This window comes from Brachyhypopomus gauderio, chromosome 2 (assembly GCF_052324685.1).
Source record: "Brachyhypopomus gauderio isolate BG-103 chromosome 2, BGAUD_0.2, whole genome shotgun sequence".
Classification (NCBI taxonomy): Eukaryota; Metazoa; Chordata; class Actinopteri; order Gymnotiformes; family Hypopomidae; genus Brachyhypopomus; species Brachyhypopomus gauderio.
The window spans coordinates 37,433,060-37,494,235 of record NC_135212.1 but is presented as its reverse complement, the minus strand read 5'-3'; the positions used below and the strand labels follow the sequence as shown (position 1 = coordinate 37,494,235).

Genomic DNA, 61,176 nt, shown 5'->3' with positions numbered 1-61,176 from the left:
GAGCTGTGGCCGTAATGTTGTTGGTGCCTGTTGTGGTGGCATCCTGGGTGGCTGAAGAAAGAGTCCTAGCGGGCCTGGCTGCCTTGTGGGACTCTCAAGACAGCAGACGCATACTGGAAGACCAAGCGGATGACAGGGAGGAGTTTGGTGAGGTCATGGAAAGTGACATTCGGTCAGCTCCGAAAAGATTCTGGCAAACTGTCAGGCAACTCAGGAGAGGAAAGCGGTTTGCTCAAGCAGTCCACGTGTTTTTTTGGATTTGGGGAAGGCATTCGACCAGATCCCTTAATCCTCTGAGCTCAGTAGCAGACAAAAAAGCGCTGCAGAGGGTGATCAACTGGTTGCTCCCTGCCCAGCCTGGAGGACATTGCCACCTCTCACTACCTCAGAAGGAGGGTCAGTATCAACACGGATACATCCCACCCCAGCAATCACCTGTTTGACCTGTTACCCTCAGGCAGAAGGGTAACAGGTTGCACAAAACTCATACAAGTAGGCTCAGGGGCAGCTTTTACCCAAGAGCCATCACTGCACCAAACAACATGTAAATAATGGCAATAAAGTAAATTCCCAACCCATGTAAAATACTTCCCACATGCAAAGTAACATACACTGTAAATAGCTTGTGCAATATTCAACATATCACGTAAGCAATCTACTGAACCATTGTTGTGGCACTTTGTCGTTTTATGTTGTGTGTATATTTATTGTGGGGCAGTCATGGCCTAGCGGCTAGGGAACTGGTCTTGTGACCGGAGGGTCGCAGGTTCGATCCCCAGACCTGAGGCCATGACTGAGGTGCCCCTGAGCAAGGCCCTAACCCTCAATTGCTCACTTGTATAAAAATGAGATAAAAATGTAAGTCGCTCTGGATAAGGGCGTCTGCCAAATGCCATAAATGAATAAATGATTGTGCTAACAAGCACCTTGGAGTAGAATCAAATTTCATTGTAATGCAACTTATAATGACAATAAAGGCGATTCTGAATCTGATTCTGATCACTGTAAATTACTTGCTGCAAAAAATGTTGGTTGATTTCCTTGTCGAATATAGTGGTCTGAGGTTCTAAAAACAGGAAGCAGTAAAGTTGCTGCTGAAGGAATGTTTGATCCAGCCCCACAGTCTTTTCTAATGAGAGATCTGTATCGAGTGACATTCAAATGCAAGATATCGGTATAGGCTTGGTACCAAAACCACTGGTATCATGCCATCTCCAATATAATTTAGATTTGTATAAGTAGGGTTTTTGTATTACTGTATAGTTAATTGAAAATGTTTCAAGCAGTTAATACAAAGTCTCTGTGTAAACCAAACATTCTACATGAACCTTCTTTATTGAAATTGATACAGTGTTGGTGTGGAGGGACCTCTAAGGTGTTCAATGAGGTGGTCACTGAGGAACATACTCTTTCTACTTCAGCTCCATTGATGTGAGGAACAACCATCCTGTAGCTTGTCCATGAAGGAAAAGATCCAACATTGATTTTAGAAACAGTGAATGTCAGCAATGTGTTCAGTAATGTAGCGCGTGATGGAGTCAGTGTGCTCAGTGATGTCAGTGTTAGCTGAATTACAAACTACCCACCAGTCTGTGGATGTGTGTGAGGATGGCCTCCACTGGTAACTAGATTGGGGAACCAGAATTTCCTATTTAAATCTTTGTTTGTATGCAGGCAGGTGGAAAATGGAGGTGTGATCTGAAGCTGGACAAGGGGTTAGAGCCCACAGTGTAGCAGTGATCTGATCAGGGCAGAAGGTTGCAGCTCACAGTCAGTGCACATGACCTACCCTTGTGACTTATCTACCTGCAGTGGAATGCTGACTGTATTGAGGATGAACTCTCTAGGCAGAAAATAAGGTCAGATTTAACTCAATTTCATTTGAGTGCATAATATTAACTCAAATGCTGCCTGAATGCATGCGACTACAGTTTCTGTTCATTTCTGGTCATTATTTTGATTGTAAAGACTGTGATAAACTGTTGTTTGTGTTATTTTTCTTAGAGGTGTCAATTTCAGGTTCAGAGATTAAAAGTCCTCATCAGGATTTTGCTCAGGCTTCCTGGATTGTGTTGATTCCACTAATTTTACCTGGATTGCTAATTAGAAAATCTAGCATGCTTGAGCAAAATCCTGGTGAGGACTTTTAATCTCTGAAACTGGAATTGACACCACTAATTTTTCTTTCCAAAGGTTCAAGTAAACACTTTCAAAAACACATTCAGCTGGGGATAAACATTGCTATTTTCTGATGCAGGTCAAACTTTCTCGAGGGGGACTAACAGACAATTCTGGGGAAGATGTTCTTAACCAGATTTGAATGACAAAAGGAGTTCACCTAGGTTACTTAGGTTCTGTGTATCTGACCAGTAAAGCATCCAGATGGCTCTGACGTACCTTGTGTTGTCACACCAGTATTTAATAAATCCTATTAATGAGCCTAAATTATGTTTGTCAACATCAGAGGAGGTTGCAAACTCTGCGGCTCGTAGTGAAGACCCAGACGTGAAGGACAGTGGTTAGATCTGCAGGCACTGTGGCTGGGAAACTCCCCCACTCCCCGCTGAACTGGGATCAGTGGGAAACACTCCCACACCCCCGCTGAACTGGGATCAGTGGGAAACACTCCCACACCCCCGCTGAACTGGGATCAGTGGGAAACACTCCTACATCCCTGCTGAACTGGGTTCTGGCTCACGTCTCCATCCCTGAACTCACCCGGTCCGTGTTCACACACTCCACATACCAAAAATGACTTTCATGTAAGTTGTTTTATTGTACTTAAGGGTCACGGGACCATAAATTCAGCTGCAAATGTTGTCCATGTTTGCTTTGTATTTCATGTAAAAAAAGAAAATGTGTTTGTTTAAAGACGACTTCATAGATATATATATATAGATATATGTATATATATATATATTTCTTTTATTTCAGATCTGAATATTAAAGTCAAAAATACACAGTATGATTGAAACATATTGCACTACGTCAATGGTGAGCACAACGGGCGTCACATGTGCATTAAATGAAATATCAATTTAAATATTAAATAACTGACAAGGTAAATATGTAAACACTAAGCTAATTAAGATTCTTTTCTATTGCAACACTTCCGATTAAAGTGGTTCGGTAACAGTACAAAAAAAAAAAGAAACAGTAAAACAATACTACTTTCCTTCCAGTTCCGGAGGTACACGGCGGTCTCCGGAGGTACACGATGCACTACCCAAAGTCTTCTATTCTTTCGGGGATTATCCATTACTGTTGCCATTGTTGTTTATTTTAAAATGTAATCTTAATTTTTTAAATGGCCTGTTGATTCTGCCCCTTTTCTACAAACTGCACCAAAACCCTGAAAGAGACTTAAAACAGCAACCAAGTCCAAAGACATCCAAACATCCAAAACGCTGGACACCAGGACACATGAGCTGATGATGTGGCTGAGGATGTGGTTTAATGGCTGATTAATATTACTGGTATGATGTAAGGGGGAGTATGTCCCTGTCGGAGGGTGGGGGGTGGGGAGGTGGGAGACACAGGACATACACCCCCGCTCCCCTTCAAAGCCAAAGGAAAGATGGGCGGGGTGGGGTATTTTGATTCAGTAAGGCCCCTATGCTGGAGTGAGATTAAATTAGATCAGATTAGGTCAGACTTGGCTGGATTAGCATCTGGGAGAGAAGGGGGGGTCAGCGGGCGATTCTGTGAAGGACTTCAGCTCATAGGCAGCACCACTGTCCACTTCCATGGATTTCCGGGAGAACAGGAGACGGACGTCCCGATGGAGGTAGATCTTTCCAGATCTGGAGCTCTGGAACCTGAGAAACATTGGCAGAAAGACATTAAAAGTGTCAATAAAGTCAAACTCCAGCCATAAAATCATCTGGATTTTGAGTGAATACAGACCGACACTCATGTGGTAGAGAGAGACAGGTGTCCTTACCTCAGGTGAATGAGGTAGCGCAGACTCCGCCCCTGGCCCAATGGAGGGAGGGGCTTCTTGTTGTTTCCATTGAATTCGCGTTTGACAGGGACAGAGAAGGTCCTCTGCCTCAAGAATGTCTGATGGGCAGATGGCATCTCCCTCAGATCATACATCACCACAAACATCTTCACCACCGTCTGGTTGGGGTTGAATAAGGTCTGAGACAGAGCACACAAGAGGAACAGAATTCAGGATTTGAACAGCTACACATTCACATACAACCTGCTTCCTCCTCATATTAATTCAGAAGCAGTTTGCTTGCACAAATGACCTCTGTCCCAACGCTTTAGTTTCTATGAAAACTGCATTTCAGAAAAGTTTTGGAAACCTGTACGTCTTTTACTACAGTTCACTGCATTTACTTACTTGGAATCTTTGGATATATATGGACACACTTTTAACGTGGAATTCCACCTGTGCTAAAATTTAAAATGCTATGGTTTACCACCAGAGGGCATTCTGCCCTGTTGCTGTGACTGTGTGCACCAAAGATGAATAGAGAAATGGAATACTCAGCACCACACACCACCAACACCCCCCCAACACTTACCACTTGAATGGTTCCTGACGGAGGCACACGGTAGCCCCTCTTTCCCAGGGACTCCAAGTTTATGACACCCTGCAGGGTGAAGAAAGAGTCAGGGTTAGGGGAAAGGTCAGCAGAGGTCAGTGTTCTGAAGCAAAGCTTTCACTATGTGCTGGACAGTGATCCTCCAGAAGAACTCTGAGGTATCATCACTCATTTTAAATCTCTAAATACAGCAGAATACTGGCAATGTCAGAGATTCCTGCCCTTCAGGAAAGCTTTGGATGAGCTGAGCCTAATGGATTAGAGCAGGGGCACACTAAACTCAGTAGTGCCATCCACTGGACTATGATGGATAACCACAAAAGCTTGGAAAGAAAAACAAGGACAAAATAAAACCCTCTTATAACATCAACAAGATACCACACTGCTGAAAAGCACACAATGCGCTATCGCCGCGTGAGACATTATCACCGTGTGAGCTGTTATTGCTGCGTGAGAAATTTTCACTGCGTGAGATGTTAGCGCTGCATGAGACAGAATGTGTGTTTCTTATTTACAGCTTCAGCGCCATGAAGTCAGTGATGTGGAATTGTTACCATGTAGGGTGAAGGAGCATTGTCGTCAGAGACGCTGTAGAATGACACGTCCACGGGGAAGGTCATGTGACTAGGGCAGAAGGACCCACTGGCTCCAACCTCAGCAGTGAAGCCTTCCACGGTACCCAGCGGCTCCAGACGGTAGTTCAGGACACACTCCTGCTCGTGCACACACATGAGTATAGTTCAGGACACACTCCTGCTCGTGCACACACATGAGTATAGTTCAGGACACTCTCCTGCTCGTGCACACACATGAGTATAGTTCAGGACACTCTCCTGCTCGTGCACACACATGAGTATAGTTCAGGACACACTCCTGCTCGTGCACACACATGAGTATAGTTCAGGACACACTCCTGCTCGTGCACACACATGAGTATAGTTCAGGACACTCTCCTGCTCGTGTGCACACAAGGATAGTTCAGGACACTCTCCTGCTTGTGCGCACACAAGTATAGTTCAGGACACTCTCCTGTTTGTGCGCACACAAGGATAGTTCAGGACACTCTCCTGCTCGTGCACACACATGAGTATAGTTCAGGACACACTCCTGCTCGTGCACACACATGAGTATAGTTCAGGACACTCTCCTGCTTGTGCGCACACAAGTATAGTTCAGAGCACTCTCCTGCTCGTGCACACACAAGGATAGTTCAGGGCACTCTCCTGCTCGTGTGCACACAAGTATAGTTCAGGACACTCTCCTGCTCGTGTGCACACCCACACCCACGAGTATAGTTCAGGACACTCTCCTGCTCGTGCACACAAGTAGTACATCTTATTAGAAGTAGCCTATGCAATGTTAGGTAACAACGCAACAGGCTTTGAGTGATTCATTGAGTGAGCGATTCATTGGATGAGTGAGTGTGTGTGGGTTTGTGTACGCGTACCTCAAAGTTCCCCAACAGGCTGAGACTGGCAGGAGGGGCACTTGCACTAAGGAGCTGCTGAGGTTCGTCTGTGTCTTCAGATTTCTTCAAACAGACTCTACACACACACACACACACACACACACACACACACACACACACACACACACACACACACACACACACACACACACACACACAGTCAGCCAGACTGTTAGCTTTAAAAAATAAAAGTTCATCTGCTATATATGGTGATGGACATGAACAAGGAGGTCATGTGGTGTTATCACCTACTAGTGGGGGTCATGTGATGGTATCACCTACTAGTGGGGGGTCATGTGATGGTATCACCTACTAGTGGGGGTCATGTGGTGTTATCACCTACTAGTGGGGGTCATGTGATGGTATCACCTACTAGTGGGGGGTCATGTGATGGTATCACCTACTAGTGGGGGGTCATGTGATGGTATCACCTACTAGTGGGGGGTCATGTGATGGTATCACCTACTAGTGGGGGTCATGTGGTGTTATCACCTACTAGTGGGGGTCATGTGATGGTATCACTTACTAGTGGGGGGTCATGTGATGGTATACTCTTGAGCGTGGGGGCAGGGAATGTGCGGAAGAGGAAGATCTTACCTCTTACCAGCAGCCCATTGGAGCCCTTTGCAGCGAATCAGTGATGTGTCTAAATCAAAATAGCCAGTCTGGCTCCTCCTCTGTGGCACCTGGCCAGGACAGGACAAACAGTTGAGAATAGCCACAGTCAATAACCAAGCGCTACAGGAAATGCATGTGTAAGTACTGGCAGCATTCAAACCACACAGGTTTGCAGAAGGCTGGTGAGTCAAACAACCCATAAACATAGATAAAAAATAAAATAACCCCTAGCCCGAAACGAAAAATAAAAAATAAATAAAAAATAACACACAACCCAAACCCCCAAACCCTAAACATAACCCCTAAACCCTAAACCTAAATTCCAAACCCTAAACCTAAACCCCAAACCCTCCTTTCATCCTCTAATTGTCTCGTCCTCTCACCGGACTAGAGAGCAGGGGTAGGCCCGTGCAGGGCTGGAAGGCTCTGGCAGTCCCATCAATGGAGTGCCTGTTCTGCTTCTGCCAGTAACTACACGCCTTAAGTGGGGAGGCGGGGCTTCTCTGTGATGACATTAGGATAAAATCAACAAGATTAGAATAAAACACATTTGAATCTCTCAGTGCAGCCTGTGGGGCTGGTCTGTGCAGTGGAATCAAATGGTAATGTTAACTGCATCAGGCCAGTTACAGCAGCCTGAAATGAGTGTTAGTACCAAGCTGCTGTTTTCTTTCTGTGAGTGACGTCTCGTGAGGAGCGCAGGATGGAAGCCCCAGAGGGTCACTCACCTGCGGGCTGCGTGCGCCATTGTGGAGCGCGGAGACAGGGCTGGGGGTCCATCGCGGGAGGCTGCTGGGTGAACTGGACAGAGAGGACCAGGGCTCTTCGTTCTCATCCTGGGCTTGTCCTGCTGCCCGCCTCCCTGAGGGTTTCTCCCCAGTCTGGAGGTGTCCATCCACCCCGCCGGGGCTGGCAGGGCGGGCGAGTGAGGGATCAGGTTTGGGCCCAGACGTGTAGCTCTGGCTGTGCTGTGCCAGCGGCTGGGCCACGCTGGACTCTGCGGGTTTCGAGCAGGCCGCAGTCACCTCCCTGGAGTGCCGACACGTTTCGGGCAAGCTGCTCTTCTCCCTCTCCTCCATGCGACTGGGCGAGTTGACACCTGAGACACCATTGGCTACGTCTGCCACACGATCCTGGCGGGGCGGGGAGGTGTGACCATTAGTGGGTCTGGGGCTCAGACGCTTCTGGTTTTGGCAGGAGGGTCTGGGACTCAGTGGCTCACGGCACAGTTTATAGGTGGAGTCCAGGAGGTCGTGGGACTGCTGCAGACGCTCCTGGATCAGGCGCGAGATGTCCTGCACGGCCTCCGTCAGCGAGCCCTCTGCCGGGCCGCCCAGCTGCAGCCGACGGCAGGACGCCGGCTTGGGCGAGATCCTGGACTCGGCTGGATCCACACGCTCGGCCCGAGACCGGCTCCGGGGGCTGAGTGGTGTATGGAAGAGAGAAGACCGGCTCCTCTCTGGGTGGGCTGGGCTCTCTGGCCTCGTTCGGTCATGTGACTGAGCAGGGTGGCTGGTAGGGGGGGAGTCTTTGGTCTTCATGTACAGCCCCTCGTCCCGAGTCGAGCTCCAGGGGGTTTTGGGCACAGGTGGTTCGCAGGTCGAAGTGAAGAGGGCGTCAGGGAGGTGGGGTGCAGTGGGGTCACAGAAGTTCAGCCTCTGAGCGATGCGGGCAATGACGTCCTGCCGTTCCTGGAGGAGTGAACCAATCAAGGGGTTGGTTTCTCCTGAGCTGGGGCGGGGACTCGGAGTGGGGGACACAGAGTCGGTAAGGGAGAGCGATTTGAACCCACGGGCCGGAGACGACTCCCTGCCCGGCACCTTCCCCACGCTTTCCGCCCCATTCGTGCATGAGCCATAACCATCGGCCGTCGGCGCGCCCGTATTGCCGTTGGTCCGACCGTACAGCCACTTCACGGCTTTTCCAGGCGGGAGGGGAGATTCTGAGCGTGGGGGGCACTTGCGGGGGTTGAGGGGGCTGTTGCAGGTGGGCAGCGGCGTGGAACGGAGAGGTCGGCAAAGGAGAGGGGAGGCCTGGAGCCGCACAGGGGCAGAGGCAGGGGCGTCTCCGAGGGACAGAGGGGAACGTAAGGATCCCTGGGGGGAGAGGAGGGCACGCTTGCCCAGGAAGGGCAGTCCCGAGTGGATGCTGCACTTCAGCACGGGGTAGTTGGGCTGGCGGGGCAGCGACTGCACACGCACTTTCAGGGCCACGCTGTGCGACACGTTGGGCACAGGGAAGGCGTGCTCGCAGGGGGTCTGGGAGAAACCCCACATCAGCCCTTCATCTGCTGCACTTATTCTGAGAAAGAACAGACAGGAAATAAAGGAACGCACACATGCACCCATGTGGACACACGCAAACATGTAAACATAACATTTTCAGTGTTTATACACTTTGAGAGGGTTAGCTTTAGATTTAGGTACAAAAGTATATGTTCATAAGGCAGACACACACACACACACACGTTACCTGTAGAGGATGTTTCTGGGAACGATGCCGTGAGAGGCGCTGAGCCAGGCACTCAGCTGCGAGAAAAAAACATACGAACGGACGGCCAGCAGAAGAGTTTTCTCTTCAATAAACCGATCACCACTCCTGCAACACACACACACACATACACACACACACACACACACACAGGCACACACACGCGCGTGCGCGCACAGGCACACACACACACACACAGGCACACACACACAGGCACACGCGCGCGCACAGGCACACGCGCGCGCACAGGCACACGCGCGCGCACAGGCACACATGTGCGCGCACAGGCACACACACACACACGCGTGCGCGCACAGGCACACACACACACACAGGCACACACGCGCACAGGCACACACAATCAGAACTTTCTGGGAATTGCATGTATCTTTTCTAACCTTGTGAGAACAACAGAAAGACGCAGTGCAGAACTTGCTGTTGGACAATGACACGTGTTTTTAAACATGGAATGTGCATATATAGATCTGTGTGTGTGCGTGTAATGCCTTGTGCTGAAATGAATGTAACTGTGTTTCCATGTGAATAGGTGAATTGTATGAGTGTGTGAAGATTGTGTGTATACATCCCATGTGTGTATGAAAGGGTTTATTGTAAAGTACCTGTAATAGGCTTATAGAAGTATGCATGTGCACGTGTGTATTCTGAGCATGTGTGTATTCCGAGTGTGCACGTGTGTGTGTGTGTGTGTGTGTGTGTGAGAGACAGAGTATACACATACATCATTTTCATTTGCCATGTGTGTATTCTGAGTGTGCACGTGTGTGTACTGTGTGTGTGTTTCTTACTGTCTGGGTACAGGCTGTAGGGTCCATCTCTCCAGCAATAACGCGTCCTGCTTTATCGCCGGGTCATTCAGGTCTGCGCCATCTGTTGCTAGGCCCTCATCGCTATAGCAACAGTCAGGGAGCAGCATCACTTCGATCATGATTGGGATGTGATTCCGCCATAGCAACATGACCTCTGATCTTGTCCGCCGTGCCTGACGACACTGTGAAAACAACAACAAACACACAGCACACAAACAAGGACATGACTCAGCTCAACAGAACAAATGCTGCATGTTTCATGGTTGTGTACCACATTGTACAGTACGGAAGGAGTCGTATGAAACAGCTGGTAGTTAAGGGATGTGGATGTGACACAGCTCTGGCTCCCCCTGGTGTGTGTGGAGAGTAGCGTGTGTTTGTATGCTAAATGCACACCTGTGGCAGTTTGTCGCTGCACTCGTGTTTGGAGAGCACAGGCGCGGCCGTCTGGGCAGGGGGGCAGTGCAGGCCCTCGGTGCGACCCTTCACAGAACATTCCGGCGTGCGCCCTTCTGTGATCAGGAGTGTGAGGGACACCAGGAACTCCTCGGCGTCATATTCAAAGAATTCCTCCACTGCTTCTGCAGACAGACAGACGAACAGAGTCAACAACAGGAGAGGAAATATCCAAAGGTACCAGAGACAGATAGTAACCCTAAACCCTAACGTAACCTTAAACCCTAAACCCTTTACCTCAAAACCCTAACCCAAGTCTCAGCTGGTAGTTTATGTATATGGTGTAAATAGTACCCCAGCAGAAGAACAGACTTGGAAACTAAAACCAGGCCTGTTGTGCCCCCACCCCATGACCTCAGCATGACCTCATCACAGTGGCATGGACAATCATGAATGAATGAATGAAATGAAGTCTAGAAAAGAAAAGTACTTAATAGGCTCAATTAAAAGCTCAATCAGGAAGACGAGATTGAAAGGTGTCACCTGTAGATTCCTTCTGATGTAACTGAATACAGTATGCAGCCATACCCCTACGCACACACACAGGCAATGTCTTCTCTGCTCGAAGCAGCTGTTCTTTACAACGAGCAGGCACACACACACACACACACACACACACACACACACACACACACACACACACACACACACACACACACACACACACACACACACACACACACTCCCAGCAGCAGAGAGGAGAGCTGGAGGAGTGTTGTAACAGCCTGAGGGCAGAACTGTCAGCTGAACCACAGAAACCAGTCATACCAGTAACTCTGCCATACAGGATCTGTCTCGCCTGAACCCTGACCCCCACCAAAACCACAACCCCAATCTCACAGGATATCTCGCCTGATTCTCACAGGATGTCAGAAAAGACAGGACAGCAACCCTCCTGTAAACAAACCTGGGTGGCCAGGGGGAGGTGGCCGTGTCATTCATGTGCTGGGAGTCCCAGAGTCCCCATCATATCCACTCTCCTCAGGAGCAGAAAGGACAAGAGTGTTTCACTGTAGTGCATCTCCGTGGCCCACACTGCAAATCTCTACACACTACACTACATTCAGCAGAAGGTGCCAGTGAACAGTGATGGCGAAACAAGTGAGAACGCAGGCCAGGAATAGAACAGGAACATAAGGTCATTCACATCCTCTCAGCTCTCTGTAGGAGGGTAAGGGTTGGGTTTAGAGGTTAGAGGTTAGCAGAGATACCAATCACGTCTCTGCTGGAGCTCTGAGGAGTAGGAGAAGATGGACCTCAGCCCGACTAATCCACGCCTCTCCCACAGCCCGACTAAACCACGCCTCTCCCACAGACTGACTAAACCACGCCTCTCCCACAGACTGACTAAACCACGCCTCTCCCACAGCCTGCACTGGAGGACAATAAGGACCCACACAGCACTGCAGAAAACGCACCATTCCTCTTCACTGGGGTCCCGGCACAGTGTCACACTCATTTGAAACCACAGCAGAGAAACATCCATGCATGCTCAGAGTTACCCTAACCCTAAACCCTAGCACTAATCCCTAACCCGTAACCGTAGTCCAAACCCTAACCCCTAAACCCCAACTCTAACCCTAAAGCATTACTCTAACCCTACCCCCTAAACTCCAACTCTAACCCTAGCCCAGTGGTTCCCAAACTTTTTCTGCCGTGCCCCCCTTTAGTAGATAAGAATATTTTTGTGCCCACCCCTACACACACACCCCCATATTGACACATGTGCACATGTTTTAAGCCTGGTTTATACTTGACGCGTCGCGAGGGTCCGTGCAGCGAAAATGACGTAATCGCGGTAGCTCCGCACGCGCGAGGCCTCCGCCCACCTCGCGCGACCCTGCGCAAACGATGGAGGTGTTTATACTTTCGCAAGCGTCACTGCAGTGTTCTCCGAAACGATATGTGGTAGAAACACCCCTCAAAACAGGGGAATGAATATTTACCTGACCAATTTTAATGTTGCTTTGTGTTTCAGGTTTGCAAAGTGCTGGAATTTAGGCTAAAGTACTTTAAAATGCTTGAAATTGTAACTACTTCGTTTCACAACAAATAGCTGTCTGACTGAACAATTCTGTATTACGTTAACAAATGGGTCATTCTACAAAAACGTCCACTTTTGACAGGTGGAAATTTTTCCTACATAAATTTCTTTTTTTTTTTTTTCTTTTTAGGATTTTAAATTATACTACATTATTACTGTACTAATTGGCTATAAGAACATATAAGGTACACCTAAATGGCTTTTTGCCTTTTTGTACATTTATTTGAAGATTTCATGTACCGTTACCCATCAGGATTGTAACACCAGTGACGGTAACACCAGTGACAACTGTCATAACAAACCTGTTTTACAAAGTAGCTGCCACAGGGAATCAAACCACATGTTGACAGTCATGAACTACTCACTGAATTATGTATAAATTAATAAATTTTTATTATTCTATATTCATTTTCCAAAGATTAAAGTAGGGCATACCAGTGACTTGGACTAAAGCTTCGAAGGAAATATTAGGGTAGATGATAAAATTTATAAAAAATGAAAAATGACATTGAACTTACAATGTGTCTGTTTTTATTAATGTTCAGAGAGGAAACAAAATGACTTCCTGTGAGGTCATCAGCATGCCTTTGTATATTAAAATAATAGTCTTTTGTCATATGGTAACACCAGTGACATGAATATTAGGGACGTACACATTTATTATGTATTTTATTATATTTATTTGCAATAATGTATTTTTAAATATTCTGTTTGATATATTGGACCTTTATGGACACATAACTGCAGTTGAGTTAATAAAGTATATGTTTTCCATTAAGAAATAAAGCCCTTAGTTTCAAAGCATGACAGCGAGGACAGGCATTTTTGGGCATACTTGGACAAACACTCAAATGGTTGAAAAGAAAAACTGACTCATATGTGGTTCAAAAAGGTATAATTGTTCAAATATCACGTTGTTTTGTCTTAAAATGTAAATAAATCCCTAAATCTGAGGGCTTTTAAAATGCAACAGCCCTTTAAAGTCTAGGGACACAAAAGTGGACATTTCTGTAGAATGACCCAAATACGAGCCTCTTGTAATTCCAGGACGAAACGAGAGAACGTGAAGACGTTAAGATTGAGCGTTTTGAAAATAAACAACCATTAAATAATGTGATAAAAAAGCGAATTATTTCGAATAATTCCGAGTATAGGTATAAATATTTAACTTAATTAAGTTTAACATGCTGGGAAATATTGAAATGGACCTTGAAAGTGACATACAAGTGCTTGAATTCGACCTTATAAAGGTGTATGAACCCTGAAAACGTGACTTTGTTCATTGCGCTGACGCGCGGTGCGCGCGAAGTTACAAAATTCGAGAGGTGCACAACCTCGCGCAACGACAGCGTGCGAGGACCTCGCGCACGGGCGGAGCCACAGCGATTACGTCATTTTCGCTGAGCGGACCCATATATGTAACTGTGCGTTCACACCGAAAGCGATAAAATCGCTCTCCTTCGCCAGCATTGCGTCGCGTGGGGGCGTGTCCAACATTACGCCTGCATGCAGCACGTGACAGATATGCAAATCACGTTTTTAAAGCAGGACGCAGTATTTATTTTAATCTATTGATTACAGGACACACGATTATAAAGTAGTGCGTGTATAAAACATAGTGTGTGTATAAAACACATATAGTATATAAACCTAAAATGTTTATGTATTTTTTTTACTTTTTACCCCAGACCCGAAGATCAAACAGGAATTTTAAAAATCATAACCAATAATAGGGTATACGCTAATTTATTGCAGATGTTTTTTAACAAATGAACAGTATTCCCTCCAAAAATAAACATCATAAAGTGCGGGACATCCAGAGACAGCCACTATTAATCTCTCCTCCATTTTGCAATCGGAACAAATAATCAGTAGGAACCAAAGTCAGAGGTGCGGTTTCGGAGGAGGGTGCAAACATACTTTCTGATTGGTAGTCGCCGCCGCGCGTCACTGCTCATTTGCATAAAATTGAGCCAAGCTCAACTTGTTCGCGTCGCTCGAATCGATCACTTTGCGTGTCGCTCACTCTCATTGAAAATGAATGACTTCCGGTCGCCGTGTCGCTCTCGTCGCTTTCGGTGTGAACACACAGTAATGCTGCAGCCCGGAGCCCCGGTGGGCGTGGGTAAAGGGCGGAGCATGTGTCAATCATTTTCGAATGCAGCCAATCAGATACTACACTTTCGTTGTCAATCAATTTTTATTAAGCCAATTATCAGCCAGAGTTAGCTGTCAATCATTTTTTACTGCAGCCAATCTTAACAGATCTGCCAAAAGAAGGCGGAAACTGCACGGAGAAGCTCTTTAAACAGAAGTATATACCATTCTTGCACAAAAGTAGCTGAATAAAAACATTAGAAGAGCCATGACTTTAGACATTTTTAAATAAAAGTTTTAAATACTTCTCACTTGTTATTCTGGAACGGCACTTTAATGTTTTTTTTTTCCTTTATTGCACGTATTGCATCATTTACATCATATATATATGTAGGGGTGTATTCAACTAAGGATTTTCATAGTCGAATCTGATTCGTCAGCTTTTCCCTTTAGTCGACTAATGGTTTATTTTTATTTTTTAATTTAGAGCACCTTAAACGGGATCCCGTTCCCCGATCCCGTCAGGACTTTTTTCCTCTTCAAAGTAAAAACCTAAAACACTCAGATAAATGAATAAACACGGTTGGTTGGCATTATTCAGCTTTTATTTATTTTTTATGAAACGTTAGAGAACATTAACCGTCAGTGCGCATATCGAACTGTCAGACAGGCACTGTGTAAAATGTCAAAAATATTTTAAATAAAATATGCCTGCCTGAAAATATAAAAAAATTGCCACACGACAGCAAAAAAATACAAGGAAATGTTAAGGTGACGGGGTTTAAAAGCAAACAACAAAAAATGTTTACAGGCTACTTGCCGAGATGCACCGCGACGAGACGACACGACTGAAACGACAGAAATTTTTTTTCGCCTTACACGTTTTAAATGGTATGCCATGTTGGTTGTTGTCGTGCGAAATGAAAGACGTTGTTGACATAACTTGCACTTTACTTGGTTTGATTAATCTTTATGTTTTTCAAAATACTTTTGAAGTTTTTAAATAGCCAGTTTTTTAGCAGGTGCTGCGCGTATTCTGTAGCGTGTTCAGCTCCACTCGTTTGGATTGTGCAACTGCAGGGTGTGATTTATTAATGTGTAGTAAGGAAGATGCCTATTGGTAATGCGCAAACATCATTTTAAAATATTTATTAACAGAAATTAGGATGATTTTATTTGACAAAAGGCTATATATAACGAAAACAAAGACATTTCATGTAACAACTAATGCTTAGCTGCTTGGGCACCACCATGCAGTTAGAATGGTACATTCGACTATGACGTTCATAGTCGACTAGGGGGTATAGTCGACTATAGTCGAATCAGCGACTATTGCAGGTCACCCCTATATATATGTAACGAGTGTAAATTGTTAGCGGAGGGGAGGTGTAATTTTACTTCCAAGCTTTTACTTCCAAGCTCCGCGCCCCCCCTGCAATAGCTTCGCACCCCACCTAGGGGGCGCGCCCCCCACTTTGGGAACCACTGCCCTAGCCCAAGCCATAAGCCCTAAACCCTAACTCTATCCCAAGCCCAAACCCTAAACCTTCAGAATGGAACCCTGTGAAATCCAGATGCTGGCCCAGGGGCCTGAAACAAGGCCATTATACTCTTCTGTGGAAAAGCTTGTGTGTGTGTATGTGTTTGTGTGTATGCGTTTATGTTGTGTTTGTGTGTGTATGTATGTGTGCATGTATGTATGTGTGTGTATATGTGCGTGTGTGTGTTGTTGTGTGTGTGTACATGTGTATGTATGTTAGGGGTGCACGATATGGACTAGAATTGCGATGTGCGATAACATTGTTGGATATCCCGATATCGATGTGAACCACGATAAATTAAGATTAAAATACAGAAATGTAGTGTCTCTCTGAACAGCAGCACGTTAATTAGGGTTCACACACGTAGTGTGGGAAACCTATTGTAATTGCTGAGATTTTTCTTATTATTATTATTATTATTTTTCCCCCTGTAAAACGCATACTGCAGCCTAGACCGTAAGGCCCAGAAAGACCAAACTTGCCAGCAAGGTGCAGCAGGTGTGCAATGAGAGAAATAGAGACAGGGACCCACATTGGCCTGATGGTGGCGCTATAGCGCACCATTTTGCGTTTTGGTCCATATCTCTCAAACCGTAGGGCCTAGAAACAAAATTCCACTTCTGATGGATTCCTTGGCTCAAGCCAAACAAAAAAGCCTCAAGAACCATTAAGCTCCGCCTACTTAGATTTTTTGCTAATTTGCATAATATGCAAAACCTACTTTTTTGTACTAGTCCCTGGTTTTTCATCGGATCACCACAAGCTTGGTGTCAAAATATTCAGGAGAGTCTCATTATCAAAGTTGCTTAAAAACATTTTGAGATTTGCATACAGTTTGGTTGTCACATGTCAATCAATAGCTCCAAGGCGTGGCCAAATTTACTTAAACAGCCATATCTCAGCAACGCTTTGACCGATCTTCATAAAATTTTAACCGTTGTTAGGGCACATGACTACGAGGTCATACGTCAAAGCTGGCCACGATTGTCCAATAGGGGGCGCTATAACATGGGAAAAACTGTATCTCAGAAACCATAAGTCACATCAAGCCAAAACTTTACAGGCATCATCAGGGGCCCAAGTGATATCAAGACACACAATGATGACATCATCACTCAAAAAACATGGCCGCCATGAGCCAATTAATTTTTATTTGAATTAATTGGCCATTTGACAGACTTACCATTGGCCAAACAACATGAAACCTCACCACTGTGCATATCCCAGGACTATGTGTCATGCTGTGCAGTTTTAAAACATTTGGCCACTAGGTGGCGCTATTTGTGAAAATCATGCATAACTCCTCCAAATTTTCACTTAGGAACATGCAACTTGTTTCTTTTTATTCCTTGCAGTAGACCTGACAACTTTGCAATTACAAGTCCTATTAAAAAATGCATACTTTTGTCACATTCATCTATTGTTTGAAAATAGCTATTTACAAACTAGTCATAGGAATTTGATCCAATTATGGAAAAATTGCTATGAGCATAATCAGTAGACTCTGTAGGTAAAAACTGATTAAAAAAATGTTGGATTTTTATTTATCTGATTGGTCCATTTTCCCATTATATCATTGTGGCCATGCCATATATGACCTATATTGCTATAACTCATAAACCATGTATGCAATCAATTCCCAATTTGAAAGGCTTTTATATCCTGAAGTCCTTGTGAGGTCTGCCAAGTTTGGTTCAAATTGGCCTGTCGGGGGCGCTACAGTACCCAAAAACCTAAGAAAACATAAAAACTCATGCTGCAATCTTGTTTTGCAGAATACAGACAAGTAATTGGTCTTGTATGATCCAGATCAATAAGTTCTATAACATTGCAATTGCATCTTATAACAAAAAGTGCACTGCCTGACCAGAAATGAACCTTTAAATTCACCAAAATGTCATATTGCATTACTGAGATTAATGAGATATCAGTATGGTAGTACTTGGGTTCCATCTAGTGGCCAAACATTGGAACGGACTGAAAACTATTTCTCACATGAAATACCACACAAACACACACACAAAGCTGATCTCAGCATGTGATTTAGTTCTGTGATTTGAATCATTTTGCCAATACACATTATTTTGATCCTTTTGGGCCTTTAGTGCCCCAATTGAACATTTTTTTGCACATTGATTTATTTGTGCATTTTTCCACTCAAACAGCTTCTTTTGGGTCTAAAGGACCTATTGGGTCTATTGCCTATTGAAGCCAAGTGGCCTATTCGTGTGTGAACCCGCCAATTGCCGCTTGCGGCTATATTTTGTTTTGTTTTTTACTGTGTAATGAATCCAGAATAATTCCAAATATTTTGCAGGTTTATTCAACAATAGATTCAATCTAGGTTTATACTTTCACGAGTGAGCGACTCCGCACACCTCGTTAACCTCCGCGAACGGCGGAAGCGTTTAATCTTGCCGTGTCACATTCTTTGCAGTGTTGTCCGAAACGATATGTAGGCCTAGTAGTATAAAAAAACACCCCTCAAATACAGGGGAATGAACTTTTACCTGACCAATTTTAATGTTGCTTTGTGTTTCAGGTTTGAAAAGTGCTGGAATTTAGGCTAAAGTATTTGAAAAGGCTTGAAATTGTAACTACTTCGTTTCACAACAAATATCTGTCTGACTGAACAATTCTCTTGTATTACGTTAACAAATATGAGCCTCTTGTAATTCCAGGATGAAACATGAGAGAACGTGAAGACGTTAAGATTGGGCGTTTTGAAAATAAATATCCATTAAATAATGTGATAAAAAAGCGAATTATTTCGAATCATTTAGAGTATATGTATACATATTTAATTCAATAACGTGCTGGGAATTATTGAAATGGACCTTGAAAGTGACGTACAAGTGCTTGAATTCTACCTTGTATAGGTGTATGAACCCTGCAAACATGACTGTTCTCATTGCGCCGAGACGCGGCGCGCGCAAACTTTAAATAAATAATAACATTAAATAATGTGATAAAAAAGCGAATTATTTCGAATAATTTAGAGTATATGTATAAATATTTAATTCAATAACGTGCTGGGAATTATTGAAATGGACCTTGAAAGTGACGTACAAGTGCTTGAATTCCACCTTGTATAGGTGTATGAACCCTGCAAACATGACTGTTCTCATTGCGCCGAGACGCGGCGCGCGCGAACTTACAAAATTCGAGAGGTGCACGACCTCGTGAATCGACAGCGCGCGAGGCAATTGCACACGGGCGAAGCCACCGCGATTACGTTATTTTCGCCTCCCGGACCCTCGCGCCGCATCAAGTGTAAACCAGGCTTAAACCAAATCGCGTGTCTGATGAGCGTGTTCACCCCACTCCAGGGTTGCCAGGTCCTACAAAAGTTTTCCGCACAAAATCTGCGAGTGTAAGTTGTCGGCGGGGTGGGGGTTGCGAGTGTAAAATGGAGACAAATTAAGTATTATATCGCGATCGATTCTTAGTGTTGACTTGTAACTTCCGCAGTAGCCCAACTCAAAAGTAGCCCAAAAACCCGCACCCTGCGGCCCCAGAATTTTTACCCGCGGCTGGATTTTCAAACAAGCCCAATTTGGCGTGAAAACCGCGAACCTGGCAACTCTGCCTCACTCTGCCTCTTGCCTACTTACGTCACGTGATCATAGTCTGCAGCGCGAATAGCTCCCTCTATTGCTGGACGAGGATAACGCAATTTGAGTTTGCTGTTATTCAAGGAGTTATCGTGGCTCTTTCGATGTGTTTATCGTGAAACTTCACATCGCGATAACGATAAAAATACGATTAATCGTGCAGCCCTAATGTATGTGCATTTGTGTGTTTGTGGGCTGACCTCGTGTTGCCAGTGGCAAACGGCATGAACAGCTGAGCCTTGTCGTCCAAGAGACAGAAACACTGTTCAGAGCCAACAGAGAACGCACACAACCCAGCACTGCCACTAGGGGGGGGTCAGTGAATAGTGCTCATGTCCCTGTGCTGGTGAGGTCCGGCCTGTTTTACTGAGCTTGTGAACCAGTTATTACTTCATACTTTATTATGTACTTGGTACACTAGCTGCAGTATTTCCACTGTAGTTTTGAAAGGATGTATATTTATATTCAGCAAGTCATGGACTCAGAGTTGAATTTCTCTTTAAATAAATAAGTACACACACACACACACACACAAACATGTATGCCTGTAATCTTCAAATCAATTTGTGTTTCTTGTGGTTCTTCAGTACAGCGCAGCTCTAAAACCTCACCTTAGAGCTCAAACACTCCAAGACAAATAACTGATCCAGGATCAGCTCTGTCCACTCAACTCCATGACTTCCTTTGTGGTTGCAATAGCAAAACTGTCCTCAGAACAGTTACCTGGACACCAAACTGTACCTGCCATGGGCTTTAATGCATTGGCTTTCATATTCTTTCCCTTGCCGTCTTGCTCTGTGCATCGTTTTGTTGCCGTGTTTTACATGATGACACCTCTGTGGTCTGTTACAGATTCCCCAGCACATGGAGAAATACCAAAGCTCCTCCTCCTTCTCCTCTGATGGCTGTACTTGTGTCCAATCAGTACTGTGCAAAACCAGATGCCACGCCTGTGAGGTAAGGGCAAGAGGCGGAGCTAAGCCATGTGCAGACGAACCTGGTGCAGAGCGACAGGTATCATGTGACTGTACTGTGCTGTGAAATGTTTATTTCTCTTTTTTGTTAATTTTTCAATATTCTCTGTGGCTAAACATTAAAAGGGTGTTTATTCTTCACAGAAACTGTGTGTGTGTGGGGGGGTATGCATGTGTGGGTGTGTGCATATTATGAGTACTGAATGAGATCATGTTCTGAAGCTGATGCAAAGACAAGTAAGCACAGTCCTTCTTGTGTGTGTGTTTGTTTCTAGTGCACCGTTCCTTGTTATTATACACATTCTTAAAGGGACACACATTCCTCCCACGTGCTCCTCTCTCATGAAACATATGATGGGGGAGGGGGGGGGGAGAAAGGAGAAGAGAAAACAGAGAGGAGAAAACACAGCTTGAACAAAGAAAAGGAAGAAAAAAAAAAGAGTTGGACAATGACTGTGAGCGAGAGTGGGAGTGCAGCGTGAGGCCCCCCTCTCTGCCACAGTGGTATGTTCCCCTGGGCTGTGGCTCATTAGGGGAAAGGTAAAGGAGAGCAGGGTGGAGGGGTGTGTGTGTGTGGGGGGGGGTGTATACGCAGGCAGAGTGGAAGCCTCCCTCTTCTTTTACTCCTTCCTTCTCTCTCTCCCTCCCCCTCTCTGTCTCTGCTGTACCACCATCACATAGAGCCTAACAAACAACTCCTAACAGAATAACCAATAAAAAGACAAGAACCAGAGCTCATTTGCATCACTCTACAGAGGAGGGTCTCACAGTGCCTCTGTGTCCTCCTGTGAGCACACAGACCAACGCGAGTGTTCTGCTGTAGTGCCCTCTACAGGTCACTCCGGGCCGGCCACTCCTACCTTGCCTCCTCCTTCAAGACCAGACGACATGATGCAAAAATCAGGTGTACAAATATGACCAGGGACTATTTTCTCTGGGACTCAGCACGCTGCCACAGGGCCAGAGCGTATGACCGTATCTGGGAAGTTCTGCTTAGTTAAGGAAGATCAACGTTGCCACCACGACACAGGACAAACACACACGATGTTCTAGTGTGACTATGCCAAATAAACCGGCATATTTGCAGTTGAAGTCCAGCATACACTCATCCATCTAATCATGCTGAGTCTACAGGTCTGAAATGCAGTGTGGTGATGAGACAGCAACACAGTGCTTTAGAACATTAGAGTGGCAGTCCCTGCAGCCAATGTCCTCACACGCTGAGGGGAAAAGGCGGGACTACACAGCACCTCTCTGTTGTTCTGTAACTTGAATGTTTGGTTCCTTGCTGTATGCAACACGATTGTTAACTGTGATTTTAAATGTACATAAATAAATGTGTAGAGCATCAGTGTTGTGGGAGGGGTCACATGCGAACATGGTGGGAGGGGTCACATGTGAACATGGTGGGAGGGGTCACATGTGAATGATGTGAATGATTCACTGGTTCATTCACGTCCAGGCTATGCGGAAACAATGACACCAGACCTGGTTGTGACATACAAGTAGATACTGTAATCGGATGCCTGGGGGAATGATCAGTTTCTAAATGTGCGTCTTGGTGGTGACGGTGGTGGTGGTGGTGACTGTGGTGATGGTGATAGTGATGTCTGTGGTAGTGGTGATGGTGTAAGGGCAGCAGAAACAGTGTGTGCTATTAATGACCACCGAAGAAGATGCTCACAGCCCAACAGGTGTGTCCAATAACAACGCTGTAACCATCAACACCTGCCCAATGACAAACATGGACATCACCAGCTCTGACCTCAGCCTGTCTCAATGACAAACAGAAAGGTTGCTTAGGGACATCAATTATACTCAAACACACAGACACACATGCACAAACACAACAGTGCCCAAGTGCCCAAGTCTAAAATTATTCTGAAGGCCTATGGCTAGCTCTCTCCATTTAGGTTCAAGACATCACTCTGTCCTTCCAAACATACATACACACAACAGACAGCCTCTGGTAAAGGGTTAAGGTTAGGATTTAAGCTCAAGCCCTGCTGAACACATCAGGAAATTTTCCATTCAATCCCAGCCAAAATGGCTAGATCAGTTTATTGTGGTGGGTTTGTGAAAAACTGGAGGAATACTGGAGGGGCTCAGACTTCTGGTCTGACTGCAATGCATGGCTAACCTCTAACCCCTAACCGAGAGCTTAATCCTAACCCTTAACATCTTACCCTAAGGCAAATCCTAACTTCTAGCCCTAATCCTAACACCCTGCAGTGGATCCAAACTTAGGGTTAGAGTTGAAGCAGAGAACTCTCTACTAGCGCGAATCAGGTTCATTAGTTCCGAAAAAAATTCAGCAAACTGGATCAATGTGTGGATGGGTTAGGGTTGTTAACACTCTTAAACCCCAAACCATAACCATAAATTCACAACCTAATTCTAACCCTAACCTACCCTAACCTTAAACCCAAACACCTAACGTCAAACTCTAAACCCTAACCTAACATTAACCCTAACCAAAACCCTAAAACTTAAACCATCCCCCTTCCCCAAGCCATTATTTTACCCTACCCCCCTCCCTGAGCCCTATGCCTTGTCCCCTAGCCTTTGACTTACCCTATTACTTCCCTTAACCAAACCTTCCCCCAATGTTTGACTGTTGGCCCAAACACTACCTCTCCGCCAGCTACATCCATCCCTCCCCATCATTTCCCCTACCTCTCCCTCTTTCTATTCCTCATCCTTCTTTTGCTCTCCCATACCCCCCAAAAATTACTTTACCTCTTCCCCAAACTCCAATATAGTGTGCCTGTGCACCTAAAGGTTTTTAACCCCTTTTTATTATAAACCTTAATCCTAACCTAACCCTAAACCAATACCTAACTCTAGCACGCCTCCCACACAGGCCACGAGAGTCCAATACAGAGGTGCTGTGATGGTGACGCCCGTTGGTGGTGAAGTACAGTACTGTCAGAACTGTGGAGACTCTTCACTGCAGCTGTGGCCAATGGAAGGAAGTGAGAGAGATTGAGAGAGAGAATAAGAGAAAGAATGATGAGAGAGAGAGAGAGAGAGAGAGAGAGAGAGAGAGAGAGAAATGTAGAGTCCTTCAGCAGCTGACAGCATGATGTCAGCACTCACACAGTAGAAAGCAGAACAGCAGTACTACAGTGTGTGTGTGTGTGTGAGAGAGAGAGAGAGAGAGAGAGAGAGAGAGAGAGAGAGAGAGAGAGAGAGAGAGAGAGAGAGAGAGAGAGAGAGAGAGAGAGAGAGAGAGAGAGAGAGAGGCCAGCCCTACTCCACTTCACATGTACAGCAGTGCAGGAGCTCAGGTGACCTTTTCACATTTTATTAGCTGTTCCTTTTCTTGCATGCACTAAATGCACCAAACATGTACTCTGTCTATCAGAGGGACAGTTGTGCCTGTATAAATAATAATACATTTTATTTATAACAGAGAAAAATATAATACATTTAATAGTACATCATTGAATACTAAAATATTAATAGTATTAGACACCATTGAACACAGGCACACCAGACACACGCACAGTTAGAGGAAGGGTAGAACACATTCGTCTGCACAGTGTGTGTGATGTGGCACACAGGACAACTGGCACTGAATTATAAAAAAGGGCCCATCATAAAAATTAACCACATCATAAACCCTAATCCCATCTGATAAACCCCAACCCAATCATAAACCCTAATCCCATTATTATAAACCCCAACCCCATCATAAACTCCAACCCCATCAATAACCCTAATTACCATTTTATAAACCACAACCTCATCATAAACCCTAATCCTATTATAAATCCCCAACCCATCATAAACCCTAATCCCATTTCATAAACCCTAATCCCATCATAAACCCCAACCCCATCCTGCATGGTCTGACTGAATAACAACAGCAACACGGTCACAGACCACTGCAAGGAACAAAAATAAGAGTGAGACAAAGACCCAGAGACTGTAGATAACAGGAAAAAAAAACACGTCAGCAGGCAACCACATCCACAATTGCCACATCTACAACTCCACAACACACCACTTCAACAATGGACCCAAATACCCAGCAGCAGCCTGTGTGTGTTGCACGTGAGTGTGAGTATACGCGAGTGTCATATAGCTCTGTACAGGGCATCATAGCCTCTGTGAACAAGGACAGACTCAGTACTTCACACTGCTTCCCACAAACAACCACAAACTCCCTCTAGTAAATACAGCAGCACAGAGGACATTACACTGCTATCAACAGAGTGCTTACTGTTCAGTCTGACACACACATGCGCGCACGCACACACACACACACACACACACACACACACACACACACACACACACACACACACACACACACACACACACACACACACACACACACACACATATACACCTTATCTCAGAGAAACCTGAAACAAAGCACCAAATGTAGTTACTTATTCACTTCCTTTAGGTTTAAAGGGAGAGAGCACAGACAGTTCTCTGTGTTTTGGTAACCTTCTGTTTAGCTGGAAGGTTTATTTTGAAGAAAGGCTGGTAACCCTGCCCCCGTCTGAAAGGCTGCAGTGTGCAAAACAAAGCTGTCTCACCTCCCAAAACTTTCCACTCTCAGCTAAAAACAGGGGCAGACTCCAAACTCACATAGCAACAAGCTCCGTGCTCTGATTGGACGGAGGTCTCTTGCCAGAATGTGAGGACCCGTTTCCTGTCTGGGGGCCAAAGTCAGAGAAAAGAAGACACAGAGACCCCAGTGCAGGCCTGCTCAGAGCTTCTCCACTCTACAGATTATGGATGTAGAATGACTATGTTGCATACATACACACCCAAGAAAATGACCAACAGCCACATTTAAACGATACAGCTGGGTTTGTGTGTTTAGTGTCATTACTGGAGTCCTGCTTTTTAACCACGGTCAGAGAAAAACTCAAAAACCAGTTTAGCATCTCTCCAGGGACGGACGGACGCACACACACTCACTTTCAAATAAACACACACTTAAACACATTACTGCTTTTAGTCCTGTGTATCTTCTGGGTGGAGAAATTCTAATAAGGAATGGAGTTGACCCTGGATAGAGACCTGACCACCTCCACCCTCCTGGATAGAGACCAGACACTCCCACCTCCACCCTCCTGGATAGAGACCAGACACTCCCACCTCCACCCTCCTGGAGAGAGACCTGACACTCCCACCTCCACCCTCCTGGATAGAGACCAGACACTCCCACCTCCACCCTCCTGGATAGAGACCAGACACTCCCACCTCCACCCTCCTGGATAGAGACCAGACACTCCCACCTCCACCCTCCTGGAGAGAGACCTGACACTCCCACCTCCACCCTCCTGGAGAGAGACCTGACACTCCCACCCTCCTGGATATGCCAACTCCTATCTGAGACTCACCATGCATTGAAGGGACTGTGACTACTGGGCCTGGAATTAGAACTATAACTATAAAACTATATTTGAACTACAAATACAGACTTCTGATAGCAAGCCACCCAATGGAGGATGGATTCCCTTTTGAATCTTGGTCCTCCCAATGTTTCTCAATGTTTGGGCAACACGGTGGCTTGGTGGTTAGCACGTTTGCCTCTCAGCACTGAGGTCGTGGGTTCAAGTCCCTATCTGAGTGGAGTTTCCATGTTCTCCCTGTGTTTGTGTGGGTTTCCTCCGGGATCTCCGGTTTCCTCCCACAGTCCAAAAACATGGAGGTTAGGTAAATTGGCAGTCAACAAAAAAATTCTCCCTGAGTGTGTGTCTGTGTCTCTATGTTCAATAAAAAAAAAAAAAAAAAAAAGTGTCTGTGTCTGTGTACGTGCGTGTGTGTGCTTGTATGCCCAGTGGTGGATGGTGCTTTGCCACTAGGGTCTGTCCTCTCTCCCCTTCCTGCACCCCATTCAGTCCCCCAGGGGGCTGTGGCTTCCGGTAGAGAGTACGCTGTGCGCAATTGGCTGCCGCTTCTCGCCGGTGTGTGTGTGATTGATTGTCTGTGACTTGTACCTGTGTTAAATTGTAAAGCGCCTTGGGAATCTGGAAAGGCGCTATATAAATCGAACATTCATTCATTCATTCTTCCTAATCCCTGCCATCTTAGGGCATTTTTCCTTGCCACCGTCACCTCTGGCTTGTTCATTAGGGATCTGGATCTGGACCCATATGATTGTAAAGCTGCTTTGTGACATGTGTTGTAAAAAGCGCTATATAAATAAATTTTACTTTGACTGGTTAGGGGTCAGAGGTTAGAGGTTAGCCATGCATTGCAGTCAGACCAGAACTCGGAGCCCCTCCAGTATTCCTTCAGTTTTTCACATTGTTTAATGTAATTTGTATGAAAATGTAGTTTAAGTGAACAAAATTTAACATTTTCATGACAAGTGATTTCCTGAAGTCCTAGATGTTTTACATTTGAAGGTGTTTTGTAAGAGACCAGACAGTCTCACCCCCACCCTCCCAGACAGAGACCTGACACTCCTACCTCCACCCTCTAGACCAAAGTATGCACGTAGTTTTATGTTTCATATGTTAAAATGATCACATTTTCACAACAGCAGACAGGGCAGGTGTGAATGGCACATCCTGCATGGGAACCATAAACAAAGCAGAGTTAACTACAGCCATCATGCTCAAACGGTCCAAACCAAAGGAGACGCCTCTGTCTCTCATCAGCTACAGTGGCTTCACCCTGCCGACCTTCAACTCATTTGAAAGGCACTGTGGGAAATCAAGCAAATTAAAACCACTGGAGAGTTGTGATGCTGCATACACTAGGCTAACACAGACAGAGGGAGGGAGAGAAGGAGAGAGAGAGAGGAGATTTGGAGATAGAGAGAGGGGACTGGTAGAGAGGGAGAATGTTGCATGATAGGTCATACAGGATCAGAGTTGCCAGGGTACAGGGGTCATAGAGGATCAGGGTCGCCAGGATACAAGGGTCAGTGAGCCTCCAAACCACTGGGCTGCACGTGCTGGTCTGACTGTTCATGGTAAAGCTCTGCACCAGGTGGACTAATCAGACGTGTTAGACCACTCCCTTTCTCCCTTTGTTCTCTCCTCTTCTCCTCTGAACTCCCAGACGTGCTGTCTCTCCGCCACACGAGGCCCACTCGCCCTGACACGTGCCCATCGATTATCGGTCCATGGCGGCCGTCACAAAGCAGATTACAGCAGTGCTTACCAATTAATACTATTTAACGTCACTTTCTGTCCTAGACAACATTCATTTCGGTCTGATGATGCACCAGTAATCTTTCTATCTGCTAAGTAAAGTAGATACATGCTGACATGCTGTTTACTCAGTCCTGTTAACAGTCAGGTCAGCCTGAACTACGGCCCCTGCTCTTTTTGACCAGACATACTACACACAAACGTCTGCACAAACGTAGTGGTGAGAGAGTACAGGGTGTCCAGCCAGGCATGTACAGGTCAGCCTCTTACCAGCCTCAACCAGCCAAGGCTAAACCAGCCCAGGCATGCACAGGTCAGCCTCTTACCAGCCTCAACCAGCCCAGGCTAAACCAGCCCAGGCATGCACAGGTCAGCCTCTTACCAGCCTCAACCAGCCCAGGCTAAACCAGCCCAGGCATGCACAGGTCAGCCTCTTACCAGCCTCAACCAGCCCAGGCTAAACCAGCCCAGGCATGCACAGGTCAGCCTCTTACCAGCCTCAACCAGCCCAGGCTAAACCAGCCCATCTTAAACAGCCTAAATAAAATCACACACTGAAGAGCCACCAGATATTTCAGCTCCACTTAAGGACAGGAATATGTGTGTAACTATGTCCATTTTCTGCACATGATCAGCTGATTAGGATCGGTGTGTGTGTGTGGTGTATGTGTAGACGTGGCCAGACCACAGGTAGGCTGTGTGAGAACTCCTGATGGTGTTAGCAGAGGCTCCGTGCGTTCAGTGGACAGAGAGGTCAACTGCAGTTCCACAATGTGGCAGGGCAAATGCACTATCCTCATGCGCACACACACACACACACGGCATGGACTGTGTACGCACGTGTGTGTGTGTGTTGTATAACACCAGGGGACAGAGAACACACCAGATAACCAGTGGTTTGGTTTCACCTCATCACTAGTCTCCTCTAGTCCCGACACACAGGAAACGTTCTCCCTCCTGCAGTCGTCTCCAGGTTACTGATCCGGTAATGGCACCAGTCCTGGGTTAACAGCACCAGTCCTGGGTTAACAGCACCAGTCCTGGGTTAACAGCACCAGTCCTGGGTTAACAGCACCAGTCCTGGGTTTGCCATTACGAGGCAGCATGCGCGACTGCAGATTAGCTAAGTACATCAACAGATCAATGACATAGAGGTAAAACGCCAAGGACAGGGAAGCTGAACCAATCAAAGTCTCCAGCGGGGAAGAGCTAATCCAGGCTTGGGCCAGTGGAGAAGTGCTAATCCAGGCTTGGGCCAGTGGAGAAGTGCTAATCCAATCTCCCTGAGCCATTCAGACACACTGCCCGATCAAATCCGCACTCCAAAGGGCTCACTCACACTTCCAAAACAGCGTCTAAACGGCTGGAGTGGTCCAACAGGAAGCAATGTGGTTCCAAAAACCAAACCAATTCAAACCAGGAACCATGTCAACCTCTAAAGATGTAAAGGACACAATAATTATAACCAGCACCACAGCTGTCCCACATTTACCTGGTTGTGGACAACAGAACCTCATTCCCACTACAATGCAAGATCAGTCATTCCTATATGGGGTTTAATTAGACTGTTCTCCATAACCAGACCGGGCTGGTATTTCTTACTTACTTATTTACTAATACAGATAATCTGAAACAGTGTTTGCTACAAACCTCTCTACACATGGGTGTGAGAGGTACAACAATTATCCATTATACAGATGCCTTCAGATCACTGTGTCCCACTCTGCTTCTCATTGAGGGAACTCACCAGGTCCTCAGAAGGACTGTCTAAAGTGGAGAGAGGTGGTGAGGCCACAGCAGAAGGCTCTCCTTACCTACCAAGGGCTCTCCCCAGGTAGATGTAAAGTAGGAAGATATCCTGGCATTCCCAGGGTTCATTGACTCAAAGTTTTTTCTTTTCAGCCCACAACAAAGTCAAACCCCTCCCACTGACAGACAGATGGGATGCTGACAGGACACTTCGCAAGGTTTCTTGTCTCTGCAGCCAGCAGGAATGTGCCAACACGGTTAAGGTTTCCTCCATCTTACTGATGCAGAAACAAGCTCATCATTGATTAAGGAGTCAAATCAGGTGTGATGTCGTCTCAGCGCCACCACAGGAGGGGGAGGGGCCAGAGCGGGGCAGTGCCACAGGAGGGGGAGGGACCACAGTGGGGCCATTGTTTCGGTGTGCTCTTCTTCAGCATTACAGGACATCTCCCATGTTCATTATCTGGTAAGGAAGACTATTCAAAGATAAACACTTGTAGATAGAGTTGTGTGATATGACGGTATTTTGGTATACCACAATATTTATATATGGTGACAGTATTTAAATATATGTTTACAGTATATTAACCTTTTAGCAGTGACCTTTTACCAGCAAGCTACTGAAACAAATTTACAAATGGCAAAACTGAAGGAAAGGGGAGGTACACCACACAGTAAGTGCCTATAAGGGGAGGTACAACACACAGGAAGTGTTTGTTGCTGAGCTGTGTGTCAATCAGACTAGTGGAGTTTGTGGCAGGGAGTAAAGCTAAACTATGTTTAGCGGAACTTATTTTAGACAGTTGCCATGACTTTGTTTTTCTTGTGAGTGGGTCGTTGGAGCTAGCTAGCTCTTGAGGTCAATAAAAGTAATGTTAACAAAAGTAAATAGACTGTAAATGCTAGCTAATTAGCTAGCTAGCGTTTTACAGATAAGTTACTTTGATTAAGATTTCAAATGCTAATGAAAGTAAGTTGACTGTAAAAAGCAAGCTAGCTAGCGTTCAGGAACAACGTTGCATAATGAACTGAAACAAGGGACACGAACAACGCAAAAACCAAATAAGAAAACAAACTAAAGTACAGCATGAAACAAAATTAAGAACTTGAATAAAGACACACCACTACGAAAAATAAACAAAACCGAAGAGAACAGGAATGGAAGCAGAAACAAATGGGCTAAAAGTAGAGGGGACACACGGCAAATACATGAACAAGAACACAAACCAGCTAAAAGTAGAGGGGACACACGAACAACCAGGAATGTAAACAGGACAGCGTCATGAAACCCCCCCCAGTGGTACCATATACAGCTGTTCAAACTGAAGATGGTATAACATTTTTCAAAACCGCACAACCATATTGTAGATAGGTATAGAAACACATACAGGCAAGGTTAGGCTTATTGAAGCGTAGCAGGGCACACTGGCACCTATTTAGGCGGCTATCCCTGGATCAGACTGATATTTTAGGAATGAGTGGTGGGACGGCTCCTCACCCGGCCGCACGGGTTCTAATAAAAACACAGCAGGCCTCTGCCTCCTAGAGGGCGAGAACCAACAGGCCCAGATGGTTCTTCATCTGTGTGCCTGGCCCCCCACTAGTAGCAACTTGGTGCCAGGGCTGGACTCTGGTCAGTTTTCTCAGCTCTGGCCTCACTCTACACAGCAAAGAAGGATAAGAAACAGTTTCAGGAACAGGGGGAGGGAGAAGCCAGGTGACAGCCCAGTGCCCACCAGAGCTGCCACACAGGAAGTGATATCACCAATGCTCCTTCCTCCTGGGGGAGGACACAGAGGGTGAGAGAGAGAGTACAGGACTTGAGCCCAATTCCTTGGTTGATTACGTGATTAATGACATAATGGAGCCTGTGTAGCTCAGCCTTGTCCAATAGGCGGAGCTTAAGCTGAGGTCCAGGACACTCAGAATGTCTTAACTGAGGGTTCGGGATGCTCAGAACGTCTTAGCTTAGCCAGCAGGTATTACTGGTTTGGTTACTCTGTGCAAGGTTGTGTGTCTTAATGACAGCAGGACCTCATGGTCCAGTGTCTGGGAAACATTTCTGCCACCTTCCTCCAAATGTCTCTCACTGCTCTACATGTTAATTTCTCTACAGTTTGCAGGAGAAACTCCCTACCCCCTGTGTGTGTGTGTGTGTGTGTGTGTGTGTGTGTGTGTGTGTGTGTGTGTGTGTGTGTGTGTGTGTGTGTGTGTGTGTGTAGCAAGCTTATGGTTAAGAGTAAGAATCAGTCTGAGCTCTGGGCAGGGTGCTAACGTCACTACAAAAAAAACATGTTCTGCAACCCTAAAACCTAAACCCTGAACCCTAAAACCTAAACCCTGAACCCTAAAACCTAAACCCTGAACCCTAAAACCTAAACCCTGAACCCTAAAGCCGGCTGCTGGAATGGAAAGGTGTCACACACCTTTGTTAAAATGTCTTTTCTTACCTAGATTACCACTTCACATTTGGATTAAAATGGGGGCAAGATCACAGAGAGAAGACAGGAAAGTGCAGCTGGGTTAGGGAACACTACAGCTCTCCAACCATGACACGCTACACGTGTGTGGACGTCAGCAGCTGTCATCAAGATGTGTGTGTTTTAGGAATTATGCCGAGGGAAGAGACCAAAACAAACAGCAGAAAAACAAAGCTTACACTACACCCAAAAACCCCACCCAGAAACTACCAGCTGACTGTACTCCATGCAGTCCTGACTGACTATGACATCATCTCTCAGCGACGCCCTGTTTGTACCTCAGTTATACTCTCACACACCAACGACACATCATCTCTCCGTTTGTACCTCAGCGATACTCTTGCACGCCCACGACACACTTTCTCCTCCCGTATGTTTTCACATGCGCACCTACCAAACCTCATTCTCATGCTCTCTTGCTGTCTCACACACACCCCAATGCCGAGAGCATTAATTCACTGTCAAAGACTCTGCATTGTTCCTAGAGTGAAGACATCAGAACCTTGTAGACAGAGTGACTGAAGCCACTCAACAAGAGGCAGCATGCATTAAACAAGCTAAACAACCACACAGGGTTGTTTACACAGTCAAACTGGACATGTTTACTAGAGGCTGTCCACACTGAGCTGATTCTTGGATCTGAGGCAGTACAGACAGGGGCCTCCACACTGTGTTACATATTGGCATTTCACGTGTGGGTCACCACCCTCGTGGAGGAGTGTGTGGGGGAGGAGTGAGAGGAGTGTGTGGGGGAGGAGTGAGAGGAGTGTGTGGGGGAGGAGTGTGAGTGAGGGGGGAGGAGTGTTATTTCCATCAGTGGAACAGTATGTACTCAATAACAATAGCAAAAACTAGCACCATGTCAAGAGGGTCCCACTTTCTCCAGAAGACCCATTTTATTCTTAGAACTGCGAAATGGAAACAGCTATCATGCACACAGAGCGCTGGCCTAGGGAAGGGCAGAGGTAGGGCAGTCTGGAAGAAGCCCACTAACCCCATGCAGACTGTTCTTCCTTCTACTGTAAAAGTCAACAACACGCCTGCTACATTTGGGCAAAGCACTAGGTTTCAAGGTTTCATTCCCTTTACCGCCAGTGAAAAGCACCTAACTCACAAATAGAAATGAGTAACATGTCCCTCAGTCACAACACACACTGTATACCTGGACTGACCCCTCAATGATTTAATCACAGAAAACGAAAAAGTTATCCATTAACATGTGTCCTAAAACAAGCCGCAAAGAAGCATTAAAATATGCATCGCCATGCACGTGATGGCCCTGGTTAAAGGCCGAGGTGGTTCTGACAGCAGCCACAGGGCGCGATCAAAGAAAACACCGTGTAGTGTTTGCACTGGTGAATCACAAAGTGCGAGCTGGCTGCTTATATCACACACAAACAAAGCCCGGAGCGCGCGCACCCGCGCGCGAGGTGGGGGAACGCAAACACTGGGCAGCCGCACGCGCAGTGCAGCTCGTGCAGTGCTGGGGTCGCTGTGCAGCGCAATAGGCGCATCCAGGACGCTTTGTTCCGTCCGAGGCGCTTTAGAGGACGCTGATGTCTGCTTGCCGACGCAAATATCGTACAAATAAATGCGTAGACATTGTGTGTTAAAGTTTGTACGTTCTTAGAAACCACACCAAGCACTTCACAGCCATACTGGTTGGAAATACAGACAAGGAACCTTACACTTCCCTTTATGTCTAGATAGGCTACATTATTTCTCCTTGGTTGCTGTTCGGTAGACTGATGGCATTTGTCTACTAGAACTACTAGACATTTGTCTACTAGACAGTAGTACTGAAAAACAGCAAACGGTGAGAAACCGCTACAATTAAGGAAATAAAGCACGGAAACGTAGCTCGTTGTTGAGTGTGGAGAAAAGTGTTTACCTCTGTCAGCTTTCATGTTAGCCAGCGATGCAGTGATGCCCTCCAGCCCGACGTCCGTTCGTCTTCCTTCTTCCGAATCCGGTCTTGATTTTAAAATTGTTTCTTTAAACATGGACCAACTGTGGATGTGTCACACAGCCATTTAGATGTAGACGTGCTCTCAGCTAGACAGGGAATACCGGAGCTTCTTCTTGCTAGCCACCGTCTGCTAGTGCTAAACTAGTCCATCGGATTGTGCAGCACCGAACAGGTCGCTGGCTCTATAATCAGACGATAAAGCACAACAACCCACCCCGTGAAACGAAAACGATGGACGAGACTGTTAGCTAGCCAACTGTGTCACTGAACACCCAGAGCAAAGCTGCGCTCTCCCACGACAGTCTCCGCATTCCCATGCTAAGCTCTGTACTTCAGACCACACGACACTAGCGAGCTGGCCGCAGACACAGCCAGACTCCTCCAGCTCCCCTCGGTCATCCAGCAGTCTCTGTCCAGACGCCTTCAGCTCTCCTCGGTCATCCAGCAGTCTCTGTGTCCAGACGCCTTCAGCGTAATCAGCTTGTCAAATCAAGAGCCCATTGTTTCCAAATAAAGACTCGTTACGTTGAAGCTGCACACCAATCAACACCCAACACCACAGCTGGCTGTACTACACTATACACAACACTAAACTATACTATACTAAACTGCACTATACATAATACTAAACTACACTACACTATGCTATACTATATTATACTATGCTTTACTATATTATATTGTACCACACTGTCTCGCCCTCCCGAGTAGTCATATAGCCACAATCTTTCTGACTCACAAACAAATCTGTAACTTGATACCCAGCTGGCGAACTACTTGGTGATGACAGCGGGCCCTGAGCCTACCTCTAACTGCCTCTTCTGCCACTATTTCCTATAACTGCCTCTATTGCCTCTACTGCCCCCAGGGGTAACTAGCCAGAACTAGCTTTGACAGCTAGCTAGCTAAGTTAGCTAACAAACTAGTTAGTTGTAAACAAACAAGGTCGCGTGGAAACACAGAAGGTTCAACGTTATTTTCATGTGACTTCTCCGCCTGTCTGGTTTTACACCCCCAGAGCGTCACGGTTCGGCTCTGCCGGACTTCGCCGAGATGTTGGGTTCCGTGGACCCGTCCGGATCTGCTGCTTGAGCGCACCAAGGCGGCCTCCGCTCACGTGGCCCAACAACAGCGCCTCACCTCGTCACTTCCGGTTCGGGTCTCCCTGGAGCTCACTCAGCGGAGCGAGATTGACACCTAAATTATAGAGATAATTTATAACGCTGATGGGAGACCCGCGAATGCCCTCCAGCTCAGCTCCACTGCAAATAAAAGCGCATAAATGTCGTTTATTGGTTATTAGTTACAGTCGTTTGCGTTGGTAAGAGTGCACGTGGCAAACAAAACATGGATTAGAGAACCATAAATTAAATGATCTGGACTGAAGGAAATTGATTTTTCAAATAAATCTATAAGTAAAACGTGATTTTTGGCTTTTATGGTTGACTTATAGTGAATCCAGAGCGTTGCTCAGAAGACATAGACACGCTACACGAGCTCGGCAGGTACTGACGGATGTATCTCATCCTTTCGCGTGTGTACCGAGGCTGTGTTCGTACTAGGACGTCAGCAGCAAACGACAAAACTTTTAAAAACAACCATGAAGTTGTTCGGGACTCACGTGAATCTGAAAACGAACCAGTGACCATATATTACAAGCTTAAATGAATGTCTTCATAATATGACTCCGTATATTACTGCGCTCTAAGGTGTGTTGATTCTCGCGTGTGCCAGATAATACGACGACGTCAGGACAGCATCTTCTCTAACATTAGATATTACATCATCGACGTTTAACATTCATAATAATCGCTAATTATTCTATTTTTAATTGACTTAATTTAAGTTAATTTGTCCATTCCTTTAAGACGTTTGACTAAACTCTCAATAATTAGTGGACGTTGGTTTTAAGACCGTCTTTTAACAAGAGTATTGGTGCTTGAATTTGAGTTTGAATTTGAATTCTGTTTTAGACAATAATTTTGTTTTGCTTCCATCTAGCGATATTTCGGCGATATTGCAACTCAAAAAGCGAACGCATAACACAGGGGTGCCCATTACGTCGATCGCGATCGACCGGGAAGTGTCGGTCGATCGCGAAGGAATGTGGGTAGATCGCACGACATTAAAAAGTAGTGGATGAATGACAGGCTATCGTCCATCTCCACTGACGGTTGTATATATACACCGCCCGGTAACAATTTACGTTCGTTTGATAGACGAGTTTGCTCGTTTGAGAGGCGTAGGAATCTCGCCATATACAGTTTAATTTAGGATTACTAAACCATGCATTTGTTTCCATATAAACGCAATGTTTTCTTGTTTCTTATTAAAGGTTTTAAATGGTAAGTAGTAGTATGACCTGGATATGCAAACTGGTAATTTTAAGAAGTGAAAACCTCATAGAGATGTACAGTGGAGTCCACAGATAATCAGACATTAACAGTGTTTGCTGTTCACAGTTGTTCACGGTGAGTGTGTGTCATTAGGGCAGTATGTGTGATTTTACCTATGTGTCTGAAGGGAACACTTTAAGAGTTGAACTCATGGTCATGGTATTCCCAAATGAATAATCAAACAAAACAAAGTCAATGTGTGTGCTTGTTTTAAAAAAGTTCAATGCAGACTGAACTTTTAAAAATGCCTTTATTTTTATTCACAGAAAATTTGTTCCTAGTGCAACACACTATAGTCTGTAATTGGTGAGATGTGGATGTGTATGTTTAAAGAAGTCATACATACTATTTTGTTTAATTAATATTTTTGGATGTATAAAGAATTGATACATAATATTTAGTTTATTTATATTTTATTTATGTTTAAAATTTCTATACATTGAATTGTGTTTAATTATTTCATTTTTATGTATGTTTTGGATAGTTAAGCTTAAAGTACCACCTATGTTTAAGGGGTAAGAACAATATTGTGTTGTTTTGTTTTTGGGATGAAATGTCTTTGATTGGAAAATGTGTGAGTGTTCAGAACTGTTGGTGTGACATCATAGGCTGCTACACATCACAGAATGATCATGTGACAGACAGAGTGAATGAGGACACAGAGGGACAGGAGGACAGTGTTGGTGTAACATCGTGGCGTGAGAACATAGAGGGACAGCAGGACAGTGTTGCTGTGACATCGTGTTGTGAGGACACAGAGGGACAAGAACACAATGTTGGTGTGACATCATGGTGTGACGACAGAGAGGGACAGGAGGACAGTGTTGGTGTGATTTCGTGGTGTGAGGACACAGATGGACAGGAGGACAGTGTTGCTGTGATATTGTGGTGTGAGGACACAGAGGGACAGGAGGACAGTGTTGCTGTGACATCGTTTTGTAAGGACACAGGGACAGGAGGACAGTGTTGCTGTGACATCATGGTGTGAGGACACAGAGGGACAGGAGGACCGTGTTGGTGTGACATCGTTTTGTGAGGACACAGAGGGACAGGAGGACAGTGTTGCTGTGACATCGTTTTGTGAGGACACAGAGGGACAGGAGGACAGTGTTGCTGTGACATCATGGTGTGAGGACACAGAGGGACAGGAGGACAGTGTTGCTGTGACATCGTTTTGTGAGGACACAGAGGGACAGGAGGACAGTGTTGCTGTGCTGGAAAACCCAACCTTTTTATTTTCTACATTTTTCTGACTACAGAAATGCTGAAACATTTCAACACTGAAAAAAAGCATGATGACATCATCACTCGCTTCTCTTTTTTTCCTCTTTTTTCTTGCTTAGCAAACACAGTAGATGATATTGCACAGCAGAGGAAGGAAGAGACGGGGAGAGAGAGGGGAGGAGAGAGGGGAAAGAGAGGGGAGAGGGAGAGAGAGGGGAGGAGAGAGGGGAAAGAGAGGGGAGAGAGAGGGAGAGGGGAGAGAGGGGGGGAGAGAACAGCATGAAAGTCAGAGAGAGAAAGAGAAACCCAGGTTGGGTAAAGAATGAGCGTAAACCAGAAACACAATCCAGCAGGAATGAATTGGTCTGAGAGGAATGAAACAGTCTTAGAGGAATGAATCAGTCTGAGAGGAATGCCTAACACATCATTCCTTGTTATTATTTTTTTTCCTTTCTTTTTTTTTACCAGACGGTACATTAACAGCACTGAGGAAGATGAATGTTAGCTAGAGACAGAGAGAACGCAACGACAACAGAACGCAGACACAGGAGCTCTGCTAGCAACGCTCAGAGAGCTTCAACGCTCAGAGAGCTTCAACGCTCAGAGAGCTTCAACGCTCAGAAAGCTTCAACGCTCAGAGAGCTTCAACGCTCAGAGAGCTTCAACGCTCAGAGAGCTTCAACGCTCAGAGAGCTTCAACTTCTGCTTTTGGGAAAAGAAAAACAGCAGCGAGTTTATTTGTGGGACAGTGAAAACCTTCCAGCCGCGAAATGTTTTCATCGCTTGAAGAAGTCCATCTAGGACTAAAAGAAAAAGGGAACAAAATCTGTGTAAAAAAGCGAGCGTGTTTTGTGTTTGTCCAGGTGATTGTCATAGGCGTATTGTAGGGCACACAGTGCCAGGCCTTCTTATCAAACAGGAACTCCTTTTCCACGACAACCAACTGGGGAGGGTAGAAACGATTAGAGCAGCCCCAACATTCACATACAGCAAGCTATCTAAGCCACACAGTATAATCTGCCAAGACAGGGGACTAGCTCAGACAGGAGTGTGGAGGAGGGAGGATAGGGTAGGACTCTATAACCCTGTGCATCACCCAACTGTAGCCCACAGTCTGGATTACACAGGGCATTTCACTCAGGTTATCTTGTGTTGGTAGGCTGTCAGGATTTTGACGTGAACTGGACCCATAGTCCTTGTTTTAGGTGTGTAAAAAGACTCAGCGAACACTTGGAGCCTTGAGTAAGGTATGTGTGTGTGTGTGTGAGAGAGAGAGAGAGAGACAGCCCTAACATGCAACCAAAAAACAAAAGCAATTACTAAATCTCTACACAACTGCTGCCAGATAATAGTGGTGTAAACCCTAACTCTGACCCTAAACCTGACACTGACCCCAGATAATAGTGGTGTAAACCCTGACCCTAAACCTGACACTGATCCCAGATAATAGTGGTGTAAACCCTGACCCTAAACCTGACACTGACCCCAGATAATAGTGGTGTAAACCCTAACCCTGACCCAGATCCTGACTCTGACCCTAACCCTGATCCTAACCCTGGCCTTGACCCTGACTCTGACCCAAAGTAATGGTGGTATGATTTTACAGTGTTTCCATTAGCATGCAGTCGTGCACATCTGGGCAAAAAAATACACTCTAAGGAATTTCCTGGTCTACCATTAACCTCCCTACTGACTATACCATCACTGAGTGGTGTGCAAACACGACCCTGCCATACATTCACTTAGACAACAACATACACTCCAAAACTGGAAAACAGGGTGACGTGGGAACTTGTGATACGCGTTCACACACTCACACACTCACACACCAGGTTGCTACATTTGCTTCGCGTGGTTGTTCCTTTGCTTGTCAGTCGTACATGAGTTCATCCCACAGAGTGGAATAACTTCTCCCCCGGCAGACCGGCTGCCCCAGTTAGACTCCACCCTCTCTTTGCAAGACAAGGCAAAGTGGGCAGGGTTTGTGGCCGTAGTCTGCAGAAGCCTTGGATTGTACAAGAAATGACCCAAATACATCTAGAAGAGGGTCCCACTAGTCCTGCTACTAAACTACAAATGCAAACTAAAACGCATTTCTCACACATACCCTCTGCAACACCTTACACATATACAACATGTGCAGTAATATCCATGAAAAGAACAAGGACAGGGAAATGAACTGGGAAATAAAACATAACCCTTTTTCTGTTTGAGTCAGTGGAGTGACAGAGAATGGCGCCGTGAACAGTGTGACAATGGTTCTGGAGGACGGAGGGAGAGCTGTTGGGTCTGGCAGTGTTTCAAACCAGGAGCAGAGTGCCAGCCAAGACAGGAAGTAGGAGTGATGTGTACACACACCTACCCGCCTCTGCACGTCCAGCACAAGGCCGCAACACAAAACGAATGTCCTGGTTTTTGTTTTGTTTTGTTTTTTTGTTTTTTTTCCAAAAAACCTACTATATACAAATCTATATTTTCTACAAATGCATAAATTAAAACAGAGTTAAGCATTACAAAATGCAGTTAAATTAAATGAAATCACAAACACGGCAACAGAGAAATATAAACACAGCATCACAGCAGTTGGTTTTACCCTGTAAAAAAGAATCCACATCGCATTGGAATAACACCACTTCTTAATAAAAATACGATTCTCTTTTCATTCTTGCAAGTTTCAAACCGCAATCTTAGAAACCTGCCTTCAGTGGCCAAAACAGCACTTTTACCAAACCTTCAAAATAAATACTCATAAAGATTTTTTAAGTAACATTAACAATTACCAAACTAGTTAGTTTCTGCCTCAATCACATAGACTCTCTATACAACAGAACTGTAAGAATTTATTACTATGAGGTATTCGGAGCCATTGGTAAAAGACACACACGGCCCAAATGGTGGACACACCTACCAGGTAATGTGAACAACAAAGGGATGGGACTAGCAGATTTGTGTTGGGGCGGGGCTTAATGGGGAAGAAGGAGGAGCTTTGGCTTATCAGCAAAAGAGTTGAAGAAATGAAATGAAATTCCTTTGGTATGTTTTCATTGCATGGCTGCGCTGGCACAAGCACCACGGTGAGAGAAGATGTGCTCTCCTCTTCAGCAGGGCCCTCCTACAGGCTGAGGTATTCCAAGAGTACAAGGTGAGAATAGAGAGGTCAACGGCGGTTTAACACTTTGGTTCAAGCAAGGCACTCGTCCTTTGGGTTTAACGAAGTCCACAATATGTCTGCCGTGAGCTGCTGCACAAGCACGGATGAAAATGGTCCACACAGAGCAGAAGGAGAACAGAGAGGAAGGTGTGGGGAGCATGGGGGGAGGGGTCATCACACCATCTATTATCCACCACTTCATTCATATAGGCCGTGCAAAAGAGAAAAATCTTTGGTATTCTTTGGTTTCATTAACGTGATAGAAATCACCAATGGAGACTGAGTGAGGTAGCATCTTTGGTTCACACTATAAATACCAGTAGCTTTACCAGTAGGTCTACAAGTAGGTCTATAAGTACCCGTAGATCTTCCACTAGGTCTATAAATACCAGTAGGTCTACCAGTAGGTCTATAAATACCAGTAGGTCTTAACACACGTTTAGTCTTTTTTTTTTTTTTGGTCTTTTTCCTTGTCTTTTCTACATGAGGAAGCAGCTTTCTCTTTTCTTTGCTTCATTGTTGTAATGCTCATTAATAGGTACCAAATATGTATATATATGTATATATTTTTCATAAAGCTAACAACACCACATGAGTCAATAAGGCCAGAAATCTTGTGACTATTGGAGTGCCGACCACATCCAACCACATCGGACCACATACGACCACATCCAAACACATCTTGGGCCTCTCTGAATGCACCACTCTCAAGGAGAACCATAAAGGTTCATAGAGCTTTCTTCCAAACTGTCTAATGCATAGAATCTAATTATTCCATAAAGCATGTTTAGTCTTTTGTTGGAACTTACTGTGTGTAAGTAACTACTCTATTGGGTGATTATTGGAGCCATATATTGGCTGTACCTTTAACACAGAAAGTTGGACTAGTGGCAGTTTTACTGTGTGATGGTGGAAAATGTGCTGAGACACAGAAGCAAGGCCCTGAATGTGTGACCAGCTGATAGTAAAGGCCCAACACTGGCTGTGAGAAATGAAGGCAAGCACAGCCATCCATGGGGTCACTGGGGCAGACACACACACACACACACAGAGGGGTTGTTGGTGCAGACACACACAGAGGGGTTGTTGGGGCAGACACATACAGAGGGGTTGTTGGGGCAGACACACACACACAGAGGGGTCATTGGGGCAGACACACACACAGAGGGGTCATTGGGGCAGACACACACAGAAGGGTTTAGGCACCGACTGAAAAATTCCTTTCCATTTCTCTAGGTTCTTGATTCTGAAGACCATAGTGGGGTCTTGTGTTTGTTACGTCTAAAATTAATTTATGAAATAAAGTTAGCACAAACAATACATATAGTCACCTTGCCATTTGCTTTCCTGAATTATGAGTCCACCACTTAACCATTAATCCAATCAGCCATCAGATCCTCCACTTGATTAACGACTTGTAATCCAGAGCAGCCAGATGCCTTTTGGACTGGGGTACTTATGATTGGTTGATTACGTTTCTGTATACAGCATAGACATTAACAATGCCTTATGAGGGTTAATCTTTGGTGTTTAGCTGCTGGCAATATTGAAATATATACTATACAAAGCAAGTTAGAGCAAGCACAGTTCTCCCTGAACAATCACACCTCAAATAGTACACTAAACAAATTAAGAACACCTTGAATAGTGCACTAAACAAATTAACCACACCTTGAATAGTGCACTAAACAAATTAACCACACCTTGAATAGTGCACTAAACAAATTAATCACAGCATGAAGAGTGCACTAAACACATTAATCACACCATGAAGAGTGCGCTAAACAAAGCGGAAATAGTATCCACCCTGCAAACACACTGGCACTCAGGAGTGATTTCACTGGTGTGGAAGATGTTTGAACTTTGGTTCTGAAAGTTATGTAAGAAACATAAACTTATATGAGCAAACTCAAAGTGACGCTGCTATGCTGACGTCATTCTTAGGACAGTGTCATTTTGGATTAGGTCTTTTTAGATTATAATCCTATGTCTGAGCCTGATGACTAATACTAACACTTTGAATCTAATAATTTCAACGGTTAGATCACAAGGCTTATGAAAAAATATATAGAATTTGTTCCTGTTTCTAAAACTTTTTGAAAGAAGCATTTCTTTGGTTTTACATTTTCATGATTACTTAGTGAAAATCTGAAATGGTTAGAGAATTATGAATACAAATACATATGTAAATCTGGTTCATGATCTACGTTCATGTTAGTTTGGAAGAAAGCACTGTTAGGAGGGAGACATTCAGGGGAATGGGTGGATGCTACTGCTTCATGTTGACGTCCGTGAGCCCCAGAAAGATGGGGGTGGTGTGGGGGACTGGGGGGGATGGGAGAGGGGCCCAAGCAGGTGCAGGTGCATGCGTGATGTCATCACACCTGTGCTGGACACGGTGCTTAAATGTGACGTCACACGCCTCTAAACCACACATCAGCGCAAGAAACAACCCACAAATCAATCACTCCCAGAAGGAGTTAGTGTTCACTGTGATGGTGAAACGTCCATGAGACCATCACATCCAAAGAGAAAGACCGCAAGACGCAGAGCAGAGGCAGGGTGTCGACGTTGTACGACCAGTGATTTAAGGGTAACACTTTTTTGCAGTATGTCAGACATAAACGAATGAAGACTCTTAAATACGGGACAAAGACGTCTTTGGGTTTTTCCTTTGGATCTTATAAATATCAGTATTGTACAAGTTTTAAGGGCAAAGATACTGTCCAGAAGATCTTGACTTAATTTTCTGTGGTTAAAGCTTTTCCACCGAAGGCTTCCTGTCAGTCTGTAGCCGCTCCGTCACGCTTTGGTACAGGTGGAGGAGGAGGGGGCCGAGCTGCCGTCATCCAGCCATTTATCCAGGCTACGCCGCCGAGCATTCATGAAGAAGTTGCTGACGGTGGCGAGCTCCAGCCCCAGCTGCTGGGAGATGGTGATCTGTAACTCTTTGGACGGCCTCTTGTTCTCCTTGAATATTGCATGTAAAGTCCGGCGCTGGACGTCGGTGAAGACAAGGCGAGGCTTCTTGGACACACCCCCGCGCTCTCCTTTACCATGGTCCTGCTCCTTCCGTTTGCATGCTGAAAAAATGCAGAGAGACACAGACACATCAGACAGAGAAACACAGACACATCAGATACAGAGGCACAGACACATCAGACAGAGAGGCACAGACACATCAGACAGAGAGGCACAGACACATCAGACAGAGAAACACAGACACATCAGACAGTCGAGCCGACTGGATAATGTCACTGTACAGCTAGTTTCTCAGCTCACAAAAAACTACTTATCCAAACATGGACTCTAGAGTCTATGTTCCTGTGAGTTGCCCTTGTACCATCACTGTACAAGGTCAGTCTTCTTTTTTTCTCTGCCTATTCCCAGTTCTGTCTGCAAACAGAGGGCAGTCACCTAATTGAACTAATTTTAACTGGCTCAGGTGTTCTCCATGGAGCTGCTATCCATGGTGCTGAATTCCACATCCTCAGGCAAACCCATCTTGACTGACACTAGGATTACTAGGTCAGTAGGATAATCTAGATCAATACGATCAGAAAATCAGAAAAACGTTTATCCTTTGATAAACTATAAATATTGTCAAATAAATATTTAGTCGGTGTGTAGCATGACGCTAGCCTATTGGTTTCAAGTAGTACATTTCATAAGTTTCAGGAAGAACCACACGGGGGCAATCATAGACCAACTAAGCAGCCCTCTGACGTCAGCGACGAGAAAAAACCGTGGCTCGGCAATCTGAGACGTCAACGACGATATTTTACTTAAACATGTTTACTGTTAAACTACCTGCCGTCAAAGGAAAGTCTGTTATTATCCGAAGCGTATTTTAATGACAATATATGATATCGTAACAGACAGGCCAAACGCCATTCAGTGTGTACATATAACGCCTAAATACCAAATTATTTTATTAAACAAATAGATACATGTAATTATATGTAACAAAGAATACAATATTCCCCGTCAAAACAGAGCAATGATAAATCGGTCGTTTTATATAGTGTATAACAGTTCTTCAGGCGAAACTCTAGTCTAGTGTAGGACTAGTCTGAAATCTCACAGCACAAGTGTCTCCACTTTGGGTGAATATTAACAAAAGCGAATGAGACTCCATATCACCTGTTATAAATCAAACGACCCACAAGGACACTGTGACAGTAGATGACGGGGTGAACAGGTAAACTGTTTTCCCAGAGTCTCAGTGAAATAACTTCTTATCATTAAGCACAATTGATCATCACCGATATTGTTTGTCTGCAAATCATTTACACAGGCGCGAGATAACATGAGACTGGTTACATCTTAAAAGTCGCGCCTGGACACTGGTTTCACAACTTCCTAACATACACATGGGCTTCAGTGTATATGTGTGCATTTTAGCGTATAGTTTAGGATAGCGCCGACAATTATTGCTTTCAAGTTATACTCTAACCCAGCACACACGGGTAATGCTCCAAGAGTGGTTAATGATCTTTTTGCTCTTAAAAATAAAAAATCAGCTGCTCTGTCTTGTCAAAGGCAAGGTTGATAGTTCTGCGTATGTATGTATGTATGTATGTATGTATGTATGTATATAATAGAAATATAATTAAAATCGCGAATAAAATAACAATATTGCATATATGGGTATGAGGACTAACTCTGTGAAATTCGGTGGTTCATAACTTTTGCAATTCGTTTATCGGACGTATACTATAACGTAAAATATTCTCGAATATTCTTTAAGTAAATTTGGCCTTAAAGAATTCTAGATGTACAAAAATGATTATATTAAACATTTTAAAACGTTCATATTATTTCATGAGAAAAAAGGATACGGATAACACAACGATTAAATTGGGTAAAATAACAACTAGCATCCAAGATCAAGATAGAAAAGTGTGTGACCTCACAACATAGTGCAGAATGAGCCAAGTCACGCGCCTACGGCTACGAAATGGGAAAAAGAACGAATTTGAATAATCGATGTCAGTTCTATATTTACCTCTTAGCAAGCTGAGCACAAACGTAACAGTGTGTGCTCGATCAATAAAATGATCCACGAATACCTTAATTCTATAGCCTAATTATTTTCCTAAAGATGAAGCTATTGGAGAACACCTTAAATTTCAATGTAACATCCTATAAATAAATACGCATACTCAGAACATTTTAAAATATATAACCTGTAATTGTAACACACGGAATAATATGTAGAGTTACTGTTTGTGACGTCGAAATAAAATATTATAAAACGAAAAAACAAGAATAAATTAAAAAAGTGCAGGAGAAAACAATCACTGAAATGATGAGCCTTCATATTCAGCTTCTGATTAATGCAAATAAATGTTAATGAAGGTCATTATAATCATAGCGCCGATGTCCCCCAATCGAACACAGCAGCACGAGCAAAATACCTCCGCCACAGTGGACTTTTTACTACATGAATTAAACTGCTTTGAATTGCAATTAGGCATGTGTTGTCCGGTTCATTTTCTAGAAAAATAGGAAGTAGTTTGTATAAATAACCTGAAGTGGTGTGAGCACACACACATACACACACACACACACACACACACACACACACACACACACACACACACACACACACACACACACCCACCCACCAACACCACCCCCCCATACACACACACACACACACACACACACACACACACACACACACACACCCGCACAGATTTGGCTTTGTGTAAAACCACAAGTGAACGTTATTCCAAAAGTAAAAGACAAAAACTTGATACAGTGGCTGAGCATTTCAGTGTAGTATATAAGAAACGAGGAGGCAGACAATGCGGCCGGTTGAAGGTTTGCAAGGTGCCTGTATGCATTGTCATAGGGAGACAATGACTGCTGTCGAGGCAGCGTCAGATAATTTCGGCGCAAGTAAATTAATATAATTAAATTATATATTTTTCCAGTGCATTCAGTCCGCTGCAAACTATGCGAGCGTCTGTCATTGTGGCCGATAAACAGCCGTCCTGGCATTCGCCGAAAAGCTTCTTCTAATGCACCTGTTCCAAACACGCGTAACCAAAACAGATTCGTTCCTAAAGATTTATGGCTACAGGATCGCTTTACAGAGATGCAATATCTTGCACCGAGAACACAACCTCGAATTTACAATTCACTGTCACGACACAGAAGTCCAAAGAGTTGTATAATAATAGTGACAACAAAAATAAATATACACACACTTCACGGCGTCAGAAACAAAGTAACACAGCAGAACTTATTCCAGTGAGGAAATATAAAAGATGAGCGCTGATGTCTCAGCAAAGACGTAATGAGTATTCAATGATTGAATAAAAGGTAAACTTGAACGAGATGGAGCACAGATGAGCGTGGAGTAAATCGTTAAGAAGCGCGCGCATTACCTATTGTTCGCTCACCTGCGAGGCGGAGCGCGGACATCCTCTGGAACTCGGGCTCTTGCAACCACTTCCACATTCTTCGGAAGGTCTCGCGCCCCGACTTCAGCTTGCTCCATGGCTTGGGGTTCCGCAGCAGGTCGGACAGGGTGCCTTGTGAGCGACACAGCACTCTCTGCGCGAAGATCGCCTGTGGTATGCTGTATCTCTTTAGCTCCGTGGTGATCCTTTGCGCCACTTCTTTGGTATTGACTTCTTCCATTTGTCCTGAATTGCTCCCTGCGTTGATCTGCGATCCAGGCACGGAGGAATGATTTTGTTCCCGGGCAGAGCCGATCACCTGCCCGTGGCCCTGGGCATTAAGATGAGCGTGAGGGTGATGGTGAATTCCGTTGATCTGCACCATTCCAGCCGAGGAGGCGGTCATATGCTGCTCCCCGTGTCGGGCCAGCATCGCGGGGTGGTGCGCCTCAAAAGCGTTTGGTGTGAGCATTTTCTCGGTGGGCATAGTGGCTCCTGGGTGCGCGTAAGGCGGCAATCCTTGCTGGGAGTTATGAATGCTACCCAGTCCGGATCCTGACAGCGGGGACAGACTTTGTCCCATGCTGGTAACATCCTTGTGGTACGGAGTGTAGAGGTTGTTCATAGACGCCAGACCTCGGTCGTCCCGCATCAGCGTGAAGCTTCCGCTAACGTTGCCCGGGATCCTCTGGTGTGGATGAGGGTGGTGGTGGTGGTGATGATGATGATGGTGGTGAGGAAACTTGTCAGAGACCGTGGAGATGGGGGGCAGCGGCTGCAGCGGGGTCAGGGTCGTGTAGCTGCTACTCATGCTCATTCCTGGGGGAGCCTCGCACGCCATACTCATGGCTGGGTGCAGGTGGCTAGCGAGGCCATGGTCCGCTGGCCGGTGCTGGTGATAGTCGCCGCTGTCCAGGATTGATGCCATGCCCATTGGACGTGCGTGGGCTGACAGGCTGCTACGATGGGTCACCGCGCTCCTGTGATGGACGCTGTCGCCGGTCATAAGGTCCGCCGCACTAGGCACCGGTTCATGGCTCACTCCGTGCAGATCGCCAATATTTTCCATCGACAGCTGAGCATTCATTATACGCGCGAGCTTGTTGACAAACCATCTATCTGATCGCGAGGAGTAAGTCGCTGTCCAGAGAAGTCTTCATACGGGTAAAGTTCTGCCCCCCGCAGTCTTATTCTTAGTTGCTCCGTAGTATTAATTTGTTTTTCATTTATCGCGTATATATTTTTTTGTTTTCGTGATTAAGATTTTCTGTTTAACAGAAAAATGATCTATTGTTTTTGTTATTATTTTTGTTTATTTTACGATCGCTTTGGTTATAAAAAAAAAAGAAAGAAATGAAGGCCCCCGTCCGTTCACGAGCGCGTCCTCGGTCGTGATGTCAGTCCCGTAGCGCTCCTCGCCATCTCTAGCCCATGGCTGCTGCTGTTTCGGTTTCTTCAGCCCACTGCTCCGCGCTGCGGCGGCTGCCTCGCGCTCATGCGCACTCGCCACCGGCGTCCCCTCCCACCGCGCGCACAAGCAGGCACGCGCCGCTCTTAGCTGTGTGACGTCAGTTATTAAGGGAGTTGCAGCCCCGTAGCGTAGTGCAGGCCTCTGCTTCCTGACTGTCTGATCCTCCTGGGACCCCATTATCATAATACGTTACATTTCCTTATCCAGACTTGTTTAATAGGGAAATTAAATCGTTAAATTTAAGTCACAGAAGAGCACAATGAAGATAGACAATATAATTGGTAGAAAAATAGTCAATTGAAAAAATTTAAATAATGTTTGGGATCCTCCTTAATGCAGCAGGCATTGTAAACACTGTTTAACACGTGAAAAGTTCCTGACCTAAGAGAAGGATTTACATTCGACGATAACTGAACAAGTCGGCGGGCCTGTCAATGATGGCGTCAATACTCTTTTTATTTTCACACGAAATGCATTTTTATTAGCGTATTTTTTCCAATTATTTTTCCAAGTACTTTTAAATGAAAGTATATTTAACGGTGGATGGTTCAGGAGTAGCTCCGACTCTTGCCAGACATGGCAGCTAAATGCTAGGTCAGTTTTTGTAGGCGAGTAATGTCGGAAGGAGTCCGGGCAGATGTGGCCATTGTTCGGGTATTAAGAGTAACGAACCAAAGCCGCTGCAGTGAGGCTCGCGGAGCCTCGCGGAGCTGCGGGCGGCGCGGGATAATCACACAGCACATTACACTCCTTGAGTGAACTTCATTCAGGACTCATTTATGAATGAATAGTGTAGACACACTTTACAAAAATACACCCATTTATCAACATCGATGAATCATTTCCTGTCTGGAAATGACACATGATGTTTACATTAGAGACGTAATTGCATTATTTACACACAGTTTGAAGTAGGCTATATATATATATATATATATATATATATATATATATATATATATATATATATATATATATATATATACAAAAAAGGAAATATATATGATGTGGCATGCACACACACACCAGAACAAATTTTGCTATACAGTACTACGTTTGCTGGCATTCGGTTGTTAATTGCTTTCGACTGTACGATGTCAGCTTTCTATTCAGTTAAGCGAGATAACTTGATAAATTCAAGTGACACGCTAAGGACAGTTAAAAATACGGTGAATGCGTCTCGGGTCGGCTGGGTGACAGCTTGTCGGTGCTGGGCCCCCACCCTGGGCCCCTGCTCCACGACATCGGGGACGAGTCAAAGGTGAAGCTTCAAGACTCCTGAAGCCAGCAGCTGCAGAAGAACAGATGAACTTTTCCGTGTTTCTGAGAGACCTGCTCAGTGACGGAATATAGACACATCTGTTAGGGTCAGAAATAATGTCAAGCAGTTTAACGACTAAAAAGACAGAAAAGGCTAAAAAAAGTTAATTTACAAACTAGTTAACATTGGTGTGTTGATTATTTGACACGGACTGGTAAAGAAAAAAAACGGACACTTAAAAATCGTAGACTATTGTTGATTAGGTCAACTAAAATAGCAACCAATTCAAATACGAACAAAATACGGTTAAACAGAAAATCAAGAGCAAAACAACACAGACTTAAACAAGATGTGGGCACATGGACTAACAATTTATTTTTTATATATCTTTAAATTTATTTTTGAAATGGCCTAATTTCTTGCATCCAAGATATACTGCAGTGAACTACAGATGTTCACATAAATAAAAATGCTTAGTCACCCTTATATAGTTAGCATTATCAAATTCGCGATTAATATGAAAAACAACGTATTCAAGCAGGAAATTCAGTGGCCAGCCGCATCTGCGCACGTTCTCATAGTGGTCGATATTTTTCATTCGCACTCGTGTCTCCGTGACGTGAAGGTAGGGGGTGTCTTTTTGTTGGGGCCTAGTCAGGCGTTTCTGATCACCTCTCAAACTGCAGCTTCTCTTTAAGGTATTTTAACCTATAGGCCTACAAGTTATTCATGTAAAAGTCTTAGTGTGTAAATCAGCAGTGTAAATCTTAAATCTCGAATTCAGCTCGACGAAACGTGCCCACTCGATTGGCACCTAAAATCGATGAGATCCAGTTTGATAATAGGATCAACTATCGCTTCTTACGTTCATACCGCTTCATTACACCATTTATCGGTGACACAGAGGCTCATTTCATTCTAGGTTTTCCGTAGATTACTGTCGTTGTGGATTTTTCGAAACATGTCAATAAGGATGGTTAGTAAACCCGTCGACGAGCCGACCGATAATTTATCGTTTTCACCATAATATTATTTCTTAAAAGAGTAAAACACGCGTGTTCGCAGGAACTGATAAATTATTTAAAGACGAGTGCCCTGAACTTTTCTAGATATTATTAATTGGGCGCCATAGTCGGTTGCAGGGAGCAGAATTGAGTCCCATTGCTTTAAAAATTAATTACAGGCAAATCCGCGCTCTGTAAATCCACACTCTGTAATGCACAAATTATTCCACGTCTGCAAAGGCAGAGACAAATAGCACCGTAGATCAATACACTAGTCTCTGCGGAAAACGATCAAATATTAACATCATTGACACTGCTGAATTCTGAATAACTGCATATGTTATCACGATTTTATCAAGTCGTAGCTATAAGCAGTTCATTTCAATATTTCAAACGATTACACGCATACTTTTGAAAGTAATTCTAAACACATTCGCTTTTCTTAGTTATCATATGTGGAAAAATATAATACATACAAACAGCCACAACCAGAATACATGAAGTTAAGGAAATACATTTAACCAGAAGGCTATAACAAAGTCTGCTTCTTATTAAGGTGTTACAGGCATGTATGAATGGATATTTAAGCAATGCAGTTGTGATGTTGGATAGTGCTTCTGGAGCGCTTTGATCGAAACGGGTGAAGCATATAGTCTAATTATTTATCAGAAATGTATGGTATCAGGAAAAAGCAATGAGGAAAAAAAGTCATTAGAAATAATAAAAGTAATCAGAAAAATAAAGGTAATCAGAAATAATAATAACAACGCTGCTGTTTGCATGGTTTCCAATAGGCTCATTTAAACTAGTCTGTTTATTATTAGCTATTAGTCTATTTATTGGTTTCTCAGACGTTGCTCGCACTTCTTGTGGGCCAAAAGATCAAAATTATAAATAAATAATAAATCAGTCATGAAAATTGATAACAAAAATCCACATGAAATATCATTAGTCTATATATTATTTACATATAGACTTTGTTAACATCCGTTGCATTCAATCTGATTCCGAATTGGACTACTACAGGAAAACATTTACTTACACAGACGGATACGCACGCGTGAATGAAGCATCGCTGTGTTGCTGCGCGTACTTGGTGGAAATATCGGGTGCGTTGTTAGTAATGACATTTATAGGACGAACAGTGCATGCAGTAATATTTGGCGTTTGAATGAAAAAAACACTATTAAATATATGGGCATGCTTAATAAAGTACATCTCAAAACAAGTTCCTGAAACAATAATTTTGTTTAAATAAAGAACAAAAAGATAGACGCCACGGGCCTTGGAGAGTGATATATGCACCAATCGATACTAGAGTACATTATCGGATCAATTACTTTAAGCTGAAAGGCGAGTTAAAGGATACAATTACAACGACACTTTGGATTGAATACGTATGCTAATTTAAAGTGTTAACTGGTCGTTTCTACAAGTTTTATGTCATTTACACAAACCTAAAACCCAGGTCCACTGCAGACATTTATGTCTCATACCGGGGCGGTGTATGCTCATGTTAAATGTACATAATTTTAATTGTATTCTGAAACAGCCTATATGTTCATATGCTGCTAAAAGATTTGCAACTAAGGATGATGCACATCCCTTTAAAAGAGACTCCATACTGACCAATGAAGATCCTGACAAAGTCTGCTAAGTTCTTTAATCTTTATCTTAACATTAGCTCAGCATTCGAGTTCCCCTACGTCAAAGTACTGAAATAAAACGTTAAAAGCAGCACGGAAAAGTAAGCTATTTTTTGCTTTTCCAAAAGGAACCTTTGGTCAAATCAACTAATACGAACTCCCACCTTCCGTTCGTTCCTGAATTTCTATCCATAGAAGGTAATCATTACAAATAATCATACAAGTAGGTCCTCAAAAACCAAGTCCTAATTATGTAAGAGGTAACTAGAATTAGAACGCTATATCAGCTGTAACTGAAGCAACAGGTAGGAAGTTTTGTGTGTGTGTGTGTGTGTGTGAGAGAGAGAGTGTGAGTGTGTGGTTGATCATGATAATGTAAAATAAATAATTGTACGATGTAAAATTGAAGTTAAATAACTTTAAGAAGTTTCTCAGTATGTCCAATAGCTACCGAATGGGTAACCGTAATCTAACTATAAAAAGCAGGCAACACTATTAACAGGATGAATGACAAGCATATATTAACGAATAATGATCGCGAAAATTATATTTACAATAGTTATTGCATATATTACAAAGTCAAGGCATTAGAAACTCTCAGTAATTATGAATTGAGCATATGAAGAAGTAAAGTATCAAGTACAAGATTATTTTCGTGTTATTGCTGGCCCAGGCAGACAAACCACGTGCATTCAAATACCAGTTAACTAATTAGATCAATAATGTTTTCAGTATCTCAATATCCTTAATATTAGGTCAGTGACGTTTTCAGTATCTTTAATAGGCTATTAGGTCAATAAAAAGTTCAACATCTGAAGAAAGTGATTTTCTCTGGTCAGGTTTGTCACGAGCTCAGTTTAGCGCGTGTAGGATGAGCACACAGTAGATATATAAACATGATAACATAAAACCAGATGCCTGGATAGCAAAGCTCGTATGTCAAACAAAAAGCATTACAATTATTTGCATTAAAACAACAAGCATGAAGGCGAAAGCACCTACCAGTACTGCGAGGACTACAATGACTAAATTAACGTGTCACTTAAGTGTATCAGAAAAAATTACACAAGACATTCTCTACTATTAGACGCTTAGTGACATTGATGTGTTAGTGAGTAAACGAGGCTACTGCTGAGGTGATGAGGTCTCATATTTTGAAGTTTTCAACAGACCCGTTGTCAATGCTCGTTGCTGCTTCAGTGTGCGAGCGGCAGTGACGCTGCAGCTGACCTCGCACGCATTTTGAAACCTGTCTTCAAGTCAGCAAATCTCTGCAGGACGCCAAATGTCACAGCATTCATTTAAACAACATCTTATATACTGATGCTTCCGCCTCTCGCCCCCACCTCGACTTTCCATCCGCCATCGTCCTGGGCTTTTTTCCCCCTCGAAACCGCTCCTGTACCAATGCTTTCCTTTACCTGTTTAGCTTACTATCCAAATCGCCACAAATGTTCTCATTGCGACGCTGCTGATGACTTTATTTTTGTTATAAAGAAATCAGATTCCATTGTCTTAACATTAAATATGCTGTTTGCAAAGAAGCACGTTAGATTAGCGGCGAACTCTCTCATTATCGTGCACCCGGCTCCCCCACATGGACAGAGCTTCCATGGCCGTTCGACGCTTTTCCTGGTCCGAGAAAAAAAGATAATAGCCTTCCACCATCCCTGTTATGAAGTCGGCAACGTCCAGGGCAAAAACTCCGTTTCAGTCGGCGTCGTTTGCTTGTGTCAGTCCTCTTTGGTGCATTTAGGGATGCTGCGTGCATTTGAATTGCTGGCCGCGCGGATATGGATCCGCGGCGCGCCGAAAGGGAATCAGTATGCAAATTGTTTCAGTTACAATCGAAACGTTCGATCCGTGATAGCTGTCTCGCAGTAGTCGATGTAAGAGCTCTCCGTTTTTGCCTGTCTCCAAAACCATCTTTATGAAAAAAATACAAAAATGAAATACGTTAAAATACAGCATACGATAAATGTATGCGTTTTAGATTAAAATGAAACATCACCAAATTGCCTATCCTATTGTCTATCCCATTAATGCACGAGATGAGTACATGGTGAGAGGACCCACACATTTTACAGATTATAGAGAAAATAAATAAATGTATTAAATGTAAGCTACTATAACTACTCGTGTTTAAAATATAGAGGAGAATGACAGATGAATATGAACATATAGGTGTAATGCATGTGCTGCATAAAATATGCAAAAATAGTAAAAGATAAATGACAGCAGAACCATAAATGAGCGCGCGCGTTATTAAACATATCCATCATACGATCAATCTACGCCTTTCAGGATTAATAAAAAACTAAAATAAGTAAGTAATCAAGTTTATAATTTTTTAACCAACATAATATCTATCTATCTATCTATCTATCTATCTATCTATCTATCTATCTATCTATCTATCTATCTATCTATCTATCTATCTATCTATCTATCTATCTATCTATCTATAACATTTTGATTGTTAAATGCATTTATTTTATTGTACTGCATTAACGACTGAGACACGTATTTAATTGCATAAAGTGTAAAATAGACTACCAGTTACTTTTAATGCCAGAGATTACAACGAATAAATATCAACTGTATAAAAACAAATAATGTAAAATAAAAGAAGAAAAAGGCCGCTTCCGTGAGTTCCTGTTACTTCGTCTCTCGGGTTAGGGTTAGCGTTTGCTTCATCGAACATATAATCATCTGGGACGTAGTAAGGAACCATTCGTAGTAAGGAACGTGTACGGTCTTACATGGCCATAATATATGAACAGAATCTCCATGAAGTCTTTATACTAAAAAGGCGTGCCAGTATTTTCTACGCAGTGCCGTCTACACACGTCTTAGGATAAGGCTTTTTACTTTGTATATATTTCACTGTAGGTGTGGATTCAATCATATGACTTCATGCTTAGATGTTTCGCAGAAATTATATGTTTAATTTTTTTTTCCTTTGTTCATTTGTTTATCCAAATGAAGTTGTACCTCTACATACTACTGCACTGATTTTGCAGGTGCATGCAATGAATATTAATGTCGCATTTAGAAGAGACGAATCGCCCACGTAGGGTAATGCATCTTTCTAAAACAGGGGAAATGTGTTCTGTTGCAGTGCGTTCTTCCCGTTTTAGGCCATCTGCTATTTGAAGCGGTTTTAAGTGCAGCGGACGGCGGGGCAAGGGTCGCTGCCCCCCGGACAACGGCGGGGACCAGGAGGGGTCAAATGGCACCGTGGTCATTCTGTAGGATCAAGGCCAGATTAATGCTGATTAGGATTACCTATTAATTTTTACTACACAACAAAGAATGCTGCATCTTGGTCTTTTTATACTGCTATATACGACCTGATGACTACAATATACCATATTTCATTTTCCAACATTAAGAGCAAAAACCGTTGACTTTTTGGAATGGAATCGAGCTACAAAACATCCGGGAGTGACATCATTCCCGCCTAAATTAAACCGAGCGTTTCCGGAAGCTGTAGTACTGCTGCGCGTTGGCCACGCTGCGGTTTCCGAACAGACCGCGGCGTGCTGATAAATAGAGTTTTCACCATGCTAATCTTTCAGCATTAATAAATAATTAGCTGGAGGCAGCTCGCTGTCTGTCTCTCGGAGGAAAAGAAGCTTCGTTTAGAAATTCTTCTTAAGCGACACGATGTAAAAGAAGTAACTAATTAATTATCACAGACACTGTTTTCTTAGATAAAGCGCATCCAGAAAACAGAACATTTAGAGAAAGGGAGTATAATGACGAGTATAATGACGAGTGGGATTGCCTTCCGGAGAGGATGTTGATAGGCTATAGATAGAATCCCACCGTAGCCTACAGCAACGCCGAGCTGATGAATAGTAAATTACTTATTGATCTGGCTCAGCTGTAGCGTGGAGTACGTCACCGTGTATCGCACAATTTCTTCCCTGTGTTAGCAGGACATTTGGCTAGGCCGGTTTTGGCAACAAGACAGTGATTGTGAGCACATTTGGAACACGTTATTTAAACCCCGCAAGGATGTGGCCTGTACAGGATTCACTCTGTACTGGACTCTCAAGGCCAGAAGCACGAGGGTCCCTTTAACCACTTTACAACTCATACAGGAACCCTGTAACAATTATCACACACACACACACACACACACACACACACACACATAGTGCTAATGGCTGCTTTTATGTGTCTCCTGCACCTTTCTTGTTTGGGGATGGAGGGAACGTATTTTTAACTATAAAATTGGAGAGGAGTGCTGATGGTTTTCAAACGGTCGTGTTTTCTCGCTCTAACAGATGAATGGAGTCATACAGCACTTTCTAAGCCTCTTGTGAGTGTTTCCTGGCGTGCACGAAGACGCTTTCCCGCCTGGGTTAAGTGCTAATAGTACTCATGCTTCATAAGGAAGATCTCTTTTATCTGCCCCTATGGTTCACCTCTCCCTGAGGAAAATCAGGGGTGTTAGGTATCAATACCTCACACCTCTTCCATTGTCAGCATTAACCATCAACCATGTTGAACATTTTTTTAGCAGTGAGACTGATTTTATTTTACACAATTTTCTCCAGTCTTGATGTGTGTGTGTGTGTGTGTGTGTGTGTGTGTGTGTGTGTGTGTGTGTGTATGAGTGCGTGTGTGTGCATGTGTGTGTATGAGTGTGCATGTGTGCATGTGCATGTGTGTTTGTGTGTGTGTGTGTGTGTGTGTGTGTGTGTGTATAGAGTGTTGAGAAGCGATGGTTACTCACTCCATGGGTCTGGGCACCCAGAGCCAAGCAGCATCTCTCTTGAATAAAAGGAGGAGCTGTGATGCCGTGTCTAGGGATATGAACTTGGGTCCTGCTGTGAGTCGAGCAAGGGGGTTTGGGCTTAGGGAGTGTGGGTTTAGGGCAGGTATCACCAAATGGCGGACCGCGGTCCGGATCCGGACCCGAACGCCGTCCTGTCCGGACCCAATCACATTCCTGATTAACTGGATACGGACCCAAATGCCAAAAAAATTTTAACGGGAGACTATATTTTAAAACGGAGAATTTATTTTCAGACGAGTGTTACGTTCACCACCCATTTGAGTGTTACGTTCAACCCCCCCCCGCTCAACAACTTTCGTTCGCCACCCCCCCCCCCCCCCCGCTCAACAACTTTCGGACCTAAGGTCTGAGCTATCTGCCAAAAATGGACCGCGGAAAGATTTAATTGATTACCCCTGGTTTAGGGTGTTTGGGTTTAGGGGGTGTGGGTTTAGGGTGTTTGGGTTTAGGGAGTGTGGTTAGGGTGTTTGGGTTTAGGGGGTGTGGGTTTAGGGTGTTTGGGTTTAGGGGGTTTGGGTTAAGGGGGTTTCGATTAAGGGGGTTTGGGTTAATAGGGTTTGGGTTAAGAGGGTTAAGGGGATTTGGGTTTAGGGGGCTTGGGTTAAGATGGACTGGATTAAGTGGGTTTGGGTTAAGAGGGTGTATATAAAGGAGGTTTGAGTTAAGAAGGTTTGGGTTAAAGGGGATTGGAGTCCTGATACAAGGAATCTAAGTGATTACACTGAGGCACTGTAATGTCACAATAGTTGCTAATACAAATTGATGTAAGGGTAATTTCAAGTTTAGGACTGCTATACAAGAATTGAGAAATGAATTAAGATTAAAATAATTGATAAGGTCATTTTCATTATTAGCTCATCATGCCTCATCATATCTTACTTCTTCCTGTGTAACTGAGCTTTCTGTGTGAGTGTGTGTATGTGTGTGTGTGTGTGTGTGTGCGTGTACACGTGTGTACATGTGCATGCATGTGCATGTGTGTACTAATTATATTTTACTGGTAACAGAATGGATGAAATAGATGAACCAATAACCAGTGCAGCTGTGCAAGCTCTGTATTACTTACAGGTGTGTGTGTGTGTGTGTGTGTGTGTGTGTGTGTGTGTGTGTGTGTGTGTGTGTGTGTGTGCGCGTGCATGTGTGTGTGTGTGTGGGAGGTGGGGGTGGTGGTGGAGGTGGTGGTAAATATCCATCAGAAGAGCCATTGTGCTCTGTTGTTTACCTTGTCTCTTTGCTGGTTAAAGTATTACTACTGTCTCTAAGTGGCATGTAAATACTATCGGAAAGTTTACCAAGTAAAAGTTTCCCACTTTAAAGTCAATGGCAGTGAACCATCATGATTTAGATTCTTTGGATACTTGCACACATTGTGAATAGATCAGTAAGCACTGACGCAAAAAGAGCATTCTTAACAAAAAGAAAGAAAAATGTGAGATTCCACATCAGCTTCATTCACTATATACTATTATTTAATATATGTATTAGTTTAAATCCTTGTTTTTATCTCATTTGTTGTGGTAATATTATTTACTTATTTAATGCTTCTTCTTTTGTGTTGTTTCAGTGCACTGGAGTGATATCTGGGGGAGAGGGGCTTTGTGTAAGGACTGAACACTGGCTCAGAGCTCACAGAAGCAGGAAGATAATGCTTGATTCAGACTGAAACCCTGCTCACATAGAGTGAAACCCTGCACATGCAGACTGAAACTCTGCACATGTAGACTGAAACCCTGTACACGTAGACTGAAACCCTGCACACGTAGACTGAAACCCTGCACACGCTGTTTTCTATCTCGTGCTGAAGCTGAGGGGGCGGGTCTTCTTCCATGAGAGTCACAAACTAATCAATAATCTAGAACAGCATTACAGGCTTGCAGGGCCAAAGTGTGTGTGTGTGTGTGTGGTTCACTTTATAGTAAGACCATTGTCATAATCTGAACAATTGGGACACACAGGATCCTTAAGTGTACGTTCTACAGATGTCTTCATCCAAACCAACACAATGAAAGGTGAAGAGGTTTCACAATAACCCAATTACAACTAATATGGGCCAGAACCATTACAGTTTTATACCATCGCTAAGACCCCAAAAGTGATACTTATAGAACATTTTTGGAAACCACTAACCCATGTAGTCTATGTATTGACTTGGTGCACTAAACATTAAGCACATTTTCTGCCTTACACTCATTTAGCAATTCTAAAACACACTTTTTGCAAAACATTAAACACAGTTCTTTACTTAAGACACAATATTCAAAACTGAAAGTTTGAAAATTGTGTGGGGGTGTGGACAGCCCTGTAACAGGGGGTATGTGCGGGCGGTGGACAGCTTTGTAATGGGGGGATTGGGTGGAGGCCGTGGACAGCCCTCCCACTGGTGCTCTGTCATTCTGTTTTAGCCTCCACCACCCTGGCTGTCCTGCTGCAGGCCCTACGCTGTGTTCCAGATCAGGGATCAGCCATACTCCTCTAGAATGTATCCAGTTGTTTTACAATGTCGAAGGCTATGTTAAATAATTCTGCAATACCTCCTGTGCTCTATCTGTTGAACAAAGCTGCTGTTTTCAAGAGCAGTGAAAGTTTGAGAGGCTGGATTATATGTACTTGACCCCGGGGCTGACCTGAACCTTTACCCATGCCACAGTGCCCTGCATCAGCCTCCAGCCACACTGCAGGGCTCTTTAGATTAGGCTATTGTGAGTTAGATTGTAGATTGTTTGTGAGTTGATCTCATCTGGCAAATAATTTATTAAAATATGATTTTGCTAGGAGTAAACCTAAGTATCAGTATTAACTGGTTCTATCAGTAGTGAATCTGAATCAGTATTAATCATAGAGGATAGCATTGTGCAGTGTTGATCCAGTTACAGTTTTTTGCAGTCGCCAAGACCCAATTAGTACCAAGTACTTCTCCTTTTGCCTAAACTTAACACACAGCAGCCAATGCCACACACACAACATGCAAAACAACTCAAACCTTTGGAAAAAGCAAACACTTCAACCAAAATTCTTGCAACTTTAGCCAAATCTTCACCATCATCTCTATGCAGTATTGGACTCTTTTGATGTGCAACCCAAGATTTGCAACTTGTGGGCTCTATATGGATCAGACTTTGATGTTTAAAGATTTATAAAAATTAGCTAGGAGTGTAGTAACCTGTGAAGACTGGGCTTGGATTTTGATAGGTGGGTGTAGCAGTTGAATGGCAGTGTATTCCAAAAGAAACACATGGTTTTCAGTTTTGAATGTTGTGTCTTATGTGAAGAACTGTATTAAATGTTTTGCAAAAAGTGTGTTTTAGAATTGCTGAATGAATGTAATTATTGTGCTGAATGTACATAATTTTTAATGCACCAGGTCAATAGATACGTTTGGGTCTTAGCAGCTGCAAAAATGGCAACTCTGCTGCTGTTTTAATCCAGTTACATCACTTACTGTGATGTGAAACATAATTTACTGAAACTCATGAAAGCAAGTTAATCCTTTATTCTCTCTCACTCTTTCTTTCTTTTTCTCTCATTGTCTATTTTGTCACTCCCTCTCATAGTGATAAGACCTTAGATACAACCTTATTTATGATGCATAGCTATGCAGTAGGGAACAGGACCCTTGCAGCACCTCAGCAAGAGAGTGGACGAGCGACTGTTAGCAGAGCTAGAATTAGCACAAGCACACACACACACACACACACACACACACACACACACACACACACACACACACACACACACACACACACACACACAAATACAAACACACAATCTTCTCAGATATGATGGAGAT

General features: G+C 44.1%; 2 protein-coding genes across 2 annotated transcripts; both read right to left on the bottom strand.

Annotated features, from left to right (window-relative positions):
- Positions 1–2,770: 2,770 nt before the first annotated feature.
- On the bottom strand, positions 2,771–35,155 carry atosa (atos homolog A). Its single transcript, XM_076995317.1, has 12 exons — positions 33,936–35,155; positions 10,356–10,540; positions 9,939–10,141; positions 9,115–9,240; positions 7,371–8,943; positions 7,026–7,145; positions 6,622–6,710; positions 6,004–6,100; positions 5,111–5,269; positions 4,536–4,604; positions 3,944–4,143; positions 2,771–3,818 (listed from the first exon to the last, which is right to left on the bottom strand). The coding sequence occupies exons 1-12, from the start codon at positions 34,045–34,047 to the stop codon at positions 3,665–3,667; spliced, it is 3,087 nt and encodes a 1,028-aa protein (XP_076851432.1). The 5' UTR covers positions 34,048–35,155; the 3' UTR covers positions 2,771–3,664.
- A 2,109-nt stretch (positions 35,156–37,264) lies between these two features.
- Positions 37,265–48,445, bottom strand: onecut1 (one cut homeobox 1). Its single transcript, XM_076995315.1, has 2 exons — positions 47,198–48,445; positions 37,265–43,867 (listed from the first exon to the last, which is right to left on the bottom strand). The coding sequence occupies exons 1-2, from the start codon at positions 48,282–48,284 to the stop codon at positions 43,587–43,589; spliced, it is 1,368 nt and encodes a 455-aa protein (XP_076851430.1). The 5' UTR covers positions 48,285–48,445; the 3' UTR covers positions 37,265–43,586.
- Between the last annotated feature and the right edge of the window lie 12,731 nt (positions 48,446–61,176).

What these genes read in the sequence shown, in the direction of transcription:
- atosa (XM_076995317.1), bottom strand. Translation starts at nt 34,047, where the DNA reads ATGTTTAAAGAAACAATTTTAAAATCAAGACCGGATTCGGAAGAAGGA. An exon ending in TACCCCTGCTCTCTAGTCCG is followed by an intron (nt 6,711 to 7,025) that starts GTGAGAGGACGA and finishes TGTCCTGGCCAG; the next exon opens with GTGCCACAGAGGAGGAGCCA. An exon ending in CGTCAGGAACCATTCAAGTG is followed by an intron (nt 4,144 to 4,535) that starts GTAAGTGTTGGG and finishes GCTCTGTCTCAG; the next exon opens with ACCTTATTCAACCCCAACCA.
- onecut1 (XM_076995315.1), bottom strand. Translation starts at nt 48,284, where the DNA reads ATGAATGCTCAGCTGTCGATGGAAAATATTGGCGATCTGCACGGAGTG. An exon ending in GTCCGCGCTCCGCCTCGCAG is followed by an intron (nt 43,868 to 47,197) that starts GTGAGCGAACAA and finishes GCATTTTTTCAG; the next exon opens with CATGCAAACGGAAGGAGCAG.